At 42.4% G+C, this 72,089-nt stretch overlaps 3 protein-coding genes across 3 annotated transcripts; all 3 read left to right on the top strand.

The window, feature by feature from the left end:
* The first annotated feature begins 2,851 nt into the window (after window positions 1-2,851).
* LOC130357460 (olfactory receptor class A-like protein 1) lies at window positions 2,852-3,835 on the top strand. The gene has a single exon (XM_056560155.1). The coding sequence runs from the start codon at window positions 2,852-2,854 to the stop codon at window positions 3,833-3,835; it is 984 nt and encodes a 327-aa protein (XP_056416130.1).
* An 8,189-nt stretch (window positions 3,836-12,024) lies between these two features.
* LOC130357459 (olfactory receptor class A-like protein 1) lies at window positions 12,025-13,014 on the top strand. The gene has a single exon (XM_056560154.1). The coding sequence runs from the start codon at window positions 12,025-12,027 to the stop codon at window positions 13,012-13,014; it is 990 nt and encodes a 329-aa protein (XP_056416129.1).
* Window positions 13,015-45,617: 32,603 nt separating this feature from the next.
* On the top strand, window positions 45,618-46,574 carry LOC130357458 (olfactory receptor class A-like protein 1). Its single transcript, XM_056560153.1, has one exon. The coding sequence runs from the start codon at window positions 45,618-45,620 to the stop codon at window positions 46,572-46,574; it is 957 nt and encodes a 318-aa protein (XP_056416128.1).
* The last annotated feature ends 25,515 nt before the right edge of the window (window positions 46,575-72,089 follow it).

Raw genomic sequence — 72,089 nt, 5'->3', positions numbered from 1 at the left:
ATTCATTATTCTCTCATTCAAGCACCTAAATCCCACATTGTAGCTATATTGCCTAATTTAGAGTTTGCACTTATTTTTATTAGCACAGTATAGTATTAATGTAGAGTTTGTCATGTGTTCAGTATACCCCATTCTTATATTGTTGGTCAGTTAAAGCCTTTTTTCACATTCAACATGTTCTGTATACAAGCACCACCAAAAACACAGAAAAAAATTATGCACAAATAAACAGCATATAGAAGAAAAGTTAACAAAATCTTTATTGAAGTGTATCATCAATTAAAAACAACAATACATATACATGATAAAAACAAGGCACCGTAAAAAACTGCAGATAGGTAGGGACTGGAACTCAGCATGAAAGTGATAATAAACATAAGTAGGAGGTCAGAGGGCAATAAGATGTAGGTATCAAAAATAAAATCGCACCAGAATACTGCTGAACGCAAGCACGAGGGCAAGGAGGGAATGAACGAGAGAGCCAAACCCAAAGACCAAAGGGAACAAGTATGCCAGACCTTACCTACCAACCCCAACGATCGTTTCACCACTGAATGGCTTCCCCCTGAGGAAGCCATTCAGTGGTGAAACGATCGTTGGGGTTGGTAGGTAAGGTCTGGCATACTTGTTCCCTTTGGTCTTTGGGTTTGGCTCTCTCGTTCATTCCCTCCTTGCCCTCGTGCTTGCGTTCAGCAGTATTCTGGTGCGATTTTATTTTTGATACCTACATCTTATTGCCCTCTGACCTCATACTTATGTTTATTATCACTTTCATGCTGAGTTCCAGTCCCTACCTATCTGCAGTTTTTTACGGTGCCTTGTTTTTATCATGTATATGTATTGTTGTTTTTAATTGATGATACACTTCAATAAAGATTTTGTTAACTTTTCTTCTATATGCTGTTTATTTGTGCATAATTTTTTCTGTGTTTTTGGTGGTGCTTCTATCATGCACATTACTTACCTCTTTGAGGTATAGGCTCTTATGTAGGTGTCTATGTTCTGGATACAGTAGAATCTCCCAATAGCGGACACTCACAGGGAATAAACAAGTGTCCTCTTTTGAGAGATGTCCCCTATTGGGAAAAAGGCTAACAATTCTTCCTAAATGATGGAAAGCTGTACTGTACTCACTCCAGAGTGTAATTACCTATAAAACACAATAAAAGGCAATATTACAGTAGAATCTCCTAGGGTCGTTTAATCTCCCCTTATCCCTCCCCATATACTTTCATCCCTCTTTATACCCTGTGCCATCTTATACATTGCATTGTGTCAAATTATCCCCCCCCTTACCACATAATTTCCCCTTGACCCCCCCCCTCCCCATGCCATTTCATTACCCCTTAATTTCCCTCTATGCAAATTCATCACTACCCCCCCCCCCACCTCTATGAGGTGGCACAGGGGGGATAAAGGGGGAATAAAACGGTGGTGGTAAAGAGGGGGTGATGAATTTTCACAGAGGGCAATAAAGGGGGAATAAAATAGCACAGGGGGGATCAAGGGGAAATTATGTGGCACAGGGGTAATATTGTGGCTGGTTGACGTACAGAAGGAGACAACTGTATAAACATTGATCTTCTGCTTCTTTGCTGGGGCTTCTGCAAGGGGGTTAAGCGGGGGCCTGGGCCCCTTACTGGGGTATTGACTGTACCCCCTGATGGCGGCCCTGTGGACAAGATAAGCCTGGTTGTCTCCTATTGGAAGTGTTTTGTCCCCTAATGGGATTGTTATGTCCCCTATTGTCCCCTATTGGGTGCGTCCGCGTCCACTATTGGAAATGTCCCCTATTCGGAGGGTGCAAATACATTAAGTCTTATGGGACTCTGTTGGGGAATTAAAAACTGTCCACTATTGTGAGGTGTCCCCTGTTGCGAGGTGTTGCTAAGGGAGATTTTACTGTATCATGTTCTGTTTTCTACAAGTAGTATTGACAAGCTGTCTGTAGCTGTGATATATATATATATATATATATATATATATATATATATATATATATATACATTTATCACAGCTACAAAAGGCCTCATGGTGATGCTGAAATGTCGTATTGATTTAATGGGTGAATAAAGTCACTTATTTCTTATACTTTGGAGTGCCACTTTCTGTTTGGACTATATATATATATATATATATATATATATATATATATATATAGATAGATATCTTGCCCCTTACTAGCCCTTTGACACGCCCTACCTTACTACTTGGGTAACACACTTTAACAAATCCCCTCCTCATGTAATCACCTTACTACTGGGGTGACACACTGTAACAAACCCCCTCCTCATGTTATCTCCTTACTACTGGGGTGACACACGGTAACAAACCCACTCCTCATGTAATCTCCTTACTACTGGGGTGACACACTGTAACAAATCCGCTTCTCATATAGTCTCCTTACTACTGGGGTTACACACTGTAACAACCCTCCTTTCCATGTAATTACCCTACTACTTGAGTGACACACTGTAACAAATCTCCTCCTCATGTAATCTCCTTATTACTAGGGTGACACACTGTACCAACCTCCTCCTCTGGTAATCTGCGCTCCTCCAGCAGGCAGAAGAATGCAGATTATTATGGCACCAGGGGAAGGGGGTGCGACAGCGATGCTGGCTGGGCGCTAACTTTCTGGCAGCAGTCAGAGCGGCACCCCCATCAAGAGATCGCTCTAGGCCGCTGCCTATTTTGTCTATAGACAGAACTGGTCCTGTATTATGTTGTTTATGTTTTTTATTAAGCTGCTCATTCTGTGCATTTGTATTCCTTACCATAAATGTAATAAGAAAAAAAGTGGTAAAAAATGAAACAAAAATGATTTTATTGCAGGTGAGTTGAAGGAATAATGGAGATCCATGTGATTCTGAAAGCATTTGGGTTTCTGCTTTTGCTTATAGTTGGTATCCCAGGAAATGTTTTTATCTGTTTACAACTCACATATGTAAGAATAGTTGAAAGAAAACTCCTCCAGATCAACATCATATTGACAGTGCTGTGCTTCTTTAATTTCCTTGTTCTCTTTTCACGTATAATACCACAGGCCCTTAACGCTTTAGGTGTTGAGTATTTGCTCAATGATACAGAGTGCAAGCTCGTCATATACACATACAGAGTAAGTCGAGCAATGTCTATATGCATCACCAGTTTGCTTAGCTGGCACCAGTGTATTCTTATTGCACCAATAAAACAATTTTGGATTTTCCTTAAACAAAAAATAACACAAAGAACCAAGGTCATAATTCTAGGTTTTTGGATCATTAATCTATCTACATATCCTTTCTTTGTCTTGAATGCCAACACTCGGAAAAATGGAACAACATCAGTGTATACTCTTCATCTAGTCTACTGTGACACAGACTTTTTAAATTATACATCATACGTTGTCAATGGATTTTTTTATGCCATACGGGATTTTCTTTTTGTGGTAGCCATGACTCTGGCAAGCAGTTATATGGTGTGCGTATTGTTTTACCATGACAGAAGTATGAGAAGAAGGATGAACTTGGACAGATCTCAAAGGAGGGTGGCACAATACAAAGCCTCGAGAGCTATTATTTTATTGGTCACCTTATATGTTGTACTATTTGGACTTGACAATTCATTGTGGATCTATACATTAACTTTGTCTGATGTGAGTCCTAACATGAATGATATTCGGATATTCTTAGCATCTTCATATGCTGCTTTTAGTCCAATACTAATAATAACCACCAACCCTAAACTTCGGCTTAGTTGGTTATTTTCACAAAGACAGAGACCATATAAAATTTCTTTAGAATGCAATGGACAATTGAACTGCATTACAGAATGGACAAGCAACAGTGGTTAAAATGCTGTATTCATTTTCTAGGGTTAAAGTCATTCAAACATTATTATTATTATTATTATTATTTTTTTTTTTTTGGGGGGGGGGGGGGGTAGAATACAGACAAAGCCAAAATAAAAATGTTGAGGGAAAACAACCTGACTATATATACATCAGAAACATTCCAGCAAAATCACAATCAATATCGGGGAAAAATATTTCACTCAGGGCCCAAAGTGCTGCACAAATTATATATAACAATTGTATACACCCCTCCCCCCTCCCCCATTGATGCCATTCTGACAGATTCTTCCTGCTTCTGTTGACATGCCAACCTTGAAATAATGTCCTGCTCAGGTAAGTACTAACTGAGACATGTCACCTTTCCATGCAGTAATTGGTTCAGTGGGCATGTCCTGCAGGATCGGCATGTAATCGGAAGCAGATGGAAGTCAAGAGCACTCGGGACCGCGAGCCATTAGAATGTTAAGGTAGATGGTGCATGTCAATATTCACAGACCCTCACCTCACCATGGCATCCACTGACTCACCATCCTCCTGTAGTAAATTCTGGTGCCATTACTTCCTATGTAAGCAATGTACAGGGTGGGCCATTTATATGGATACACCTTAATAAAATGGGAATGGTTAGTGATATTAACTTCCTGTTTGTGGCTCATTAGTATATGTGAGGGGGGAAACTTTTCAAGATGGGTGGTGACCATGGCGGCCATTTTGAAGTCGGCCATTTTGAATCAAACTTTAGTTTTTTCAAAAGGAAGAGGGTCATGTGACACATCAAACTTATTGGAAATTTCACAAGAAAAACAATGATGTGCTTGGTTTTAACGTAACTTTATTATTTCCTGAGTTATTTAGAAGTTTCTGACCACTTATAAAATGTGTTCAATGTGCTGCCCATTGTGTTGGATTGTCAATGCAACCCTCTTCTCCCACTCTTCAGACACTGATAGCAACACCGCAGGAGAAATGCTAGCACAGGCTTCCAGTATCTGTAGTTTCAGGTGCTGCACATCTCGTATATTCCCAGCATAGACAATTGCCTTCAGATGACCCCAAAGATAAGTCTACGGGGGTCAGATCGGGAGACCTTGGGGGCCATTCAACTGGCCCACGACGACCAATCCACTTTCCAGGAAACTGTTCATCTAGGAATGCTCAGACCTGACACCCATAATGTGGTGGTGCACCACCTTGCTGGAAAAACTCAGGGAACGTGTCAGCTTCAGTGCATAAAGAGGGAAACACATCATCATGTAGCAATTTTGCATATCCAGTGGCCTACATGATAATTATGTGTTTCCCTCTTTAAGCACTGAAGCTGGCACGTTCCCTGAGTTTTTCCAGCAAGATGGTGCACCACCACATTATGGGTGTCAGGTCCAAGCATTCCTTGATGAACAGTTTCCTGGAAAGTGGATTGGTCATCGGGGGCCAGTTGAATGGCCCCCAAGGTCTCCCGATCTGACCCCCTTAGACTTTTATCTTTGGGGTTATCTGAAGGCAATTGTCTATGCTGTGAAGATACGAGATGTGCAGCACCTGAAACTATGGATACTGAAAGCCTGTGCTAGCATTTCTCCTGCGGTGTTGCTATCAGTGTGTGAAGAGTGGGAGAAGAGGGTTGCATTGACAATCCAACACAATGGGCAGCACATTGTACACATTATATAAGTGATCAGAAACTTGTAAATAACTCACAAAAGAATAAAGTTATGTTAAAACCAAGCACATCATTGTTTTTCTTTATTAAGGTGTATCCATATAAATGGCCCACCCTGTACTCACTTGGTCATTGATGTATTGTAAAAGAAAATGTGGACAGGAGTCAGCAATGGTACTCTGACTGATCTGAGGCCACACAGCCCCATACACAGCAAGCTGTAGTCAATGTATGCTCAGACACCTTTCCATCCTAGGCTGCAAGTAATTCTTTTAGTTTTTAGTGCTAAAAAGTAGCTCTATTGTGGGATAAAACCAGCAGATCTATCACTGGGTGCAGCTTTTCTCATGGCTAAAGCAAGTGATTTAGCTATTTTCTTTCGGCAAGTGTACTTTAGGAGGCCATTAAATAAATAACAACAAAACCGCACAGTTAGGCTTAGTTACATATCCTTTTTGAATTTTTTTTTTTAACAAAAGCTACATGTGATCAAAAATGGAACAGATACAGATAAAAAACAAACAATGGAACAAATACAGATGGAAAAATGAAAAACAAACAATGGAACCAAACACAATTGAAAAAAAAACTGTTTAATATGAGTAATATGAGATGGATCAGAGCTTAAAGAGGTACTCCGGTAGAAAACAATATTTTTAAAATGAACTTGTGCCAGAATGTTAAACAGATTTGTATATTACTTCTATATAAAAATCTTAATTCTTCCAGTACTCAGCTCCTGTATACTACAGAGGAAGTTATTTTCTTTTTTAATTTATTTTTCTGTCTGACCGCAGTGCTCTTTGCTGACACCTCTGTTCATGTCAGGAACTGTCCAGAAATAAAACTAAAAATAGGTGGTGCTGCAATCCAGGACAAAATGTTGTGAAAAAACAAAAATGCAGAGTAGAACTCACCCAGTGTAGGTGGGGGGGGGTCACAGAGTATATTCCTTAGACCCTCCACAAACACCTCAGAGCCCAGTGGAACTGTTCAGAGCTGGATAGGTTTGCTATGGGGATTTGCCTCTACTCTGGACAGTTCCTGACATGGACAGAGGTGTCAGCAGAGAGCACTGTGGTCAGACAGAAAAGAAATTCAAAAATAAAAGAACTTCCTGTAAAGCCACACAGCAGCTGATAAGTACTGGAAGGATTAAGATTTTTAAATAGAAGTAATTTACAAATCTGTTTAACTTTCTGGAGCCAGTTGATTTAAAAAAAATTATAATTTTCCACCGGAGTACCCCTTTAATGAAAAAGAGAAAAAGTAGTAACAGCACAGAGAAAACATCAGTCCTACAAATAGTTATGCTTACTAAACGCGGTAGTTCTATATACAGAACAATTGATTTCATTTGCACAGGATTGTAGTAGCTGTCTCTCTTTCAGAGAAAAGGAGGAAATTCTCATTAAACAGTTAATATAAAACCCATATTTTTTACAGATCATCTGGAGCTAAAATCTATATCTGGATGAATTATTTCTAAAATATATACTTATATGATTTCTTGACAAATGAGATGTCAAGATCAGCTAAATATGAATGATGGCACTACAACAGATATAAATCATCTCAATGGCTCTTCAATTGTGCAAGAACAGAATGTTTTATGAAGATGAAGAAGTATCAAACTGTCTTTCAAGATAGTGGAAAATAAAATTAAAAAAAACACGTTTTTGTAATAAGAAAAATATGTTTACAGTTATTAAACAGTATTAGGGTTCATTTCAAGGCATTCTTCACATTAACAATGATTTTTACACTTGATGGCAATGCAGAGAGGAAAGATAATTATTATATTCTATCAAAGCCTAAAGGACATTATAGACCAATTACAAGCATCTGCAGATGCAATTTACAAATGGTGCACACAATTATTTGTTGTATTGTTATTACTCGTGTTCAATTTGCATAATAGATATTAAATTCTGTAAAAAGATACACTGTGAAATGCATGAGTACAATATACAATATTTTAAAAGATATTTAATTAAAAGTTAAGTTTTATTGCACTAATTTCTTTGTCGTACATATGCTTCGGTATTATTAGTGCTTTGTAGGCATTACTGGTTGTGAGGTTACCAATACATACTCTGTCCATAGCTGACCCATACAGTGCAATAGTTATCTTAAAGGGGTACTCCCCCCCACCCCAGCCATCTTATCCCCTTTCCAGGGCAAAGGATAGGGGATAGGATGTCTTCTGATTGCGGGGGCAATTCCAGCCACTGGGTCTAGCACCCCGTAATCCTCATGCATGGAGTGAACTCTGCTCTGTCACAGACAACTAGCGATTACAGCCGTCATGCCCCCTTTATAGACATTAACCCCTTAAGGAAGAAGCCCATTTTGACCTTAAGGACCAGGCGATTTTTCGTTTTTGCATTTTTGCTTTTTCCTCCTCCCCTTCAAAAAAATCATAACACTTTTGCACCTACAGACTCATATGAGGGCATGTTTTTTGCATCACAAATTGTACTTTTTAACAACTTTACTTCTTTTATAACAAAATCTGTGGTGAAACCAAAAGAAACTTATTACTGGGGTGAAATTAAAAAAAACACCATTTTGTAACATTTTGTAATTGGGTGCTTCTGTTTTGCGGCTTTTTCATGGACTTTTCGGTAAAAATGTTACCTTATCTTTATTCTGTAGGCCCATACGGTTACAAAGATACCCAATTTATGTAGGTTTTATTTTATTTTACTACAGGGCTATATGAGGGCTCTTTTTTTTGCTCCGGGGTCTGTAATTTCAATCGGTACCATTTTTGTTTTGATAGGACTTTTTGATCGATTTAAAAAAAAAAAATTGGTGACCAAAAATTACCAATTTTGGACTTTTTGATTCTTCTATGTGTACGTTTTTGATTCTTCTACAGTTTAACTAACCTTATATTTTGAAAGTTTGGACATTTACACACCCAGTGATACCACATATCTTTATATTTATTTTAAAAAAATTAGAAAAAGGGGGTTATTCAAACTTGTATTAGGGGAGGGGCTTATTCCCATTTATTAACTTTTTTTTTACGCCCCTGGTCCTTAGCCTCCATCTCGGAAGGTAAAAACAACCCATTTTGAGTATGGCTATCCAGTACTAATCTCTTTCTTTTATGTGCATGATACACCTGTCACATGTGCAAGCTACAATGTCAGCAGGCAGTGGTGGACTAGTGGTAGCTGTTGCCAGCGGACAGTATGTAGGACAGCATGTATTGGAGGACTAGTGGTAGCTGTATCCAGTGGACAGCAGGCATTGGTGGACAGCAAGCCTTAGTGGACTAGTTATAGATTTACATATGACTCCAAACTCCACCAACAATGAGGATCAAAAGTGCGTTGCCTCTATCCTCTATCTGTGGCGAGGCAGCACACTTTGGATCCTCATTGTTGGTGGAGTTTGGAGTCATATGCATTTTCCCAAGCCTGCAGCGTGGTGAGGTAGTTGCTGCAGCCTCTGGTCTGCCTTTGTACGTGTTGTGCCGGTAAATGCACAACTCCCCCCCCCCCCCCAAGGTGAGTCAGTGCTTGGCTCGCCTATCTTTTCCCTCTTTCACTGGAAGGAGTCACACAGGAAGCGCCTTTTGCTTGTTTTATATTTTAGTTGTAGCTTTAGGCAGCAGACAAGAGGCAGTTGTGGAATAGTGATATTTATAGCCAGGCCTTGTGATGTCTTAACTTTTAAACTTGGGCCCCGGCCATATCTTACTTTCTGTTATCAGATTTGCAAAAGGATTGGTGCCTCAAAATATTGAAAAAAGAACTTGCTTTTGAAAACATTAAAATGTTGGACAAATTATCAAAAATTCTCCCTTTTTTAGTAGTTGCAACAAGTTTTGTGGCTGGCAAGTGATGAAGACACAACTATGTTTTTTATTTTTTTTTACATTACAAAAATTCTCCCCTTTGGGAGTTGCAACAGGATTGGTGAAGAAAAAAAATCTGTTTGGTATGAAAAGCCGAAAAAATTATTCCTTTTTATTCTGTATGTGTAGAATTCTTTATAAACACAGTTCAAGGGACAGGTTTGCTTAACGTGCACTGCAGGGTGCAGGGTGGGAACGTGTGTAACCTGGAGGCTCTATTCCCCATTATCAATCAGTCTATGCAATAAAACACTTAAATCCAAACAGTTATCTTGCTTCAACTTGCATTTATGTAGAATATTGCATCATTCAATTTTTTAAAATATCACAGGAATAACAAATCACATATTCACCCGAGTGCACAGATCTAAGTCGTATGTGGAGCATCTGAACATCACACTTTTCTTCACTCCATAAGGAGCCTCTGTATTTGGCATCTGAATTTACTCCATGCCCACAGAAGAGTCTAAGAGACTCACCATGTGAGCAACAACGACATTTCAAGGGCCTCCCCCAGTACAGTCCCATCACCACATTAAATACAAATTCTCGTGAGACTTTAGGTTTGCAATTAAAACAGTACAAAAAACATTATTAAATACATAGCATAAATACAGTAATACCTCCGAACCGTACTTCTACAAAAAAAAAAAAAATAAAAAAAAATAAAAACTGCATAAATCATTTATCCCATGTGGTTGCAGAGCATTACAGTTTTTAATCCAAAAGACCTCCTGCTGCAGGAATCGTCTTTTGGTCCAATATCTATTGAGAATTACCATCATGTCAGTGATTTTAAAGGGATACTCCGGCCCTAAGACATCTTATCTCCTATCCTTTGGATAGGGGATAAGATGTCTGATCGCGGGGGTCCCGCCACTGCGGACCCTCGCAATCTCTCATGCAGCACCCACCTGCGTGAGCTTAACGCCAGTGCTCGAGGCTCTGAGTCTGAAGCCTTATGACTATGGTGCCGGAGTATTGTGATGTCACAACTCCACCCTCTTGTGAAGTCACGCCCACCCCATCAATGCAAGCTTATGGGAGGGGGCGTGATGTCACGATACTCCGGCCCCATAGTCATGAGGCTTCAGACTCGGAGCCTCCAGAACTGGCATGCAGCTCACACAGGTGGGTGCTGCATGAGAGATTGAGGGGGTCCCCAGCGGTGGGACCGACACAATCAGACATCTTATCCCCTATCCTTTGGATAGGGGATAAGATATCTTAGGAACGGAGTACCCCTTTAAATGGATGATCTTAGAAGAAGTCCAAGGGGTTAATAGAGAACAGACCAAAAGACGCCTCCTGCTGAGGGAGGTCTTTTGAATTCAAAAATGTGATTCTCTGCATGCACTATTTCTCCCGTTCATTCGCCCATCACAAAATAACGGGCGTTATTAATAACAAGCAAAAACTGGTTAAAACGGCTATTAGAAAAATCCCATAGACTATAATGGGATTTTCTAATAGCCGTTGGTGATTTTGTACCGGCCGTATACCTGCCGATTTCCCCTCTTTTTATAACGGGCATTCATAGCGGGTGCATTTTTTTTAGTATGAAAGCACCCTAAGTGTATACTTAAAGGGGTACTCTACTGGAAAAGAATAAAAAAAATTTAATCAACTGGTGCCAGAAAATTAAACAGATTTGTAAATTACTTCTATTAAAAAATCTCAATCCTGTCAGTACTTTACAGCTGCTGTATGATCCACAGGAAGTTCTTTTCTTTTTGAATTTATTTTCTTTATGACCACAGTGCTCTCTGCTGACACCTCTGTCTACATCAGGAACTGTCCAGAGCAGAAGAGGTTTACTATGGGGATTTCCTTCTACTCTGGACAGTTCCTAAAATGGACAGAGGTGTCAGCAGAGAGCACTGTGGTCAGACAGAAAGAAAATTCAAAAGGAAAAGAACTTCCTGTGGAGCATATAACAGCTGATAAGTACTGGCAGGATTAAGATTTTTAAATAGAAATAATTTACAAATCTGTTTAACTGTCTGGCACCAGTTCATTTAGAAATGTTTTATTTTTTCCAGTGGAGTACCCCTTTACTTGTATGCATACATTCCCTTAGTCTTTTATAGAAATACATTTAACATTATTCAGTATTAATGTTACTTTACTTAACACTAATGAATGGGGTGTGCCGTAGGGATCAAAGAGCAAGAACTAATGATTGTTTTTTTTTTTTTTTTTCGTAGACATTAATAAGATTGTCTCAAGAGAACTTGTTTTGAAAATAATGAGTCCCAAGTGTTGTGGCCTTGGGGACAGAATAAAGTATTATAAATACCGGTTTATCTATATTGATAGATGTAATTCAAGTGAATAGGTTAAAAGGAGAGGTAAATATTGATGCTTACTACAACTGATACCTGATGAACAGTTCCTATTATATTCTTACTTCTATACATGTTTTGTTTATGTAGGATAGTTTACAAATACTTTCTAAGATCAATAGAAGTTTCATTGCTAAGACCCCCAATGATCCATAGAAGAGTCATGAGGAGGAGCTTGAATTGAGCAGCAATCACGTACAATATATACAATGTTGTTCCATACAACTCTATGGAGAGTATGCAAGAAAGGAGAGTGAGAACTCCTAAACTACTACTGTCTGTTTCTCTTATTAGGATCCAGATATCTCCCGACATGGAGGTCCGCCTTTTGGTTAAAGCTCTGGCCTTTATTCTCTTGATGGTTATTGGAATTCCTGGTAATTTTTTCATCCTCCTAAAATTTTTCTACATTAAATTAATTGAGAAGCGGCTTCTACCAGCGAATATTATCCTCATGGTCCTCGCCCTGTCAAATATTTTGGTTGTTTTCTCTCGTGTCATACCACAAGCTCTATATGCTATTGGCATAAAAGACTTACTGGATGATAAAGAGTGTAAACTGGTTCTTTTCACCTTTCGGGTCAGTAGAGCTATGTCTATCTGTGTTACCAGTTTGCTCAGCTGTCACCAGTGTGTACTTGTTGCTCCCATTAACAGATACTGGTCGTACTTGAAAGAAAAGTTATCGAAGAATGTTACACTTGTTATCATTCTGCTGTTAGCTATGAATATATCTCTTTATCCTTCTACTGTTTTGTATGGACAAGCTACATCAAATTATACTTCCCAGTATTCGTTGCATCTGGTTTACTGTGATGCAGACTTTGTAACGTACATCTCCTTTCTCTTAAATGGGTTGGTATCAGTCATTCGGGAGATCATATTTGTAGGACTTATGACTTTGTCAAGCAGTTATATGGTTTCTATATTATATCAGCATGGAAAAAATATTAAAGGAAAGCGTGCTTCTGACCGGGGTCAGACAAGGTCTACAGAATATCGGGCCTCCAGGGCAGTTATTTTATTGGTTGCATTGTATGTTTTGTTGTATGGCATGGATAATTCTATGTGGATTTATACTCTTTCATTGTCTGTTGTAAGCCCTGAAATGAATGATACTCGGATATTTCTTGCAGCGTCATATTCGGCCTTGAGCCCTATTGTTATTATTGCCACAAATCCAAAACTTCACAAAGGAACTCAAAGTAAATGGAGGAAGAAAATTGTTGAGATTCAGAATGGTGGTTTTATAGGTTTTGTTAGCAGTGTCACTCAGTCTTCTGTAGATCTAATAGCTACTTAGCACCTTAAAGGGGTACTTCAGTGGAAAACTATTTTTTTTTTCATATCAACTGGCTCCAGAAAGTTAAACAGATTTGTAAATTACATCTATTGAAAAATTTCTGGTACCAGTTGATTGGAAAAAATATATATATGTTTTCCACCAAAGTACCTTTCTAAGGACACAGGGATTTTTTTTCTCCTCGCCTGCTAATAGTCGTAACGCTTTCAATTTTCGACCTACAGACCCATAAGAGGGCTTTTTTTTTTGTGCCTCTTATTAAACTTTACAATGACCTCTACAATAAAACAAAAAATATATATTTTTTTGGAGAGAAGTTGAAAGTGAATGTCATTTTGCAATGTCATTTTGCTATCAGTGCTCCATTGCTACAGGCCGCCATGGATCCTGCAATATTGGAGCGCCGATCGAAAGGCGAGGAGGCCCTCCTGCTGTTCTCTTAGCAGATCGGGACCCTGCGAGTGTCCCACTCAGCTCCAATGAAATACCGCAGTGTGGTTTATCCCGGTTTTGATGCCGAAATCAACTTTGATTGTGGCATCTAAATAATTAATGGTGGGCATCGGCCCAATTGGTGTTGTCCAGCATTAGCCATGGGTCCCAGTTCCTGAAAACAACCGGGACCCACCGGGTATGATGCGTGCTTCATATTGCAGGAGCGGGCACAGGACGTACAGATACGTACTGCATCCTTAAGGGGTTAGGCATACGTTACTGTAAACTGCCTATGTTTCAATCTGTATTATAAAGATGGTGTCCATAGAAGAAAAAAAAAAAGAAAATAGCTGTTATGTTAAAATGCCCATTAGGATGAATATAAGTTTAATACTAAGGACTGATATACACAGCAGGGATCACTGCACAGTGTCTATATGATAGTACTGAGTGCTTATATTGTTCCTTTAGGAAGGAGTCATATAGCCTTGGTGCATGGTCATACAGGATCCATGAATAGAGAAATTTTGCCATAGTAGCAGACAAGAGTCCAGGGAAGCCATCCTTCCTCTGGCAGTAGGGGAGGTCTGCATGACTAATGAGTTATGAGTAGGGATGGGATACAGGGATTCAACTCTTTACCTGCTGATGTGTCACTTACTTTACCTTTTGTTATCAAAAGCATCTTTTTTAGACTGCTTGATGGTTTCTTCATCTGTCAAAACTGCTTGTGGGGGATGTTCTTGAAGTTGGTAAAAAAAAAAAATGGTGGCTGGTTATGTTCCCCCCCAAAAATTTAAAGGCATAGCTGAAACTCTCTGGTCTAATCTTAGGGCTCCTTAGGGTGCAATTCTTTAGAATTTGGCCTTTTGCTATATCATATTTGTAAGTATTCTCAGTGCCTCTAAACCAGGAAAATTGGTGTGGGCAGATTGTAGCCAGATCCAAGTACACCCCCTGCTTAATGTTACTTTATGTTATTCTTATTTGTCTGTGGCTAGATTATGTTTTGTCAATTGAATTGTGGTATAATTCTGATTGGGTTCAGTTACTTAAATTGTAGAGTGTATTGTATCATTAACAGTTACTATTTAAGAACTTCTTTATTTTTTTCTTGATGGAACTGCTTTCATGGTCATTTCATTCAACATCATTGAATCTTTATTAAGGTTTTTTTTTTTTCTAAATGTCACAAAAAACACAGACATTCCATACCATATGACAATGGTGACAGCTGCAATTTCAGGGCTGTCACGTACTGACATATACAGTAATGCATATACAGTAATGCTAGATCATCACATCAGATCATACCTAGAAATTAGTATCGATCACTTCATATCTTCTAATGGAAATCAAACAACAGTACTCCGTACATCCATGTATATAAATAAATATATAACATTTGTGGTTTTTAAAAATGTACATCTAAAGATGAAATGTGTTAAACTTATTACTTTGAAATGTGTAAACAATAAAAATTATGTTAAATTATTCTCGCACATTTAATGGTGCAAAAACTGATTTACTCGTCCTTTTACAAACTATGAAAATTGTCTTTCTGCTGCAATTAATGGGAACTTTAAGAAAGATAATGTATGATTTCATACTTTAATAAGTACTGTGATTTTACATTCAAAGGTTTAATGAAACCAGGTATAAGGGGCACATGCCCACAAATTTTTGTCCCATTCCTCCACCTTCAACTCTGTCTGCATAATCAGGATGAAGGGCTCTGTGTGCACCACCCTGCCATGATGGTGCAATGCAGTGTGGTTTAACCAGATATAACTAGACTGTATCTGCTGCACTGCTGACTGGGGCAGCTTTTGCTGAACTGGATCATGAGAAAAGTGTGCAGTCTATTTCCCGCTTGATGCTGCAGCCTCAGTAATTTAGTTTTTCTTTTCTTGGAGCCATGCATAGTAAGAAACATTTGAACCAAATAGGGGATGAAAGGTATAATGTATGTGCGAGATGGCAGTGACACTAATGCACTGCTCTCCCAACAGGAAGAGAATACAGCACTGAAGACGAGTAGAGTTAAATTTAATTTTATTTACTTTATTTGTTGTTAGCACAAAGGGCAACTTTTAATGTGGGAAGAGGTTCAGTGGGTGAGAGGTGCAAAAAAAGGGACAAACCAATGTGTGGGGGAGCAATATCAATGTGCTCAACTTAGCGTGGGGCCAACAACAAAAAACTACCAACTACTGCTCCAGCTGTGATTGGTTTCCGATGCGCGTGCTTAGTGAGAGAGGCAACTCGGGAGCAGAGTCCCAGATCAGTATTTCTCTATGGCAGGGATGATGTCAGGACGAATAGGTGAGTAAACAATTCACCCATAGGTTTATAGGTCTTACTAGTGTGATGTTTATTTACAGTGTCATGAAGTGGCAAGATGTAACCTCCTTGTGAGGTTATAAAGCCCCAAACTGCCATACTATGCTCAGTACACTATCTATCTTCCTTGATAAAGCCACAATCGTGTGGTGAAACATGTAGGAACTAGCATTGTTTAGGTTTTAGTCTGCAACTCCCAGTATGTCCAAACAAACACCTATCATATAGAGATTCACATAGTGGTAATGTGCACCCAGTCCAGCTAGCAGTTAAAATTATCCCCTTACTTTTGGTACCTGATTGCGGCCGTGGACGTGTGTGAGAGGGGGCTGCTGCTGTTTGTGCTCGGGAGTCTTGTCGCTGCTGTGCCGCTGTGCTGCCATTGTTTGTGCCCTGTTGCTGCCCGTCCTGGGAGAAAGTTGGGAGCCGGGAGAGGGCGTGCGGCTCTTTTTTTCTCCCCATGGATGGACTTGAGCATACTGACATTATCTTTTTGGCTACAATTTAGAAGTTAAAACGTATATTTGATAGTTGATTTATGCATGGCAATGATGAATTTTCTCACTCCAGTTTTCCGATACTGATTTCGGCACCCCCTTTAAGATACTTCTCTTTTAACATTAATTTAGCATCTATTTAAAAAAAGAAAAAAAGAGAAAGCTGTAACCTGTTGAACTATAGAATTGCTGTATTCCAATAACCCAACTTGTTGAATTGTAAAATTTGATGCACTTTAATCATTAACTGTTTCCTTCCTGAGTTCAATATTTTTTTACTGAATGACGGACTTCTATTGTAATACTCGAATGCCTAATGTATGACTGTATGATTCCATAATGATGGGCAGTAATTGAGGCAAATTGTTGTAGTAAATAACAGTAGGGTCAGAGGGACCAACTAGTTGGGGCGGTTTTGGTAGAAAGGTAAGGAAGAGGAAAGAGTAGAAGAAGTTGTTCTTTGAGGTCAGGATAATGGGAGGGAAGAAGAATGCAGGGAAAGATGACTCGGCGCCCAACTGACATCGTCTCGTCAGAAGGAGAAGGGAGATGGTGCGGTGGGCGGAGGCTCAATGGAACAATTCTTTAGATATCCAAGGATTAGGGGGGGGGGTGAATCAACAAGAGTTGGAAAGGAAAAAAAATGACAGCAGTGGAAAATTCTGAGGAGGAGATAGAAGAAGATAATCAGAAGGAAGAAGGAACTAAAGCAATGTTCAGCGAAACATTTGAGGGGGGAGAAAAAATAAATGAAACAATAAGGGAGGTCAAAATCAGATAGGGGAAGTTAGACAGGATACTGTCATATTAAGACAGGAAAAGGCTGATTAAGGTAGAAGATAAAAACAAAGGGATAGAACACAAGACAGATAAGTTAGAGGGAGGTGGGCAAATTGTTAGGGATGTGTCAAGAATGCCAAAGAGAGAGATCTAGAGGAAAGAGGAAGACGATCAAATGTAAGAATAGTTAGCATCCCAGAAAAATTAGGAGAACAATTCTAGTCAGGTTGCTATCGGCGGCAGACAGAGGGCCCATGGCTAATAGAGCACGGCACTGATCGCAGTGCCTCGTGCTATTAACCCGTTAGATACGGCATTCAAAGTTGAAAGCTGCGTCTTAAGTGAAAGAAAATGAAAACCTCCTTAAGGACCTAGGACGTATGGCTTCCTGGAACTTAAGGACCCAGGACGTATCCATAAGCCCCGTGGGAATTTCGGTCCCCGCCAAGCGCCGGGCGGGGATCAGACCGGGGTGACTGCTGATATCGATCAGCAGGCACCGCGCACAAATGCCCAGGGTGGTCATCAGACCCCCCCATGTTTGCGATTGGCTCAAATCGTAAGTGAATTCACACTTGCGATTTGCAGCTATTCTGGGTCATACGGGTCTATGATGACCCGGTGACCCGGAATATAAGGGAGATCATGGTTGTCTAACACGCTTACGATCCTCCTGAAGGGATAGGAGTGAGGTGGCGTGCCACCCCTCCTATCCCTGCTATTGGTCGTCAGAAGTGACGACCAATAGCAGATCGGGTGCGGGGGGTTAACTTTCGTTTTCCCCGTCCGGCCCACCCACAATAGGCGGGGCAGGACAGGGAAATGACAGAGGACCGACGGCAGAAGATCCACTTACCTATCCGGAGGCAGCGGGCGACGGTGATCGGCGGGTGGCGATGTCGTGCGGCAGAAGAGGATGGCTCCCTGGATCCTACGGAAGTCGGTAAGTTGCCTAGCAACATCTGGAGGGCTACAGTTTGAGACCACTATACAGTGGTCTCTAACCTGTAGCCCTCCAGATGTTGTAAAACTACAACTCCTAGCATGCCCAAACAGCTGTTTAGGCATGCTGGAATATGTAGTTTTGCAACAGCTGGAGGGCTACAGTTTGAGACACCTATACAGTGGTCTCTAAACTGTATCCCTCCAGATCTTGCAAAACTACAACTCCTAGCATGCCCAAACAGCTGTTTGCTGTCTGGGCATGCTGGGATTTGTAGTTTTGCAACATCTGGAGCGCAGCAGTTTGGAGATCACTGTACAGTGGTCTATAAACTGTAGCCCTCCAGATGTTGCAAAACTGCAAATCCCAGCATGCCCAAACAGCAAACAGCTGTCTTGGCATGCTGGGAGTTGTAGTTGCATACCTCCAGCTCTTGCATAACTACATCTCCCAGCATGCCCTTCGGTGATCAGTACATGCTGGGAGTTGTAGTTTTGCAACAGCTGGAGGCACACTAGTTGGAAAATACTGAGTTTGGTAACAGAACCTAACTGAATGTTTTCCAACCAGTGTGCCTCCAGCTGTTGCAAAAGTACAACTCCCAGCATGCACGGTCTGTCAGTACATGCTGGAAGTTGTAGTTTTGAAATATCTGGAGGTTTGCCCCCCATGTGAATGTACAGGGTCCTGTTTCAAGTTTTAGCTGCGGAAAATTTTCCGCCGCAGCTCAAACTCCTAGCGGGAAACTCACCGTAACACGTCAGTGTGAATGTACCCTAAAAACACTACACTACTCTAACAAAATAAAGGGTAAAACGCTACATAAACACCCCCTTACACTGTCCCCCCAATAAAAATGAAAAACGTATTGTACGGCAGTGTTTCCAAAACGGAGCCTCCAGCTGTTGCAAAACAACAACTCCCAGCATTTCCGGACAGCCACTGACTGTCCAGGCATGCTGGGAGTTTAGCAACAGCTGGTGGCACCCTGTTTGGGAATCACTGGCGTGGAATACCCCTATGTCCACCCCTATGCAATCCCTAATTTAGTCCTCAAATGCGCATGGCACTCTCACACTTGGGAGCCCTGTCGTATTTCAAGGAAACAGTTTAGGGCCACATATGGGGTATTTCCGTACTCAGGAGAAATTGCACTACAAATTTTGTTTTTGTTTTTCTTCTCCTTTTTCCTTTAGGAAAAGTTGGGGGCTGCACAAGCCTATTAGTGTAAAAAAAAAATTAAAAATTTTACACTAACATGCTGGTGTTGCCCCATACTTTTTATTTTCACAAGCGGTAAAAGGAAAAAAAGACCCCCTAAATTTGTAACGCAATCTCTCCTGAGTATGGAAATACCCAATATGTGGGTGTAAAATGCTCTGCGGATGCACAACAAGGATCAGGAGTGAGAGCGCACTATGTACATTTGAGGCCTAAATTGGTGATTTGCACGGGATGGCTGATTTTACAGCGGTTCTGACATAAACGCAAAAAAATAAATACCCACATGTGACCCCATTTTGGAAACTCCACCCCTCACGGAACGTAACAATATAGTATATAGTGAGCCTTAACACCCCACAGGTGTTTGACAAATTTTCGTTAAAGTTGGATGGGAAAATGAAAAAAAAAATGTTTTCACTAAAATGCTGGTGTTACCCTAAAATTTTCATTTTCACAAGGGAAAATAGGAAAAAAGCCCCCCAAAATTTGTAACCTCATTTCTTCTGAGTAAGAACATACCCCATATGTGGTTGCAAAGTGCTCTGCTGGCGAACTACAATGCTCAGAAGAGAAGGGGCGCCATTGGGCTTTTGAAGAGAAAATTTGTCCGGAATTGAAGGCCATGTGTATTTACAAAGCCCCCCGTGGTGCCAGAACAGTGGACCCCCCCACATGTGACCCCATTTTGGAAACTACATCCCTCACGTAATAAGGGGTACAGTGAGCATTTACGCCCCACAGATGTCTGACAGATTTTTTGGAGCAGTGGTCTGTGAAAATGAAAAATTTAATTTTTCATTTGCTCTGCCCACTGTTCCAAAGATCTGTCAAACGCCACTGCACCCCTTATAAAATTCTGTGAGGGGTCTAGTTTCCAAAATGGGGTCACATGTTGGGGGGTCCACTGTTCTGGCACCACGGGGGGCTTTGTAAACGCACATGGCCCCCAACTTCCATTCCAAACAAATTCTCTCTCCCATAAGCTCAATTACGCTCCTTCTCTTCTGAGCATTGTAGTGCGCCAGCAGAGCACTTGAAGTCCACACATGAGTTATTTCCAAACTCAGAAGAAATGAGGTTACAAATTTTGGGGGTAATTTTCTCCTATTTCCCCTTGTAAACATGTAAAATTTGGGGAAAAAACAGCATTTTAGTGAAAACATTTTTTTTTCATTAACACATCCAACTTTAACAAAAAGTTGTGAAATACCTGTGAGGTGTTAAGGCTCACAGTTCCCCTTACGTTCCTTGAGGGGTGTAGTTTCCACCATAGGGGCTTCCTAAATGCGACATGCCCCCCAAAAACCATTTCAGCAAAATTTGCTTTCCAAAAGCCAAATGTGACTCCTTCTCTTCTGAGCATTGTAGTTCGCTCGCAGAGCATTTTACATCCTAACATGGGCTATTTCCATACTCAGAAGAGATGGGGTTACAAATTTTGGGGGGCATTTTCTCCCATTACCCTTTATAAAAATGGTAAATTTGGGGAAAAAACTGCACTTTACTGAAAAACATTTTTTTTCATTTACACATCCGACTTTAATGAAAAGTCGTCAAACACCTGTGGGGTGTTAAGGCTCACTGTACCCCTTGTTACGTGCCTTAAGTGGTTTAGTTTTCAAAATGGTATGCCATGTGGGGGGTTTTCTGCTGTTCTGGCCCCATAGGGGCTTCCTAAATGTAACATGCCCCCCAAAAACCATTTCAGAAAAACTCACTCTCCAAAATCCAATTGTCGCTTCTTCCCTTCTGAGCCCTCTACTGCGCCCGCCAAACACTTGACATACACATATTAGGTATTTCCTTACTCAAGAGGAATTGGGTTACAAATTTTGAGGGGATTTTTCTAAAAATTCTAAAACTGGGTCTACAAGAACATGCGAGTGTAAAAACTGAAGATTTTGAATTTTCTCCTTCATTCTGCTGCTATTCCTGTGAAACATCTAAAGGGTTAACACACTTACTGAATGTCATTTTGAATACTTTGAGGGGTGCAGTTTTTATAATGGGGTCATTTCTAATAAGAAAGCCTTTCAAATCCACTTCAAACCTGAACTGGTTGATGAAAAATTCCGATTTAGCAAATTTTGTGAAAGATTGGAAAATTGCAGCTGAACTTTGAAGCCCTCTGATGTCTACTTTATGATGCAAACATAAAGTAGACATATTGTATTTGTGAATAAAAATATAATTTTCCTTAAAGTGCATATTAATCTTTTAGTAGTTTTGTTCAAATCAATCCCCTTGTATGTGAATCATTGTAATCAGAGATGAGCGAACTTTGGCCGATTTGGCCGAATTGCCGAATTTTCTGAAAAGTTTGTTTCAATCCGAATTTGTTCGCGGTGAATCGATATTAAATAAGGCTATTTCTAGCCTACATACAGCCTCTATAGGGGTATAGAACACTTTGCTGTTGTTACGCCAAGCGCTCCGGGTCCCTGCTCCTCCCCGGAGCGCTCGCGGCGTTCACCTCCCTGCAGTGCCCCGGTCAGACCCGCCGACCGGGAGCGCTGCATTAGTGTAACCGGCGGGGATGCGACCCGCGTAGTGTGACGCGCCCGCCCTCGGCTTGCATCCCAATCCCCTCACCTGTCCCGTCCTCCGTCGGCTCAGTCCCGGCGCGCGCGGCCCCGCTCCCTAGGGTGCTCGCGCGCTGGCTCTCTGAGATTTAAAGGGCCAGTGCGCCATTGATTGGCGCCTGGCCCAATCAGTACATTCACCTATGTCCTCATTATAAAAACCCACTTCCCCTTCCTGGTATCGCCGGATCTTGTTGCCTCAGTGCCAGTGAAAGCGTTCTTGTGAATGTTCCAAGCCAGTGTTCCAGACCCTCTGCTGTTGCCCCTGACTACAATCCTTGCTGCCTGCCCTGACCTTCTGCTACGTCCGACCTTGCTCTTGCCTTATGCATTGTACCACGCCTGTTTCAGCCGTCAGCTGGGGTTGAGTCGCTATCGGGTGGAACGACCTGGAGGTTACCTGCCGCTGCAAGTCCATCCCGCTCTGCAGCGGGCTCTGGTGAAAACCAGAAACCCCTTAGACTCTGTTCCCCTGGTACGGCCCACGTAATCACCCCACTGACACAGAGGATCCACCACCAGTATCCTCACTGCATACCCATCTGGATCCTGACAACTGTGTCCTAAAACGCATATGGAGTGTGCTGGGGTAGTGAAATAATATTGTTATTCAGAATAGCATGCAGATTACCGGCATCGCTCTTAGAATTACTGCCGCACAGCAGCACAATGACAGATCCTGGTGGTGGCATCAGTGTCAGGAGACCATATAGTGACTGAATGACATAGCGTGGAGGTGTTGGCAGCATGAGGACACCATATAGTGGCAGAATGACACAGCGTGGAGGTGTTGGCAGCATGAGGAGACCATATAGTGGCTGAATGGCACAGCGTGGAGGTGTTGGCAGCATGAGGACACCATATAGTGTCTGAATGGCACAGCGAGGAGGTGTTGGCAGCATGAGGACACCATATAGTGGGTATATGGCACAGCGTGGAGGTGTTGGCAGCATGAGGACACCATATAGTGGCAAAAGGACACAGCGTGGAGGTGTTGGCAGCAAGAGGACACCATATAGTGGCTGAATGGCACAGCGTGGAGGTGTTGGCAGCATGAGGACACCATATAGTAGCTGAATGACACAGCATGGACATGTTGGCAGCAAGAGGATACCATTTAGTGGCTGAATGGCACAGCGTGGAGTTGGCTGATGCACTAGTACACTACACACCAGGGCTTCACAATCCCCCGCCCCCCCAAAAAAAACAACACAATATGAGACGTTTAAAAACAACACAATATGAGCACCCGCTATCCAAAATTTTGAAATTCACAGACCCAGGCCCCACCTCTGCGGCATCAGTAACCCATATATTGCCTGAAGGACACAGCCTGGAGTTGGCTGATGCACCAGTACACACCAGGGTTTCACAATCTCCCCTCCAAAAATAATACAATGAGACATTTTTGTCCAAGATTTCTCATAGGTAGAACCCGCTATCCAAAAATTTGAAATTTCCAGAACCAGGCCCCACCCCTGCAGCATCAGTAACCCATATATTGCCTGAATGACACAGCCTGGAGTTGGCTGATGCAAGAATACACACCAGGGATTCACAATCCCCACCAAAAAACAACACAATTAGAAATTTATGACCAAGATTTCTCATAGGTAGCAGCCGCTATCCAAAAAAATTGAAATTCACAGACCCAGGCCCCACCACAGCAGCATCAGTAACCCATATATTGGCTCAAGGACACAGCCTGGAGTTGGCTGATGCACCAGTACACACCAGGGCTTCACAATCCCCCCCAAAAAACAAGACCTTGAGAAATGTTTCACAAAGATTTCTCATAGGTTGCACCCAGTCCCCACCTCTGCGGCATCATTAACCCATATATTGCATGAAGGACACAGCCTGGAGTTGGCTGATTCAAGAGTACACACCAAGGCTTCACAACTCCCCCCCAAGAACAACATAATGATACATTTTTGACAAAGATTTAAAAAAAATTTTTTTATAAAAACAATCTCAAATGAACGAGTTGATGAGGCCCAAAAATTAAGGACAGTGGACCACCAAAAATCCAAATTTTCACCAAAAAGAATGAAGAAGCAGAATTAATCCCTCTTTGTATTTTTTTAGTAAAATTTCACGTAATAAATCACACGCAACAAGCGTTCTGTTGTGTAATGGTTATCCTTCTGGAAATTTCAAATTTATTACCCTGTTTCCCCAAATGTAGGAAATCCGCGGAAGATAAAACTTACCATACCATACCAGGACAAGCTGGCTTGCAATGGCATCTTGCACGTTACCCTTTATTCTGAAATGTGCATCCCTGCAAAAAAGTTTCCAGAGAATGTTTGATGCCCGTCAGAAGATTGGCGTGACAGATGCCCATCTGAAGCTAGGCATGAAGGATGCCCGCGAGAAAATGGTCGCCAAAGATGCACGTTTCAGAATAAAGGGTAAAGTGCAAGATGCCCGAGAGATGTTGAATTCTAAAAAGCAGCAGGTGGGTTTTGCAGTAAAACCGCCAAAATTGATGGACGCCCGGGAAAATATCAGCCTGAAGAGGAGCGCACCGGCCATCACTATGAACTCCGCCATGGCTCAATGGTCCCCATCCATAAACATTATCAAGACCATCCAGATTTCACAGCAGAAAACCATTACCCCAGGTCTGAGTAACAGCGTTAAGGGAATGCAAATAAATGTTGTCAACCATCAACTGAATGGCACAGCGTGGAGGTGTTGGCAGCATGAGGATACCATATAGTGGCTGAATGGCACAGCGTGGAGGTGTTGGCAGCATGAGGACACCATATAGTGGCTGAATAGCACAGCGTGGAGTTGGCTGATGCACGAGTACACTACACACCAGGGCTTCACAATGCCCCCCCTCCCAAAAACAACACAAAATGAGAAATGTTTGACAAAGATTTCTCATAGGTAGCACCCGCTATCCAAAATTTTTAAATTCCCAAACCCAGGCCCCATTACCAGTAAGTGAGGGTCATGAGCTTGCGTTGATTAAGTCCCTGCCCTTTGTATACACCGCCCGTCGCTACAACTGATGGGATTGGTTAGTGAGGTCCTCGGATCGGCCCAGGCGGGGTAGGAGAAGGCCCTGGCAGAGCGCCGAGAATTTAACGATCATTGTTGAAATTTGCATTAAGCATATATTTAACTACTGCTAAACATCCAAAAATTTAAGGCCCAAGGCCAGAGGCACCAGGGAGGCAAGTAGTTTGTGAAAGACACATAATGAGTCTGGAGCAGTCATTCGCAGTACCCAAGAGGGTTTCATAACCCCTTACATTTAAAGATCAATGTTTACATTTGCATTAAGCATGTAATTAGCTACTGCTAAACTTCAAAAAATGATAGGCCCAAGGCCTGAGGCACCAGTGAGGCAAGTAGTTTGTAAAAGACACAGAATGAGTCTGGAGCAGTCATTTGCAGTACCCAAGAGCGTTTCATAACCCCTTACATTTAAAGATCAATGTTTACATTTGCATTAAGCATGTATTTAGCTACTGCTAAACATTCAAAAATTTAAGGCCTAAGGCCAGAGGTACCAGGGGGGCAAGATGTTTGTGAAAGACACAGAATGAGTCTGTAGCAGTCATTCGCAGTACCCAAGAGGGTTTCATAACCCCTTACATTTAAAGATCAATGTTTACATTTGCATTAAGCATGTATTTAGCTACTGCTTGTTGTGGTTCGTGGCTTGGGGCTGAATTGGATTTGGCTCCAACGGTGTCACGACCAGTTAAAATCTGCAGACCATGCATCCGAGATACAAAATGGCTGAGACCATGCGGGCTAGTGAATACAATATATTCACACAGACCGCAGATATTTAACTAGCCGCACCACCGGAGACCAAACGCAATCATAAACAACCCACAGACCAACCTATTTATAGGAATTTTGGAAGAGTTATATCCTAGCATCCAATGCACAAATCAACACTACACACCCAAAATGCGGACTAAATAAAGAGGTTTAATACACAATTGGAAAAACTAACACACATTCTAAACTGAAAGATATTACTAATAGATACAACAAATATAGTAGAAAACACTATTGGGTGGATTTTCCTTAAAAGATACTATATATCTATTATATATATATATATATATATATATATATATATATATATATATATATATATAACACTCAAAAGAATATAACTGAGAATACTTAGCTTCGGGACTCCCTTACGGCAAGTATGAAAATGGAGCAGAGGCAGTGGACAAGTGGTTGCATTCCTTTGTTTCAGGATTCAGGCCCCACAGCAAGTGAATAGGAGGTGTGATGGTATCCAGCCCAGGAAGAGAAAAGAGACCGCTTGGGCCTGTTCAATGGGTTTTATTTCTTGTTGTCTCCGCCCCCCCCCCCACCTTAGCCAGCCCCCCCCCCCAGGTGGTCTGTCTAATGTTACAAAAGCCCCTGTAATCTGACTAGTAGACCCCAGGTAAGAGACTCCATTTTGCCATTTTCCAACTCCATGCGGCCTCTCTGGACTAGGATCACAAGTAAAATGTATGTCATTTTCATGTCCACAACATTCCACCCCTTGATCCTATGTCAGAAAAACTACATTAGAGTTGCTTGCTGGATGGGTAATCCTCTAAACCCAGTATTCACAAGTCTATTAAATATACAACAGGTACCTTTTAGGAAAACATACAATGAAATGCATATTAATACCGCAATTAACATTCCATGTATTACAGTATTTCCCAAACTTCCCAACCACCCAAACAGTCCCAAGTCCGGTGCTTCATGAAGTTTGTCTTTTACTTCTGTCAGTTTAGACAAATCATGGTTGATTTCGCCTTCATAATTCACAATATAGCTGCAGCATTCTTTTCCCACCAAAGCACACACTCCTCCTTTGGCTGCAAGGACATAGTCCAAAGCTAGTCTATTTTGGAGAGCTACTGCTCTGATTTGTATCTGCTCCTGAGACAGTTTTTTAATAGAGTCCAATGTGGTGTCCAGAGCATCTTCAAACAGTTGTTGGAGGGCCTCAATGCGATTTAAAGACCAATAAACGCCCCAACTAGGGAATACCACTCCAGTGTTGGCTTCATGAGTCCCTATAAAGTCTCCCCACCTCTTGTTCCTGATTTTCCCATTAGGAAACTCATGTGTTTTCCGGATTGCAGGAATCACTGACCCAAGATAACACTCACCCTCCCAATTCAATGGCAACCATTTGTATGCCCAATTCCCACATAAAAAGTAGGTGTTTCTTGGCAAAACATTGTAACTTCCATCTGTTGGATGAGTGAAACATGTTTCCAGGAGTTGGGTAACAAAAGGGTAGTTCAATCTCTTTGTGGTGTACCTGGTGGTGGACTTGATAAGTTTTATTATTGGGGTACTTTCATTTATATGCATACCCCAGGTATCCCCATACCTATAGCCTGTGATCCAGGCTTGGGAGCAGTTTGATTCTCCTAATCTTATGTTTTGGCCAATGCCTTTGGAATAAATACATACAGCTCCTGCTGTAGGAGGGTTGATGATATGTATTCTTTGCTCTGTAGTGGGTTCACCGTTTTCACGATACCATCCAAACCCGGTTCCATTTAGTTGCTTCATCTCAGAGGCCTCCCATGGGACTCCAAGGAATGGGTAACCTCCTTCCTCGCTGACGGGAATTGCGCCACATATCCAACAGTCAGAGGCATTGGTAACCTTTGAGTATCTGGCCAAGAAATTCATAAACGTGTTGGATGTCCATGGGTTCAGTAGGGCTATACGGCCACTAACCTGTTGGATGGAAAGAAGAGAGGTTTAGTATCTCCATTTAATAATACAATTTTAGTATTACCTGGACCATCTGATATAACTTCCCCTTTCTGTCTATGTTGGTCAGTAGCTTGTGGCAATACCCACACCTTTGACCCCACTTGTATCTGCTGGTTTTCATCCCAAGATACCAATATTTTATGGGGCACCCAGATTGCAATTTCTCCTAGAATCGCTCCATTAGCTATTCTACTTTCCTGTGAGTTGTAAAGAGATGCACTCCACACTCGTCCATCCACACTCACATTCCCTGTTGTACTCCAACCCTCTTTAATTAACTCCTCAGTGAGCATTAAAGTTACCTCTGTACCTTGAGGCATACTGCCTCCTATTGGAAGGATTAATTTCTGCCCCTCCCTCTTGTCACCTGAACTCCGAAATTCAAAATCATTTGTCAGTTGTATTGAAAATTTGTTTTTTCCAGTTACTTTGGGTAAACCACCTGTGAAATGTAATCTTAAACTAACAGTCGGATCAGTATTCCTGCAAGTAAGCCTTTGGTAGGGAGATGTGTGTCCTATTGTGCGGTTATTTAGGATCATTAGTGCCTGTGAAATCACCTTATCCCACCCCCTTAGTGACAAGCTTGGGGATAGCTTCCGAATCTGCTCTTTTAAAAGCCCATTGCACCTTTCAATCAAACCCGCAGCTTGGGGATGATAGGGGATATGGAAGATCCATTGTATTCCAGAGTCCTGAGCCCACTGTTGAACTAACTGACCAGTAAAGTGGGTACCATTGTCAGTCTGTATTTCTGTGGGCATACCGTATGCAGTTATTAGAAGTTGCAGCATCTTTAGGGTAGAGGCTTGATTGGCGCTTTTACAAGGAAGTACTCTCATCAGTCCAGTGTATGTGTCTACAGCTGTACAGCAATACATTAAACCTCCTCTACCTTTTGGTAGTGGACCAATGTAGTCCATCTGCCATATTTCACCTGCAGAATTTCCCTTTTTCAAGTATCCCTTATGTTGCGGAACAAGGGGCCACTTTTTTACTTCGCTGCAAATGTCGCATGCTTGCTTGGCTGTGGTCACAAGTTCTAAAGTGACGGGAAGTCCCCTTGCTCTTGCCCATTCCAGAGTTGCTTTGTTGCCACGATGTCCTCCAGTCTCATGTGCCCATGTTGCCATGCGAAGTAGAACAGGATCTACAGGATCACCATCACAGGTCTTTTGGCTTCTGATTCGGGTCAGTTCATCTGCTATCCTGTTGGGGTTCTCCTTGTCTGGATCTTTGGGGACATGGGCATCCACGTGTCCAATTTGAATCAGTCTTTGCTGGGAGGCTGTCCAGATCTTTTCCCAAAGTTCTCCACCTCCCCATACTGGTTTGCCATGAATAAGCCACTGGTTTTCTCTCCAAGTAGTCATCCATGTAGTACAAGCTTTGTAAACGGCCCAACTGTCTGTGTAAATGAAAAGTTCCTGGGAATCAGTTTCTTCAAGCAAAATGGCTATGGCCGCAAGTTCTGCATATTGACTTGAGCCACCTTTACCTTGCTCCTGGATCACCACCTCTTGACCTGGGTTGTAAGCTACAGCTGTCCAGCGTCTTCCTTTAGGGGTGATTACAGCTGATCCATCTGTAAACCATGCATTTAGTTTCTGACAGTCTTGTAGTTCCTCATAGGGTAAAGCAGTCTTTATGGGAGAAGGCTGAAGCACAGGTATCTCACAAGTATTTGGATGTGATAAGGTTTCATATGTCACAAGGCCATTGAGAATCCTGGTTAAATCCTTTACTTCGCCAGCTTGCACTCCACCTCGCTCTTGAAGGTACCATTTCCATTTTAAAAGAGTTTGACTTTGGGCCACCTCTGCACGTATGGGTAGGCCTTCGTCTCGCACCCAACCTGCAATTGGTAAGTCTGTTTTCACAGAGACTGGGGCCTTTTGGGTCATAGTCTCTACATGCTGCAAAGCTGTATAGGCAGCTAACAAGTTCTTCTCCAGTGGTGAGTACCGTTGCTGAGCTCCAGTTAGTTGCTTGGACCAGAACCCAATTGGTACCGCTCGTTGACCTTTAACTTCATTTGGCTGCCACAAGCCCCATGACATGACGTTGTTGGTCACCATCACGTCAAGTTGAAAAGGGAATCCATCTTTGAGTGGACCAAGACCTTGATGCTGTAAAACGGCTTCCTTGGCTGCTTTAAATGCTGTTTCTTGGTCCGCACCCCAAACAAATGTAGATTTTTTGCGTGTAACATTGTATATGGGACGTAGCAAAAGTCCAAGATGAGGTATAAATGACCTCCAATATCCAAGTGCACCGAGAAACTTTTGTGCATCTTTCACAGTCTTTGGCGTTGGGGTGTTTTGTATTGTATCCAGTATTGGTTGGGGAATCTTGCGAACAGGACCGGCCCAGATCATTCCGAGGAATTTGACTTCCTGGGCAGGACCCTGCACTTTGTCTTTGTTAACAGCCCATCCTCTGGCAACCATGTGATCAATCAAAACAGTCAATGCATCTGCCACTTCCTCTTTAGTTCCGGTAATCATGATGTCATCAATGTAGTGGAAAACAGGTACTTTCAGGTTTAACAGGCTTAAATCTCGGGCAATCAGTCCATGGCATATGGTGGGGGAGTGTATATATCCTTGGGGCACCGTTTGCATGGTGTATTGACGTCCTTCCCAGGTGAAAGCAAATTGGTCTTGGGACTCAGGTGCAATAGGAATTGAAAAGAAAGCATTCGCTAGATCAATCACTGCGTGCAACTCGCCGGCCTGTTTGGCTATGTCCTCAACGACTGAGACGATATTGGGGACTGCAGCACTTAATGGTGGTGCCACTTTATTGAGTCCCCTATAATCTATAGTCATACGCCATGAACCATCTTGTTTCTTAACAGGAAACACCGGACTATTAAAAGGGCTTGTTGCAGGACGAATTACACCTGTTCTCAATAATTCAGCGATTGTTTCACTGATTTCTTTCTGTCCTCCCGGCAGCCGGTACTGCTTCAGCCTTACCGGGCTACTAGGAGGAGGAATGACCACAGGTGTCCAATTTGCATTTCCTCTCACCACCTCCTTGACTACATTGACATAAGAGGGTTTGTGAGGAAAGCCAAACTTGAACACCCCCCACTGTGTCTCTATACATCGCCCTAACAATAAATCTATCCCCAAGATATTGTCAGGTAAATCGGAAACCAAAATATTAGCCTCAAATCGGGGACCTTTGTTAATGGCTAACATGACAGTTGTCTGGACAGCTTTAGTTACTCTACCCCCCAAACCCTCTATGTGGACTATGGGGCCTGCAAAATGTGAGGGGTTACCCTGAAGCACTGTTACCTCCGCCCCCGTGTCAACCAAAGCTAGAACTTTGGTGTTGTGTTTTTCTTTTCCCCACCAAACCGTTAGAGGGACATGGGGCCGTCGATCCCCAGCCATGACTGGTAACATTTTCGGTGCCGGGGATCGGCCGTCCCATCAGTCCAGTAAATTTTGTTTGGCAATGGCCTTCAACTCAGCAGTTGGATACAAGGACTTTGGTTTCCTAGGAGTGGCAACAGGAGGACAAGAATTAGTATCAGGGTATTTAACACCAGATTGCTTATGTTTCAGACCTTTCTCAGTGGGTGTAGGCTTAGAAATGAAATCATCCTCAAAAGTAATTAACTTTTCAACTTGTACAGGACCCATAGATGCAGTGTGAACCTGAACCCTTTTCTTTAATGCTTTCCACCTTTTAAACAAGGCTCCGGTACCAAGATTTGTAAATGACTCATTTATACCAGCTTCCTGAAGTTCCTCAATCATCTCTTTCCTAGACATTCTAGTGCGTTTTGGAATATTCTGATTTTTGTTCCATGTGGGTTTACCCTTGGGAGGTTCTACAGTGTCCCCTCTGTCTGACTTATTGGCCATAGAGATACCTCTTCTCTGGTTAACCTTTTCCTCCATTTCATACTCCCCCAACTCTGCTAACCTTTGTGTGATCACAAAAATCTGTCCATTTTCGGCTGTACCATTTAGCATAGATAATAAGGACCCTCTTTTAGCACTGGGAGCTGTCCTTAGAAACCTAGACCTCATGCTTGCCGTGAAATCCTCTGCATCAGGCCCTTCCCAGTGATCTTTGTCTAGACCTGCTACACAACCCATAATACGGACTCTAGTTATAGCATCTTTTATGTTGTGCCATTGAATGTGTGGTTCAATGTCAGTGTGATGTGGGAAAACTTTTAGTAATGCATGTTTAATGATATCCATTAAACTGAAATTACCTTGAATGTTTCTCACTAACCTCAACACCTGTGTGATCTGTGGATTACTTGTGAGCTGACCAATGCTTACGGCTTCATCTGCATTAAGAATGATCTTATCTGCCCCAGTATCCCACACACGCAACAACCACTCACCAATGCTCTCACCCGGAGTCTGCTTATAAAGCTTTGTAATCTCGGTTAGCTCTAGTTGTGAATAACCTCGCACTACCTCATTTATTTCATCTTGTGCACTCTCACGCATTCCTTCGTGACCATCATGGTCCATGGGTACTCTACGTTTTCTCTGTTGGGTGATAAGGGGGCGAGCTTTGTAGTTATCCACCCTCTCATCATCCTCAGAGGAGACATAATAGTATGAATCGTCTTCAGAGGAGGAAGAGAAAAATGACTTATCACACTCATATTGTTTAGTCATTGTTCTCACCTTTCTGGTGTGGTATGGCACTTTACCTCTTTTAGATCGACTACGGTTTATTTTGTGAATTAGCAGAGTATTAGTTTCCTGTAACTCCTCCTTACGGGCATTGTTACTTTCCAAACATTCATTTGACCACAATAACCTCTCTTTTACTTCAGCTAATTCCTTTTCTAGGGCCTGTCTTTGCTCTCTCTCATTTTTTAAAGCATGCAAAATGATCCACCCTACTTCTGCAGCAGCTCTGCTCTCAGGTTTGGAATAAACCCCTAAATCAAGCTTCAGAGCCATACCTCCTATCTCTTCCCCTATCTCTGGGTAAACCGGCGCACCATAGCGTACAAGCTCTTCTGCTATAACACTCCATTTTCCCATAGTGTTAGCCCAATGTGGTACAGCCCCATATTTGGGCCTTCTACCCCCAATCAATGAACAAAACTTCTTCCTAAAGAAACTCATTCTCGCAGTCAGATATACTTGGAATGTGATCAGACAAAGGAATCTCAAGCACAATATCAGATGGTGGGACAATAACACGTGTCTGCAGTAAGCCTTATTACTAGTATATAGTGTATCACTAACACATACAAACAGGCTACACTGGGGTATCTCGCACAAGCGGGTATGCCTCTCACACTAGTGAATATAGTGGAGATTTATAGCACACACAACTAAAGTGCAATCACAATCTTGTAACATGTACAACAGGAGACTTTCAATATGCTTTACAATCTGTGTCTAAATAACTATCCCGTATGCAATACAACCAACCATTACCTAGAAAGCAATGCTATTAATTACCAGTGACAAATCACTAAATAACTATCATGTATGCAACTCAAGTTACCCTTAAAACAAGGAACACAAAAGCAACAGTCTATTAGAATCCTGTATAACTAGTCCAGTGCTACACGAGATAACCACAAACAGATTAACCTATTGTATAAGAGTACAACAAAACATGCCCCTCCCCCGACCATGTGCTTTCTTTGTCCCTAAAAATGGCCCCCAGCTATGTATAAAACGGAAGCAGGAAGTACAGGCCACATACAAATCACCCTTTTAGTTTAAAAGCCCTTTGAAGACTACAAAGTTAATCATCAGAAAAATATTCCTTTATAAAAGTTTCATAAATTAATTATAATTGTTAGGAAAATTAGTTAATTTGGTCAATTGGTTACTAATATTCATAACTCCTGCAAAATCCCATCCTCGTCGCCATTTGTTGTGGTTCGTGGCTTGGGGCTGAATTGGATTTGGCTCCAACGGTGTCACGACCAGTTAAAATCTGCAGACCATGCATCCGAGATACAAAATGGCTGAGACCATGCGGGCTAGTGAATACAATATATTCACACAGACCGCAGATATTTAACTAGCCGCACCACCGGAGACCAAACGCAATCATAAACAACCCACAGACCAACCTATTTATAGGAATTTTGGAAGAGTTATATCCTAGCATCCAATGCACAAATCAACACTACACACCCAAAATGCGGACTAAATAAAGAGGTTTAATACACAATTGGAAAAACTAACACACATTCTAAACTGAAAGATATTACTAATAGATACAACAAATATAGTAGAAAACACTATTGGGTGGATTTTCCTTAAAAGATACTATATATCTATTATATATATATATATATATATATATATATATATATAAAACACTCAAAAGAATATAACTGAGAATACTTAGCTTCGGGACTCCCTTACGGCAAGTATGAAAATGGAGCAGAGGCAGTGGACAAGTGGTTGCATTCCTTTGTTTCAGGATTCAGGCCCCACAGCAAGTGAATAGGAGGTGTGATGGTATCCAGCCCAGGAAGAGAAAAGAGACCGCTTGGGCCTGTTCAATGGGTTTTATTTCTTGTTGTCTCCGCCCCCCCCCCCCCCCCACCTTAGCCAGCCCCCCCCCCCAGGTGGTCTGTCTAATGTTACAAAAGCCCCTGTAATCTGACTAGTAGACCCCAGGTAAGAGACTCCATTTTGCCATTTTCCAACTCCATGCGGCCTCTCTGGACTAGGATCACAAGTAAAATGTATGTCATTTTCATGTCCACAACACTGCTAAACTTCTAAAAATTACAGGCCCAAGGCCAGAAGCATCAGTTTCCCCCATATTAGGAGCATAGTTGTCCCCCAAAGTAAGAGCATAGATGTCCCCCAGAATAGGCAGCATAGATGTCCCCCGGATTAGAAGCATAGATGTCCCCCAGATTAGGCAGCATAGTTGTCCCCCAGATTAGGAGCATAATTGTCCCCCAGATTAGGAAGCATAGATGTCCCCCAGATTAGGAGCATAATTGTCCCCCAGATTAGGCAGCATAGATGTCCCCCTGATTAGGCAGCATAGATGTCCCCCAGATTAGGAGCATAGTTGTCCCCCAGATTAGGAACATAGTTGTCCCCCAGATTAGGAGCATAGTTGTCCCCCAGATTAGGAGCATAGTTGTCCCCCAGATTAAGCAGCATAGTTGACCCCTAGTCAGCGCGGGCCGGTCAGAGCCAATCAAAGGGCCGTATGTGGCAAGCGGGCCTTACAATGCCCAGGTCTGCCCCAGAGGGGCAACCATAATAGAGAAAATTTTGTTGTAGGAGCATGGTCAATCTACTCAGACCCATCTGTCATTGGTGGCTGGAAATCCTGGCTGATCCATCCCTGATTCATCTTGACAAACGTCAGTCTCTCCACATTTTTAGTGGACAGACGAGTTCGCCTTGGGGTGACTATGGCCCTGGCCGCCCTAAACACCCGCTCTGATGGCACACTACTGGCTGGGCAGGACCGCTTTTCCTGGGCAAACTCTGCTAGTTGTGGCCATAAATCAAGTTTGGCTGCCCAAAAGTCCAGCGGATCTTCAATGGTTGTTGGCATGGTCATGTCAAGGTATGCCACCACCTGCTGGTTCAGGTCCTGCTCCATGTCTACCTGCTGCTGATCAGTTGCTTCACTATGCGGGTGAAGAAAGCTACTTATCAGCGACTGTAGACTCAGGCTGCTGCTGATAAAGCTGGTACTGCTCCTCCAACCCCTCCCCTCCCCAGCAGCCATGGCAGTGGAAGGTGAGCGCAGAGGGCCCCCCGAGTCAGACCTGCGAGTGGATGGACCACATGGCCGATATGCATCAGCCATCTGACCACGTAGAATCTCTCTGTAGTAGGTCAGCTTGTCCTCCCTCTCAGTGGGTGTAAAAAAGGCCCCCATTTTGGGATGGTAGCGAGGGTCTAATAAGGTGGAGATCCAGAAGTCATCCCGCTGACGAATTTTGACAATTCGGGGGTCACTACGCAAGCAACTGAGCATGCATCGTGCCATTTGCGCCAGTGACTCGGAGGGACTACCTGCCTCCATCTCCACTGCATACTGCCACGGTGTGTCTGGGTCCTCTGTCTCAACTTCCTCATAACCCTCCAGCTCCTCTGGCTGCTCCTGCTCCTCCTCTCCTGTCCGAAGACTAGAAACACCGGCCATCTCATCCAACCTAAACTGTGCTCCGCTCTGCCCCACATCATCCTCCTCCTCCTGTTCAGCCCCCACAGGGCTCATGTAGCCTTGAGATGTAGGCACAACGTCTCCATTGCCGTGACCAGCCATGGTTTCAAACATTTGTTGTAGGAAATGTAGGAGTGGAATTACGTCGTTCATGGTGTAATCCAGGCGACTCACAAATAATGTGGCTTCCTCAAAGGGCCTCAGCAAACGGCAGATGTCACGTATGAGCTGCCACTGGTTCACATTAAAGTTACACAGGGGAGTACTCCTATCTGCTTGGATCATCAAGAAATCGGTGATGGCTTTTCTTTGTTCGTATAGTCTGTCCAACATATGGAGGGTGGAATTCCAACGTTTGGCAATGTAACAAATAAGACTATGTTGTGGGATACCGTTCTGACACTGCAGCTCAAGGAAGGTGTGCTTGGCGGTGTACGAGTGGCTGAAGTGCATGCACAGTTTCCTTGCCATTTTCAGGATGTTTTGCAAATGAAGTGAAGACTTGAGAAAGTGCTTGACAACCAGATTCAACACGTGTGCCATGCAGGGCGCATGTTTCGCAGTTCCATGTCGCAGCGCGGACACATTGTTCTTCCCATTGTCTGTCACCATGGTTCTAATTTCCAGATTTCGTGGAGTAAGCCATACTCTGATTTCTTAACTTTAGCAGTTCCTCCCCTGTGTGACTCCGTTCGCCAAGGCAAACCATGTGAAGAACAGCTTGACACTGCCGTGCCCTACACACATGGTACGATGAATGGCCACCGAGATTTGGAGATTTGGAGGCCGAGGACACGGTGGAGGATGAGGAGGCGGCGTCGCACACTGTAAAAGGACCAACTGCCTGGGAGCGAGAGCGTGGAGGAGGAAGCGGTGTGACCTGTCTAAGTTGCTGTTGTGGCTGTGCAGGAACCACATTTACCCAGTGAGCCGTAAAAGACAAGTATTGTCCCTGCCCGTAGTTACAGCTCCACACGTCGGCGCTGCCGTGCACTTTTGAACACACCGTTAGGCTCAAGGTCTGGCCCACCTTCTCTTGTACAAACTTATGCAGGGCTGGTACTGCCTTCTTCGCAAAGAAATGACGGCTTGGGACTCTCCACCTCGGCTCGGCACAAGCCATCAATTCTCTGAAAGGTGCAGAGTACACCACTTGAAAAGGGAGGGACTGCAACACCAGCAACTTGGACAGGAGCACATTCAACTTCTGTCGTTGGATGAGTGGGCACATACTGTTGTCTCTTGGACATGGCTTCGCCGATGGATTGTTGGCAGAATGGCTGACTAAAAGCAGGAGAAGCAGGAGCGACAGAAGGAGGGTTTGACACACAGCTCCCTTCGGCTGAGGTGGTGGAGCCTTGGCTGGATGAAGGAGGGAGCGGATGGCCACTGGGTGATGCAGCACGCTGGACCACTACATTGGAGCCATGGTTCTCCCAGGCCGCTTTATGGTGGCGAAGCATGTGTTGACGCATGGCCGTGGTGCCGACATTGGGACCCTGGCCATGCTTCACCTTCTGCCGACAGATCTTGCATGTGGCTACGTGAACCTCCTCCGGATGCCTTATGAAAAACTTCCACACCACTGAGTAGCTGATTTTACCATCCGCAGTCCGCACTAATTGACTGCTACTGGCGCCGTCTCCAGGAACCCCTGTTCCAAAACCTCCCGGAAAGGTAGGCCGCCGCGAAGCAGGTGGTCTCCCCCGGGCACGTTTGGCTCCTGAATTTCCACTACTGCCACCACACTGACTGCCAACCGTGCTACCGCCTTGCTGCCTCAAGGGCAACCTGCAACTCTCTTCTCCTGATGATGATGAAGCCCCTTCTGCACCCGGCTTCCAATTGCGATCGGCTTCATCATCATCAACAGTTGTGTGAACGTCACTGATGTCCTCCTCAGGTTCCCCAACAGTGTCTGCTTCAGCACCCTGAACACTTGCAACACCGCCTCCCACATCACTCTCTGCATCACTACTTGGCCGCCTAGCGGAGCAAGCGGTGCATGTCTCCTCCCCTTCATGGCTGTTCAGTGGCTGCTGACTGTCCTCTATTGGATCGTCCTCAGTAAATAGTGGAGCTGAACCCACAGCATAAGATACTTCTTTAGGAGAGGGAACAGCATAGGACAAAGGCAATGGGAGGACACGGACTGCTCCCGGCAATTGCCAACTGAGGGTTGTGTCTGAGGAACCCACCGACTGTTGACTGGGGGAGTCAGATGTCACTTGTGATGATGTGGATGAGCTTGTTAACCAATCGACGACGGCAGATGGGTTGCTGGTGGAGACACGACTGCAGACTGATAACGGGAGCTCAGGCCTCTCGCTGCGACTCCGGCTGCCGCTCGCCCCAAGTCTGCTGCCAACTCTGCCTGAAGTATTTAGGCCTCTGCCACTCCTCTGTGCACGTCCTGGCACTTCTCTGCCTGACAGACTTATTGCGTTTATGAGGGTATTACAATATGCTACACTACTCTTTAAACAGTATTTGTCTAGAACAGCAGCAGGTGATTACTTAAGGCTGTCCTTCGACAGTATGTAGGCCCTTGACAGATTAACAGGTACTAGATGGTACAATACTTGGATGTACCTATGCGGTATGCACTGATGAGGGCAGTAATATGCCTAACTATTAGCAGAAAAACCTCTGTATTTTTGTAATACACCAGACGGGGGATACTATTGTTTGGACTTTGATGGTATGGAGCACCTTGACAGCTTAACAGGTACTAAATGGTACAATACTTGGATGTACCTATGCGGTATGCACTGATGAGGGCAGTAATATGTCTAACTATTAGAAGAAAAAACTCTGTATTTTTGTAATACAGCAGCTGGTGGATACTATTGTTTGGACTTTGACGGTTTGGAGCACCTTGACAGCTACTAAATGGTACAATACTTGGATGTACGTATGCGGTATGCAATGATGAGGGAAGTAATATGCCTAACTATTAGAAGAAAAAACTCTGTATTTTTGTAAAACACCAGCCGGTGGATACTATTGTTTGGACTTTGACGGTTTGGAGCACCTTGACAGCTACTAAATGGTACAATACTTGAATGTACCTATGCGGTATGCACTGAGGAGGGCAGTAATATGCCTAACTATTAGCAGAAAAAACTCTGTATTTTTGTAATATACCAGCCGGTGGATACTATTGTTTGGACTTTGACGGTTATGGAGCACCTTGACAGCTTAACAGGTACTAAATGGTACAATACTTGGATGTTTGTATGCGGTATACACTGATGAGGGCAGTAATATGCCTATTAGCAGAAAAAAACTCTGTATTTTTGTAAAACACCAGCCGGTGGATACTATTGTTTGGACTTTGACGGTATGGAGCACCTTGACAGCTTAACAGGTACTAAACGGTACAATACTTGCATGTACCTATGCGGTATGCACTGATGAGGGCAGTTATATATGTGTAACTATACGCAGAAAAAACTGTTTAAAAAAAAATAAAAAACAGCCGGTGAATAGTATTGTTTGGACTTGCAAAGTATGTAGCCCCTTGACAGATTAACAGGTACAAAATGATGCAAATGCACTACAGTCCACTGAACAATCACGTATTTCTGAACAGCATCAGGACCCAACAGTGCAGCACTACAAAAAAAAATCCTGGGATTAAACCCTAAATTGTACTCTGTCACACAATTCTGAGCAGCAGAAGTTTTGTGGAGCAAATAAAAATAAACTCAATTGGGCTGAACAATGAGGAGATAAGATGCTTCAGAAAGTTCAGGCAGCTTGGAGATATGTATGAGGCAGCTGACAGCTATCTGCCCCTCTCTGCTGCAATGCTAAATAACGTGAATAGGAGGTTTAGCTATCAATGATCCTTCTCAGTGTAACAGCCAAGCACTCTGCACTCCTGTCTTTCCCTAATGCTGATGTGACTAGCAGTTCCAGTGTAACGCTGTGGTATGAGCTATTCACACACACGCAGTCCCGTCCTCTCCATCTGAGTGCATAGATGAAATGAAGAGAGGCAAGATGGCCGCCGATTATATAGGGGCTGTGACATCACAGGGGTCAGTGAACACTGATATGCTGCATCTCACATGTGATTCAGGGTCAGCCCGCCTACCTTCATTCCCGCCGCTGTTTCCCGCCCTCCCATAATCCCCTGCCCCATGTACTCACATGTGGATCCGCCATCTTAGGTCCCCAATAGCCTGGAACGTTGTAAAATGGAGTTTAATGAAGCGATTCGCGCGATAGAATCGCATCAATATTCATATTCGTTGCAAATCAAATTTTTCATGAAATTCGTAACGAATTCGGGTTCGTCAACTTCGATTCGCTCTTCTCTAGTTGTAATCCGATGTATAAGTTCTGGCTCTTTGTGCAAAGCGCCCGATGCTAGAGACTGGGCAGTCTCAACGATATGCAACGATGTCTGAAGTGAACTTGTAGGGAGGATACAATATTGCTAGACAAGTGATACTATGTATACATACAATTGTGTAATGGGTTTAGTTCTCTTGAATGAAACACCTGCTGCTAGAGATTTTGCGGTCTCAAAATATGCAGTGGGTTTTGGTGGGCAAATAAACAGGGGACTGCAGCGCTTCAAAAGTACAGCATAGCTGTATACATAGTATTACGAATACAAATATTACGAATATTACGAATATGCTAATTTAGCGAATATATGATGAATATTCATCCATATATTTGCAAAATATTGCGAATTCGAATATGGCCTATGCCGCTCAACACTAGTCTCTAACAGCTGACCATCATCTGTACCAAGCCGGGACCACCAGCGCCACATCAGATACTATGTATACAGCTATGCTGTACTTTTGAAGCGCTGCAGTCCCCTGTTTATTTGCCCACCAAAACCCACTGCATATTTTGAGACCGCAAAATCTCTAGCAGCAGGTGATTCATTCAAGAGAACTAAACCCTTTACACAATTGTATGTATACATAGTATCACTTGTCTAGCAACATTGTGTCCTCCCTATAAGTTCACTTCAGACATCGCTGCATATCGTTGAGACTGCTCAGTCTCTAGCAGCGGGCTCTTTGCACAAAGAGCCAGAACTTATACATTGGATTACAAACGATTCACATACAAGGGGATTCATTTGAACAAAACTACTAAGAGATTTATATGCACTTTTTTTTCATGGTACCCACCATCTGAACTATTAGATCAATTTCTCAAGAATATCTCTGTTTTTTTGGCTGGCTTATCGGAGACTGTGGATAATTTTGACTGATTTATCGGACACTGTGGATAATTTTGGCTGTTTTATCGGATACTGTGAATTTTACTAATTACCTGTTGATATTAGTTACAATTGCTGTATTATATTTGTATATCTATTGTGAATTTTTATTGTGTGTTTGCCAACCCACAAGGGCCCGGCACACACTTTAACTATCATATATATTTTATTATAATAAACATATCATCATCCAATATTCATTGACCTTGAGCCTCAATTTCCATTTTTTATTATACACTTTCCCCACCCCCTTTTTTAACCCAGATTGGGCATTCAGCAAAAATTCAAGGATCTTGTGTTCACCCACCTAGGGTTAATTTTTTTCTTTATTAAATGTATACTGGACCTGTATGTATGCATACCTAACTCTAAATACCAAGCTTGTATTTAGAGTTAAGAATAACCCACAGAATAAGTTCTTTGCCATTCACTAATTGTCCAACCCTATAAATTCCGTAGGCCTTCCAATTTTGGTACCCCCATTCCTCCCTTACTTAACGGTGGCGTAATATATTTCTGCTTTATTCTAACATGCTTGCGTCCCCATATAAGGTTGTTTAATTTCCTTTCTAACCCTTTAAAGTATTTTATTTTATAACAATATTAATTGTGCAAATATAAAAATAGATCTAAATTAGTACAAGGATTTTAGTGATAAAAGCGCAAACGTTTTTATGCATACATTTTCTATCTGTTCCTAGTAAAGCTGGATGCTAATCAACACAGCTCTCACTAAAAATGTGTCATTCAGCTTTCCCAGATTAACTTCTTTGTCATTAAGGAGTCAGAGAAAACTTTGGCTGTTCAAGCATGCTGGGAGTTGTAGTTTTGCAACAGCTGGAGCTGCAGTATTTGCTGTGTTAGAGCAGTGTTGCCTGCCTTTAGCTGTTGCAAAACTACAACTCCCAGCATGCCCACACATCCTTTGTCTGTAGTTTTGCAAGAGCTGGAGGCACACAGCTGGAGAATGCACAGCTCTAACACAGAGTTTTACAAAGATTGTACCCCCACGCTGTTGCAAAACTACTCCCACCATGATAGTTGTAGCTTAGGAACAGCTGAAGGCTGTAGCGGTGCAGTGGTGATCTCCTATACTGGATACCAACACACTTTATGGCTGGAATCCAGTATGCTGCAAAATACACAGTAGTCTGTCTGCATAAAGACAGATGACCCCTGGTGGCAGCTATTTTCATTTTTTATTTTTTAGTAAAATTTAAAAACATTTTAAATAAATGTATATTTAAAAAAGTCATCTTATCAGTAGTACTACAGATTATAAAATGTTTTTCATAATGGCAGTACTTCTTTATGGGGTGAATCATCTTTATCTACTTTTAATAATTTTAATAAAGTTTAACATTTAACTCAAGTTTAACATTTAACTAAACACATTGTTCATATCACTGTGTACAGTGTGTCACATATTATATGCTTCAACTAAGATTTTAATTGCCTATGTTTTATTCCCCTGTGCTATGATGTCAGAAACCAATGAATATAAATACCATATAAGTAAAAAAGCTCTTAACAAGCAAAGATTCAGAGGTAAGGAAAACGTACTGTAGACGTAAGCAGTTAAAGGGGTTATCCAGGGATAGAAACACAGAGTTAAAGGACAAGTCTCACAGTAAAAAATTGTTCAGCTTTTAGTGCAGAGGGTAAAGTTATACAGGTTTGTAAATCACTTCCATTACCAGTGCTGCTTAGAAACAAGCTTTTTATGCATTCTTCTGTCTGACAGGAAATTCAGCTGTTCCAGGTTTTCATGCCTTTCGACCCCCTATTCAGGCTGTTATCAGCAGCATCCAGGGGCCGTGACGTGACAATTACCCAGAAAACCCCTGTGCTGCAGAGAGCTCCCTGTGCTCGGCCTTAGCCCCTCCCATCTGATGAATATTCACACTGTCCTCCCTCTGTTCTGCAGTGATTGGCTGAGCAGCACTGCCTATATGCCGGCTGATTCAGATCATAGCAGCCCCAGAAAACAGGCTGATTCTCTCCCCTCTCCTTACTAATGTTTATACACTGAGAACGGAGGAGAGGGGGGAGGGGAGGGAGCTGTCACACTGAGCACTGGGGAGAGAGGAGTGCAGGGCAGAGAAGGGGGGAGGTGATTGTGCCAGTGTAAAGCTATTTCACTGAGAGGAGGAGGGGGAGGGAGTGATTTTACAGTGTAAAACTGCAGCTTTAACTCCAGGGTCCCTCTCTCTGAGCACTGAGATTACATTTTGTTTCCTCGTGGCCACCCTGCTGCATGGGGCTATGATTGGAGCTCAGTGTTATGTGGGAGTGAGCTAGCAGAGCTGTGGGAGTGACTAACATAAGTTAGGGGTGGTAACAAGCTCTCTGCTCAGGCAGCTGAGAGCAGGAAATGTGAGCAGTGCATGCAGGGAAATGTAGTCTTTGAGATCACAGGCATAGCCACCATAACCAGGAAGTAACTGGAATTTATGAGCTGAATAGCTGGTGAATGGGGGCCGGAAAAAAAAATCACAAACATGTCAGAGAGGTGGTAGGTGAATATACTATGGAATGGCTAGGTATTTTTTTTTTCTTTGCTGCATGGGATATCTTCTTTAATTTCTTCCAAAACAGCACCACCTCTGTCCTCAGGTTGTGTCTGGTATTGCAACTCAATTCCATTGAGGTGAATGGAGCCAAGTTGTTATACTATACACAACCTAATGACAAGGGTGGTGCTGTTTTTGGAAGAAAATGTATCACCTGCTACAAATTTTTCTATGTAAAATCAGATACTGGTAAAAAATGTGTTTAAGTCCTTTTTTCCTTATATGTTTTTACTTCGACCCACAGCAGTCTCCTCAATGGACACCTCAGTCTTCAGTTGAATGGAGCGACACAATTGTGCACCGCTGCTTCATTCATTCTCTATGGCAGTGTTTTTCAACCAGTGTGTCTCTAGCTGTTGCAAAACTATAACTCATAGTGTACTCAGACAGCTGTAGGAGTTGTAGTACTGGTTGGTAAATACTGCTCTATGGAGCCTTTGTGGAGAACACCGGTCTAAATATTGCTGATACAGACTTTTTATTATACCTCTTGTAGTTTTTTTTATTTCCTCTCAGAACATCCACCTAATGTGTGCAATGTCATAAAATGTGACTTCTATATATTACACTGATTCCATTAGTTATCCTGCATCACAGCCCAAATCATCCTATTGAATGTGTATAAGAGGATCAAGACGATGGGACTAACCTACTGAGCATATCTAGCACTGGATACATTAGATGGTGTTTAGAGGGGGAAGGAAAAGAATACCAGAGCTTCAGAGGGAACTATAACAAGTATTTAAAATATGTTGCTTAAACTTACAGAAATAATATTACTAAATGTTATTATAGGACAACCCTTTTAAAGTGTTGTGTGTTGTTACTTTCTGGCATATTTTGAACATTTGAACAGGGTTGGCTCACACAGAAGGGAAGAGGGTAAACGGTGAGAAAACTTCCGTAAACTCATGCCCTTGGTCACAGAAGTAGGTTTATTCCAGAATCACATAAATGGCAGGGTAGACCATAGGTAACACAAAGCATAAAAGCCCCACAAAGCTTAAAAGACAGACACAGATAATGTGGCCTATCATTAGGCCTCACTCAAAATTGTCACTGGAGAACTTATTGATGTCAATGTATCAAATGGCTAAAAAGAGTTGATGTTACTATGCCCATTCTGGTGGCATAGGGCTACTAGAAGCATACATCCAATTTAATGGAAAAACATACAAAAACTTGGTCAGCTTTATGTGTGTATGGTTTCAACTTGGTTGTCGAAAAATATTTGGTAAAATGTTATTATATTTCCAATGTTTACTTGGTTAGAATTACAGATTAGAAACATAGAAGATTGTGAGCAGGAAAAGACCAACTAGTCCAAATAGTCTGCTCTTATATGATATGCATTTTTAAACTTAGGACAATTTATATATATATATATATATATATATATATATATATATATATATACCAAGGCAGAATTACATTAACTTGAAGCAACAGCAAATACAAAAGGTGGGTTCTCTGGTGCAGCACAGTGTAGGATATTTGTGTATCTTAAACCATATAAAGAGTACAGTTTAGGCACAACTCTATACCAAGAGAACATTCTCCCACAATCGATTCTCCTGACGATACCCGTAGACCCCTTCACAGGAGGCACAAGATCCAATCAACACAGCAGATCCCAACCAGAACAAGGTTGTTCTCTGGGCGCTCATAGGTGGCAGGACAGATTCATTGACGCCCAAAACATAGAAAAGGCTTATAATCCTAATTGGATAAGAAGGATTTGCAATGTTCTCTATATTTTGGAAATCCCTAAATCATTGCTGGCACCTACAAGCGCCCAGAGAACCCCAGCTTTTGACAATCATGTCCTGGTTTTGATCTACTTTACTGTGGATTTACCGACCGCATCTGCTTAAAAATTGTTATAAGCATCTACTACGCTTTCAGTAAAATATTATTTTCTCACATTGTTTTGGTCTTTCTCTAAATCTAACCTCAGATTGTGCCCCTTGTTCCTGTGCTCTAATACTTTCTTTTTATGTATTTTTTCTTCTTTGCTGTTTAGTAGAAATGGACAGTCGCCATCTGAAAGCTTTTATTTTCCTCCTTATTACAGTGATTGGTATTCCAGGCAACCTCTATGTTATCCTAAAATTTGTCCTCATCAGACTTGTAGAGAAGAAACTATTGCCTACAAATCTAATTCTACTAGTCTTGGCTATAGCAAATCTTTTAATAGTTTTTTCTCGTGTTATTCCTCAATCGCTATTTGCCGTAGGACTGGAAAATCTAATGAGTGATGCAAGCTGCAAATTCTCTGGTTATACCTACAGAGTGAGCAGAGCAATGTCTATTTGTACAACCAGCTTGCTTAGCTGTCACCAGTGCATCCTCATTGCTCCATCTACCAAAATCTGGATTCATTTAAAGCAGAAAGTGACCCAGAATACATTTATAATCATCCTTTTGATTCTATCAATGAATCTTATGCTATACCGCACCAGTTTTTTGTATGCCAATGCAAGGAAGAATTTTACTTCCCCCTATACTCTTCACTTGGTGTACTGTGACACAGACTTTCAAACGTACGTCTCTTACATTGCCAATGGAATTGTTTTTGCCTCAGGGGATTTCCTTTTTGTTGCAGTGATGGCTTTAGCAAGTTTTTACATAGTCTATGTATTACTAAGACATGCAAAAACAGTGAAAGGTATAAGGAGCTCAGACAAGTTCCAGACTAAATCCATTGAGCATAAAGCTTCTAGAGCTGTTGTTCTGCTGGTTGCCTGCTATGTCATATTCTTTGGATTGGACAACATTATGTGGATATATACACTGACTCTTTCCAATGTAAAAACAGATATGAATGATGCTCGGGTTGTGCTCACATGTGCTTACTCTGCACTGAGCCCAATTGTCACTATAGTAACAAATCCAAAACTACAGCGGCGTTTATATTTTGGGAAAAAAAATCATATTCTGCAAGAATCCTCCACTAGTCTATATTTCATCAATGTTTGTAAATAGAGTTAATAGAAAAATAGAATTTTTTTTAATAAACATATACATTAGTAGATGATTGCCTTGATGCTTTCTTGGATATTTTTTAGATCATATAGATATACAAATACTATTTGTTTATATGTTAAAGAAAAACGTATTTCTTGTTTCTTCTCACAATACATTACTGGTATGGAATTATGACGTAACATATATATATATATATATATATATATATATATATATATTATTATGTGTGTATAATTCAGTATTACATTGCAATTTGTTTATATTAAACCATGTATTTTGTCTGTGCTATGTATTAATATACTGCAAATTTATCTTGAAAACTATTTTTTATTTTGCATCTGCATGATTCTGTAATATTTAGATCACTTACATTCCACTATTAGTGCCATGACATTTTCCAGTGCTTGGTGAAGAGATCAGTGATCATCTAAGACAAGGGCTACATTAAAGCGTACTGTTCAGATCCCACAAATTTTTTTTTTTATGTTATTCAGTACCTAATCCTGACCATGTACATCTATTTTTTTTATGTCTCTATCACCTTTATTTATTATAAAAATACAGCTTTTCATTAGCTCATAGTGTTAGAAATCCTCTTAGGAGAAGGGGGTGTGTCCCTCACTTGTGGTGGTGGGAGGTGATTGTTGTGTCTGCTTGTGTAGCCTTGTCCATGACTCATCTCTTGACCATGATTCATGAAAATGTCTGATGCTGCTGCAGGACTGGTTAGTGCCCCAGTAAGTATGGGGACCCCCACTGGTGGGATTTTTAGGAGCCGCTTTCTTTATTAACCCCTTAAGGACCAGGCCCATTTTGGCCTTAAAGACCAGAGTGTTTTTTGCACATCTGACCACTGTCACTTTAAGCATTAATAACTCTGGTATGCTTTTACCTTTCATTCTGATTCCGAGATAGTTTTTTCGTGACATATTCTACTTTATATTAGAGGTAAAATTCTGTCGATATTTCCATCATTTCTTGGTGAAAAATTCCAAAATTTGTGAAAAAATTGAAAATGTAGCATTTTTTTTAACTTTGAAGCTCTCTGCTTATAAGGAAAATGGACATTCCAAATAAATTATATATTGATTCACAAATACAATATGTCTACTTTATGTTTGCATCATAAAGTTGACATGTTTTTACTTTTGGAAGACATTAGAGGGCTTCAAAGATCAGCAGCAATTTTCCAATTTTTCACAAAATTTTCAAAATCAGAATTTTTCAGGGACCAGTTCAGTTTTGAAGTGGATTTGAGGGGCCTTCATATTAGAAATACCCCACAAATGCACCCCTCAAAGTATTCAAAATAACATTCAGTAAGTGTGTTAACCCTTTAGGTGTTTCACAGGAATAGCAGCAAGGTAAAGGAGAACATTCAAAATCTTTCTTGAGTAAGAAAATACCTCATATGTGTATGTCAAGTGTTCAGCAGGCGCAGTAGAGGGCTCAGAAGGGAAGGAGCGACAGTGGGATTTTGGAGAGTGAGTTTTTCTGAAATGGTTTTTGGGGGGCATGTCACATTTAGGAAGCCCTTATGGTGCCAGAACAGTGGAAAAAACCCCACATGGCATACCATTTTGGAAACTACACCCCTCAAGGCACGTAACAAGGGGTCTAGTGAGCCTTAACACCCCACAGTTGTTTGAAGACTTTTTGTTAAAGTTGTATGTGTACATTTTTTTTTCATTAAAATGCTGGTTTTCCCCCAAATTTTACATTTTTACAAGGGGTAATAGGATAAAATGCCCCCCAAAATTTGTAACCCCATCTCTTCTGAGTATGGAAATACCCCATGTGTGGGCGTCAAGTGCAGTGCTGGTGCACTACAATGATCAGAAGAGAAGGAGTCACATTTGGCTTTTAGAAAGCAAATTTAGCTGAAATGGTTTTTGGGGGGCATGTCACATTTAGGAAGCCCCTATGGTGCCAGGACATCAAAAAAACACATGGCATACTGTTTTGGAAACTACACCCCTCAAGGAACATAACAAGAGGTACAGTGAGCCTTAACACCTCACAGGTGTTTGATACATGTTCATTATAATGGGATGTGAAAAGGAAAAATTAGATTTTTTTACACTAAAATGCTGGGGTTACCCCAAATTTTTCATTTTCACAAGTGGTAACAGGAGAAAATGTCACCGTAAATTTGTAGATACATTTCTTTGGAGTAAGGACATACTAGACATGTGCAGAAGAAAATTTTTTGTCTTTTTTCGTTTTGTTTTTTTATAACATTTTCGGTTCAGTAATATTTTCAGTTTTGATTTTCAGATACATTCGGTATTCGGGTGTCCAGGTTTCATTTTTTTTCGGATACATTCAGTATTCGGGTGTCCGGGGGCTAATTTTTTCGGATATATTCGGTATTCGGGTGTCTGGGTTTGATTTTTTTCGGATACATTCGTATTCAGGTGGGTTTGATTTTTAGTATACATTCGGTATTCGGGTACATTCGGGTAAATCTTTTTTAAGCAGGGGACCATTATCGGGAGTGTGTGCAGGAAAAGAGGGCAGCCGTATAGATCGGAACATTGGAAGACAGGTAAGATAATATAATTTTATGTGATTTATATTAATACATAATGTAATGTTGAATGAATGAATGAGTGAATGAATGAATGAATGCATGAATGCTGTATGAATGATTGATGTGTTTGATCGATGTGTTTGATTGTCGGATGATTTATGTATCGATCAAACTGTTGCAAAACTACAACACCCACCCAGCATGCGGCTGTCTTGGCATGCTGGGAGTTGTAGTTTTGCAACAGCTGGAGGCACACTTTGGCAAACTCACGCATTCGCGCAATGCTTTTTAATTCATTTTCAAATTCCGCTGGCTTTTGTCAGAAATGGGTTACCAGGTCAATGACATGCATAGTAATTGCCGTGGGAACATTTGTCATTCATAAAACCGCAGACTTAATTGGATAATTGTAGTGTAGAATGTTTGGTGTCCTAAGCGTTCTACACGGCAATTATCCAATTAAGCAAGCAGTTTTATGAATGAAAAATGTTCCGATGGCAATTACTATGCATGTCATTGACCTCAATCACCTGACGATCAAACACATCAATCATTCATACAGCATTCATTCATTCATTCATTTACTCATTCATTCAACATTACATTATGTATTAATAAATTATTAATACATAAAGAAATGTTGAATGAATGAGTAAATGAATGAATGAATGATGTATGAATGATTGATGTGTTTGATCGATGTGTTTGATTGTCGGGTGATTGAGGTCAATGGCATGCAGAGTAATTGCCGTGGGAAAATATTTTTTATTCATAAAACTGCAGACTTAATTGGATATTTGCAGTGTAGAATGTTTGGTGTCCTAAGCTTTCTACATGGCAATTATCCAATTAAGCCTGCAGTTTTATGAATGAAAAATGTTCCCACGGCAATTACTATGCATGTCATTGACCTGGTAACCCATTTCTGACAAAAGCCAGTGGAATTTGAAAATGAATTAAAAAGCATTGCGCGAATGCGTGAGTTTGCCAAAGTGTGCCTCCAGCTGTTGAAAAACTACAACTCCCAGCATGCCCAGACAGCCGCATGCTGGGTGGGTGTTGTAGTTTTGCAACAGCTGGAGGCACCCTAGTAACAGTAAAACAGTAACTAACAGTCAGAAACAGTGTAGAGCAAGGAACAATAAAAAAATTTGAAAGAATTCTTTACTTTCGTTTTTTTACCGCATGCATTCGGTAAATAATTAAGGCATTTGTTTTCGGATAACGAATGCATTCGTTTTTTTACCTCATTCATTCAGAGAATAACGAATGCATTCGTTATGTTGCTATTCGTTTTATCGTTGCTATTCGGAAATATAAAAAAAAAAAATTGTGCATTCGGAATGGCCCGAATGCACGAAAACGGCAAAATTCGGTAAATTTGACATTCGTGCCGAACCGAATTGCACATGTCTAGGACATTCCTCATGGCTGGATGATAGGAGCTTGACGGGTGCACACTGTACTCTTAAGAGCAGGAGATCAGTCAGGGTCTTGAGCTTTTGCATTGCTGCCCATGGAGCAGGAACAGTGGGACCCCCCTCAAGGTGCATTACATGGGGTAAATAACTGGGGTACACTAAGTAACTAAAATGGGGTACAGTGGGACGTAAAAAAATAAAACAGGCTATGTTCCCAGAATTATGACCCAGAGCATAGTCAAATCTAAAGAATATGCCCACCTCAAATCCTATGCTCTGAATCATCATTCTGGGAATGTGATGTGTGTGGCCATCCCTAACCTGTTGCCTCAAATGCGCACCCCACTCAGGTGGAGAATGAGCGCTGCACATTTGAGGCAACATAAAAAGTCCACAATGATAGTGACTCAGTGACCCATTTTTGGAAAAAATACCTCCAGAGGTCTTATCAGTTTTTTTTAAAATAGTTTTTGGGGCAATTTAGAGGTTTTATGGGGTTACAATTTGCAATGTACTCTGGACTTGGCACATTGGAGTCAAATTATGGAAAATTTAAATGAAAAGGGAAAATTTAGAACTCCATGGAAGTGTGATACTCCCTGAAGCAATCCTTAATGCAGAGGCCAGGATGATTGGGGCAAGTGTCACATTGAGTGGTGGTATCGTTCTGAATCCCCCTCTTGTAACACACTCTACATCTTTTCTGGGTTCGTCCCTTCTTTCCAGTGTGGGGGACTTCACCTGGAAAGTGTTGGCCTGGGACGATCCTGGCCCCTATAACTCCAGTTCCTTGGGAAGTCCGACCTGCTCTTTCCCGGTCAGCAAAGATCAGGACCTTTAGGACTTCTTCTCGGAATTGAAGGTATGTCCCTGTGTTGCCAGCATACTGGGACAGTACAAAAGCGTTGTACATGGCGACCTGTACCAAGTAGACCGCAACTTTTTTGTACCATACCCGTGTTTTCCGCATGGCGTTGTATGGCTTGAGGACTTGATCAGAAAGATCAACTCCCCCCCATATACCGATTGTAGTTCAGAATACAATCGGGCTTGAGGAACGATGTTGTGGTACCTCGCACAGGGACGGGTGAGCTGCCGTTACCATGAATAGTGGTCAGCATAAGGACATCCCTCTTATCCTTATACCTGACCAGCAACAGGTTTTCATGGGTAAGGGCACGGGACTCACCCTTGGGCATAGGTGTCTGCAGAAAATTTAGAGGGAGGCCTCTCTGGCTTTTCCGCACGGTCCCACAAGCGGACGTGGATCTGGCGGCAATAGATATGAAGAGAGTGACGTTGGTATAAAAGTTGTTGACGTAAAGGTGGTAACCCTTATCCAGCAATGGGTACACAAGGTCCCACCCAGAGTGGGGGAACAATCTGGGGGTTCAATACGGGAATCTCGTCCCTCATACACTCTAAACTTGAGAGTGTACTCGGAGGTACTCTCACAAAGTTTATATAGCTTTACGCCATACCGTGCCCGCTTCGAGGGAATATACTGGCGGAAGATGAGTCTCCCCTTAAAACTGATAAGAGACTCATCAACCGAGAGCTCCCTGAGGGGTACGTAGGCCTCCAAATATTTGGCCCCAAAGTGATCGATGACCGGCCTCACTTTGTAAAGCCGGTCATAGGTGGGATCACTTCGGGGTGGACATGCCGCGTTATCTGCATAATGCAGGCAGTTACGAATGGCCTCGAACCGCCTCCGTGCCATGGCCATACTGTAAAGCGGGGTCTGGTATAGGACGTCCCCGCTCCAGTACTGCCTGACACTTGGCTTTTTGACCAGGCCCATATGCAGCATGAGGCCCCAAAATGTCCTCATTTCTGCTGCATCAATGGCATTCATTGGGCCTGGCCAAAACGGAATCAGAGTGGTGGGCGATAAACTGCCTGGCGTACAGATTCGTCTGCTCCACCATCAGATTTATTTTATTTATTTTTTATACCAAAATTTGGGCACCAATACCAAAATACTAAATATCTCAGTGTGAAAAAAAAAAGTACAAAACCTATACTTCACACTGACACAAAATACCAAAAAAAGAAATAATCTTTATTAAGTCACATACATTAAAATCACTTAAAAGAGACATTGTAGCCAGTAAAAAGCTGTCAGCAGTGAGGTAAATAAAGACATCACTAAGTGGGCAAATGGAGATACCCTCTCTAAACTCTAGGGCCACCAGTACAACACTATTAAATATATAATGCACTGCAATGATGATAGACATAATATAGAAATGCTGAGTGGTACAAACATCAATAGAGATGAACTAATTGGTCATACTGTATACTCATGCATAGCGGCATCATGATCCACGGACATACAGCCTATACTTAGGTAACATATGTCCTGGATCACAAGGGGATAAACTTATGCTCACCATGCACAAAGAGACACTGACCAACAATCCAATCTGCACATACCCACACAAGCTGACAGAACAACGACGTTTCACCTTGTGGCTTCCTCAGGGAGTCAAAGTATACACAGTGAGCAAAGTATTTAAAGTCTAAGAGAGCCAATCAGAATGTGTCCAATATTATAATACATTAAGAACACCTAATTGTGTATCTGTACCTGTTTACTCGTGGTTCCGATGGCGGCCGCCATCTTTCCCGGCAATGCGCATGCGTGATGACGCGGCGCGTCCGCCAGTGTCATCTCCCGTAATAATACAAATCTTGCGCATGTGCAGTACGGGGAAAATCGGGATTGAATCATGCGCTTGCGCATTTTGATGCCCTTGATTCACCGCATACCACACGCCTATAATATCAATCTAAATCCTGGTAGGTATATAAAGAAAATACATTTAATAAAGAATGAATATAGAATAATGAATAATAAAGAATAATTCATTACCTTTGATCTAAATGTCTATGTATAGATACAATAATATCCAGTTAGGTTACTACATTTATATCGGCATCTTAAGGTAAAGAGGTATATATATGTAAATTTGAATATAAGGGGGGCCTCCACCATCAAAAAAAATTATATATAAAAAAATATATAAAAAAGTATATAATGTGATAAATGAGGTGATACAAATAAAAGTGAGAGGTGCAAACTCATGCATAACCTACAGACAAACCCATGCATAACCAGTGAAAGCAAAACCATCACCAAGTGATAGATTTTGAGACAATCAGGTTCATATAGGTATATATATATATAGATGTGTTCCTGTATACGGAACTAAAATACCCATATTGGGATTAAAGCGTACATAATTTTTAATCCTCAATCATAAATTGTTATTCAGAGAGGAGTTTTACCTATCCTCACTATTCAGATTATTACCTTTAATTGACATTAAACTCTAATAACAGTGACAAACTTATTATATGTCAACAGAAGTAAAAGTGTATTTGTCAGTAATCCTACTAGCTATTAATGTCTATTAAAATCCATATATATATATATATATATATATATATATATATATATCCACGCATACATACACACATATATATATATATATATATATATATATATATATATATATATACATGCATATACACATACATAAAGAAACAATCCGTGTATCCTACCATAGATGTGATATGTAATAGGTGCAATGTGTATGCATGTTTCACCATGCGTGTGTAGCTATTGTGTAAGCCCTACTAAAAAAAACAATGACTCATATAAATATAGTGAGTATGTATCATTAATTCGTGTATAGTATATAGATCCGATAATCAGGATCACTACGTGCAAATGTGTAACAATATAAAGTGCATGGTGCAATTTAATGATATTCAAGATTATATTTTAATACATATAAATAAATACAGTACTGGTGGCCCTTATATAAAAAACCCTAATTAAAAACATAGTTATACAATACAGGATCCAGGATTTCCACTAACAGGTAAGATTAATCTTCTATTACATCTTGGCATCTTCATGGTGAGACAAAGAAAAAGAAAAAAAAACTAACAAGAGAGAAAGAGAGAGAAGAGAAGAAGAAGAAAAAGAAGAGGAAAAAAGAAAGAAGAAACAAAGAAAGAAAAGAAAAAAAAGAAGGAAAAAAGAATATTAGAATTAAAATACAATTAAAATAATGCCCACATAATACCCCTAAAATTGGAAAGTGGAACAATGATCACGTCTATCAAATGTCAAAAAACACCCCAGGATTTTAAACCTCCCAGAGATTCTGAATTATAAGAAGGGGACAAAGCTGTTGTGCTCATTTAAGCCAAAAGGAGTAGTGGTACGTAGTTTAAAAATCCACTGTGTTTCCTTTTGGGCCAACACTTTCCTCCAATTTCCCCCCCCCCCCCCCCCCCCTAGGTCCTGGAAACACCCTTTCAATCCCTCTCACCTTCAAAAGTTTACTGTCGCAGTTGTGAAACTGTCTAAAGTGCCGTGGAATCGTCTTCAGTCTACTAATGTCATTTTCTTCTCTTGCCGCTTCAATCCCCAACACGTGCTCCCTCACTTGTCGCCATCTTGTATTATACGTAGAAACAAATCTCACCTTGTCTGTAGAGTTGTTTCTCTTTGCTTGTGTTAACAAAGCTCCTCTAGTAGTCTCTTTTGGCCGTATATATCCTTTCTTGATGACGTTTTGATAAATCTTTAGCTTGTTATTAAAAGAAGGCGTCCATTGAACATATTCTCCGTATCCTCAAGAAGTGACCTGTGGGGATATTCGAAATTAATGGACAAGGATGGGATTAAGTAGCATGCAATAAAGTGTTAGTAGCAGTCTTCTTATGATGAACATTCGTGGAGATAAATCCATGTTGCTCAACATTCAGCAACACATCTAGAAACTCCATTTGGGATCGTCCACACTTATAGGTCAATTTTATATTTAAAGTGTTGTTGTTTAGAGTCTCCATGAATGCACCCAGTCCTTCCTCTGTTCCCTGCCACACAAAGAGAATGTCATCAATAAATCAGCCCCACTGAAGGACCCTCTCAATGTGGGGGGGGGGGGTGATTTTGTCATAAAGATGACCCTCTCCCACAGCCCCAGGAATAAATTGGCGTATGAGGGCGCACAACACGCCCCATCGCCGTTCCCTGGAGCTGTAGGAAGACTGTATCTTTAAACAGGAAAAAATTGTGAGTTAACGCAAAATCTAAAAGTAATAAGATGAACTCACAAAGTTCCGAGTCCAGATCCGACATAGAGAGAAAAAGTTCAGTAGCAGCCAGTCCATCCATATGTCTAATCGATGTATAGAGAGCTTCAACATCGCAAGTGACCAATAAGGTCTGTTCGTCCAATTGGGCATCATTCATCCTTTTGAGAATATCTGTAGTGTCCTTAACATGTGATGGTAGTGCCTCCACCAGTGGTTTCAAAAAGAAGTAGATAAACCTGCAAATGGGTTCACACAGTGAGTTATTCCCAGAAACAATTGGGCGGCCAGGCGGGTTTTCAAGTTGCTTATGTATTTTAGGCAACAGATATAGTTTTGCTGTAGTAGGGAATTCAGGAAGCAAACTAGCAAATTGTTTTCTTGTGATTAGCCCACTTTCACAAGCTCGTTCAAGAATTGTCATCAATTCTTCCTTAAATTTGTTCATAGGGTTAAAAGTTAGCCGTTTATAACAGCTCTGGTCTCGCAACTGTCTGTGGGCTTCCCTTTCATACATAGATCTGGACCAAAAGACGACATTGCCTCCTTTGTCGGAGGGTTTAATGACAATGTCGTCCATTTGGCCCAGATCTTTTAAGGCCCGGCGCTGCCCAGGTGTTAAGTTGTGATGATTCCTGTTGTTTGGAATTTTTTCAAATTCAGCCATGACAAGTTTGACAAATATATCAATGTTTGGATAGAGTGCCAATTGTGGGAAGTTTTTTTGAAGGCAATAGGACATGATTTGGAAACTTACCTCCCTGATGTGTATCCTGTTCATCCAATAAATCTTGCAGCATTTGTACCACTTGTGTATCCTCCTCTGTGTGCATAGAACCATCTGTTTGTGAATTATGAAATAATTTCTTAAATACTAATTTCCGTGCGAATAGTTGAAGATCCTTTACCGCTGTGAAGGAATCAAAAGCAGCAGACGGTGAAAAGGTAAGTCCCAAACTTAAAACTTGTTCCTGTTCAGGAGACAAAATTCTTTTAGATAAGTTAATTACCTTAAGGGTTAAGGTGTTGGTCCTGGTGTTGGTTCTTTCGCTCGTGGCACCCCTAGTGGTTGTCCTGCCGCGATAATTCCATCTTCTTCCTTCCTGATTAGCGGTTCTAGATGACGTTCTTGATGATATCGCAGACTCAACTCCCGTGGATACAGATGATGATATGGATGGAGATCGCTGACGTCTCTCCACAATTCCTTGTTTCCATTTATATACTTTGTTATTAGCGAAATCATTGGAGTCTCTCAACAATTTTTTGGATTTAGTCGCTTTGATTTGTTTCTCCCAAACAGTCTGTACTTCTTCCAGTTCTTGTTTGAAGGTAGGGAGTTCACTGTTCATCAGTTTAGAGGCTATCTCACTTTCTGTTCGTTCAATCTGTGTTACTAATTCAGACAAAGTCTGAGTATTGTATTCCATAATAATCATCATGAAAGTCCTTGAACATATGTTGCAGGCTTCTTCCCATTTTTTCATGTATATTTCTTGATCAGGTCCGAAGAAGGGAAAAATCTGAACTCGTAATCCACGAGGAATAAGATGTTTATGGAGGTAATTTTCAAGAGAGGCCCGGTTCCACCATGTTTTCATTTGGCGATGTAGAAGGTTTTTGAGGGAATGTTTCATTTCTTTGACGTTACATTGTTCCATATCAACACTGGTTGACGCTGTCCCAGAAAATAATAAATTAGCTTGCTCCAACCATGAAGCCTCTCTGGCCCGAAAGTCCATCCTGGACGATCCTTCTGTAATAGTACAGGAAAATTAATATTTATACCAAAATTTGGGCACCAATACCAAAATACAAAATATCTCAGTGTGAAAAAATTCACATCAAGTACAAAACCTATAATTCACACTGACACAAAATACCAAAAAAATGAAATAATCTTTATTAAGTCACATACATTAAAATCACTTAAAAGAGACAGTGTAGCCTGTAAAAAGCTGTCAGCAGTGAGGTAAATAAAGACATCACTAAGTAGGCAAATGGAGATACCGTCTCTAAACTATAGGGCCACCAGTACAACACTATTAAATATAGAATGCACTACAATGATGATAGACATAATATAGAAATGCTGAGTGGTACAAACATCAATAGAGATGAACTAATTGGTCATACTGTATACTCATGCATAGGGGCATCATGATCCACGGACATACAGCCTATACTTAGGTAACATATGTCCTGGATTTATGCTCACCATGCACAAAGAGACACTGACCAACAATCCAATCTGCACATACCCACACAAGCTGACAGAACCCCAACGACGTTTCACCTTGCGGCTTCCAGGATTTAGATTTGTATTATTACGGGAGATGACACTGGCGGACGCGCGACGTCATCACGCATGCGCAGTGCCGGGAAAGATGGCGGCCGCCATCGGAACCACGAGTAAACAGGTACAGATACACAATTAGGTGTTCTTAATGTATTATAATATTGGACGCATTCTGATTGGCTCTCTTAAACTTTAAATACTTTGCTCACTGTGTATACTTTGACTCCCTGAGGAAGCCGCAAGGTGAAACGTCATTGGGGTTCTGTCAACTTGTGTGGGTATGTGCATATTGGATTGTTGGTCAGTGTCTCTTTGTGCATGGTGAGCATAAGTTTATCCCCTTGTGATCCAGGACATATGTTACCTAAGTATAGGCTGTATGTCCGTGGATCATGATGCCGCTATGCATGAGTATACAGTATGACCAATTAGTTCATCTCTATTGATGTTTGTACCACTCAGCATTTCTATATTATGTCTATCATCTTTGTAGTGCATTATATATTTAATAGTGTTGTACTGGTGGCCCTATAGTTTAGAGAGGGTATCTCCATATGCCTACTTAGTGATGTCTTTATTTACCTCACTGCTGACAGCTTTTTATTGGCTACACTGTATCTTTTAAGTGATTTTAATGTATGTGACTTATTTCATTTTTTTTGGTATTTTGTGTCAGTGTGAATTATAGGTTTTCTACCATCAGATTGACAAAACTGTCACTGAAAAAAATAACTGAAATAGTCAATTTCAGTGAATCCAGAATTGTCAATCCGGATTCCTGAGTCGCCAACAAACTCTGGAATTCGTGGCTAATAAGCCTCTGGGGGTCTCCAGACAGGTTCACCGGAAGGGGGCTCCGGTAAACTTGTCTGGGGGGTCGGACTCCTAGTACGAGTGGCATCACCACTCGCACTAGTGCCGGCCACTGGGCCACTACCATGGGGGGGTGCGTGGCCTCGTCTGGTGGTGTCTCCTCCGCCGTACAGGTGACTCATCATCAGTACTAGATGATGAGGAGGACGATGAAGAACACAGGAATGTAGGATCTTCATCGTCTTCACTGACAGATTCGGAGTCGGAGGCAAGAAAAGCGTATGCCTCCGCTACTGAAAATGCCTGGCGAGCCATCTTCTTTTTTTTCTACGGTGGCAGGGGGGGGTGGTGGCGGGGGGGAGGGTGTGGGGGGGAGTATGTACTGTGTGTGTGCTTGGTGTATACTATATATAACGGTGTGTGTTTAGAAATCACACACCGTTATATGGCAAAAATAAAAAGCTGCAGCCAAAAAAAAAATGGGGGCAAATCGCAGCGCCCTGAGCCCCTAATAGAGCCCGGATCACACTGAAAAAACTGTGGTGGACCCTTGGGGACATATTAGAGGGTCGGGGGGGGGTTTTACTAAATTTTTTACTTTTTTTTTACTTTTTACCCTACCTTTCCCTGGTCTGGATTCTTTCCCTGTTCAATGGGGGCTTCTGATCTCCTGAGGGGCTCCGATCTTGACAGAGGGGAGGTCCCCGGCGTCCTCCAGCAGCTCTGACCGCTGACTGAACTCAGCCAGCGGCGGGAGCTGCAGGAGGATGCTGTTAACTCCTCCCCTGCTGGCTGCTATTGGCTGGACGATCCTGGGGGGTTGACAAAATCGCCACCTCCCCATAGATACAGGAGGTGATTGGGGTTGTATCCTACACCCCGAACACCTTGTATCTCAGGGTCAGCGGGTCACCCGTGACCCGCCTCACCCGAATAGCGGCAGATCGTTGGTGTGAATTCACCAACGATCTGCCGCGATCGTCGGCATTTGCACGGGGTTCCTGCTGATCGATATCAGCAGTCACCCCGGTCCGGTCCCCGCCCGGCGCACGGCAGGGACCGAAATTCGCCATGACATACGTCCTCGGCCCTTAAGTACCAGGGTGCTAGGACGTACGCGTACGTCCATGGTCCTTAACAGGTTAAATATTCAAAACATTTTAAACAACCATATTATAAATGGTGTGTAATTTTCATCAGTAACAACATATAAAAAAGGTTTTTAATCTAACAGTGCCCATTTAAATGTCAGTGTTGCTCCCGTGAAATCACAACTAATACTAAGAATTGTGGTGACACAGAAGTTCAACAAGATTGCTGCTGACTGCACACAGTAACTTGCTAGTTGCAAAACAACCATATTCCTTATAAATAGTTGTAATGTAGCATCATGCCATTGCGATCTTATGAGGTGTGGTCACTGTTTAGCCCTAGCCTCAAAGCAGTGGTTTTCAACCTGTGTAACCTCAGGAATAACATTTGTCCTTGGTTATTAAGTCATGACCCCCAAAAAATTTCAACACATGCAAGGTCATCCGTTCACAGGCACTGCTCTCTTAAAGCGGTGGAAGCTTCATAATCTTGAAGTAGTTGCCAGTAGCTCCCAGAGTTGGCTTTTTATTTTTGCCTGACTTCCTGACAAGGTCAAAAAAACATGAACAAATCAGGTCAATTTACTGTATACAATGTGCAGTTGTGCAATGCAGTTCTTGGGTAGGCAGCATGCTACTACTATACATACAGCAGCATTACACCTAATAAACTGTGCCCATGTGTCAGCTGGACATGATCAAGCTGGCATTGCAGTCATTTACATAAAAAATAAAAACAGCAGGTAGCATGGCAGGCAGCCCTGATAAAGATGCACAGGGGACATGTGATCAGAGAGCTACTAAACATTGGGGTTGAGACAAACGAGTTGAGAAACTTTGCTTTAGAGCATTATGCAACTGATTTGTAGACATTTCTGTAGAAATGTTTTAAAGTGACTAGTTATAATAATATGACAATATAATTTTTAACTAGTGTGAGATTTGCTAACTGGTTTTACAAATAGGTAAGCATGGGTAAAGCTAGGCTCTTTTATAGCACTGTAGAAGTGAATGGTCTTTATAGAAACAGTTTAGTTCACTGTACTATGCTGTTTCTGTAACTTCCATTTACTTATATATTACAGTATGTACAGTATGTGGAAACAGACATACTGCAAGCTCAGCTATTTTTATAATTTGGGGTACACCCAGATGCAGTTGCCACAGGGGCGGATCCAGAGTCGAGTCTCGGGAGGGGCACTATTAGAGTATTTTGTGTTGGCGGCCAAAAAAAAAGGTGTTGCTTACGGAACTTACAATATTATTAAATGTTTCATACAGTCGTAACCTTGTTTAAGACTCTTAGGCCATGTTCACATGTCAGAATAATTATCAAATATACCAATTGCCACAGAATGGGAAAGTGCTAAAGAAGTTTTTACCATTTAAAACTACAGCTTCCAGTATGACTTAAGTAGTGGTAAGGGGATGCTGGGAGTTGTTGTTTCACCCATCATTACTGCAGAACTTCTTCAGTGACTACAGCTCTGATGGGACACACACAGGAGGATACAGAATGATATCAGTGACTACAGGTGACGTCTTCTCTATAGTCTTTCCTTATCTAATTCAGTTGGTACATACCACCGGGACTTGTTTCAGCTAAATGTTCTCTCTGCAGAACTTGATGCCCAGACGTCTCCTCACTATGTCAGCGGATTCTGATCCTCTATATGAAAACAATAATTATTATAATACTGCCAGACACTGTATTCTTCGAATATAATACTGGCACATACCTTCTGAATATAATTCTGACACATTGTACCTCCTGAATATACAACACATTGTACCCTCTGAATATAATACCGCCACACACCGTACCCTCTGAATATAATACTATCACACACCGTACCCTCTGAATATAATACTACCACACACTGCGCCATCTAAATATAATACTACCACACACTGTGCCCTCTGAATATAACACTACCACACACTGTGCCCTCTAAATTTAATACTAGCAAACACTGCACTCTCTGAATATAATACTACCACACACTGCACTCTCTGAATATAATACTACCACACTGTGCCCTCTAAATGTAATACTACCACACACTGCACTCTCTGAATATAATACTACCACAGACTGCACTCTCTGAATATAATACTACCACACACTGTGCCCTCTAAATTTAATACTACCACCCACTGCACTCTCTGAATATAACTTGCTGTGCAGTGCATCCTCTGAATAAAATGCCCAAATGTATTGTGGCCCATAAAAAAACGTACCACCCCAGAAATTCCTCATAATCTACAATATACTTCTGAAATGCAGAACACTCTGTGCCTTCACATATAGTAATAATGCCCCATCTTGTGCCCCTACATATAATAATTATGACCCGTCCTGTTCCCCCCACATAATAATGCCCTGTGCCCCTAACATATATTGCCCCCTGTGCTGTGCCCTTCACATACAATTCCCCGTTCTTTGCCCCTCACATATAATGCCCCCATCATGCGTCCCTCACATATAATGACCCCTGTGCTGCGTCCCTCACATATAATGACCCCCGTGCTGTGCCCCTCACATATAATGTCCCCTGTGCTGTTCCCCTCACATATAATGCCCCCTGTGCTGTGCCCCTCACATATAATGCCCCCCATGCTGTGCCCCTCACATATAATGCTCCTGTCATATGCCCCACACTTATAATGCCCCCTGTGCTGTGCCCTTCACATATAATGCCCCCGTTCTTTGCCCCTCACATATAATGCCCCCATCATGCACCCCTCACATATAATGCCCCGTGCTGTGCCCCTCACATATAATGCCCCCATCATGCGCCCCTCACATATAATGCCCCCTGTCCTATCCAGTCAGGGGGCATTATATGTGAGGGGCACAGCACAGGGGGCATTATATGTTTGGGGCACATGCCAGGAGCATTATATGTCAGGGGCATAGGACAGGGGGCATTATATGTGAGGGGCGCATGATGGCGCATTATATATGAGGGGCACATGATGGGGGCATTATTTGTGAGGGGCACAGCACAGGGGGCATTATATGTGTGGGGCACAGCACAGGGGCATTATATGTGATGGGCACAGAACAAGGGGCATTATATGTGTGGGGCACAGCACAGGCATTATATGTGAGGGGAACAGCACAGGGAACATTATGTGTGGGGCACCGCACAGGGGGCATTATATGTGTGGGGCACAGCACAGGGGGCATTATATGTGTGGGGCACAGCACAGGGGGAATTATGTGTGGGGCACAGCACAGGGGGCATTATATCATATAATGCCCCCTGTGCTGTTCCCCACACATATAATACCCCCTGTGCTGTGCCCCACACATATAATACCCCCTGTGCTGTGCCCCCCACACATATAATTTATATGTGTGGGCACAGCACAGGGGACATTATATGTGTGGGGCACAGCACAGGGGGCATTATATGTGTGGGGCACAGCACAGGGGGAATTATGTGTGGGGCACAGCACAGGGGGCATTATATCATATAATGCCCCCTGTGCTGTGCCCCACACATATAATACCCCCTGTGCTGTGCCCCCCCACACATATAATTTATATGTGTGGGCACAGCACAGGGGGCATTATATGTGAGGGGCACAGCACAGGGGGGCCCCCTGTCATGTGCTCTTAACATTTAGTGCCCCCAGTGCTTTGCCCTGCAGCACCTCACATAAAAAATTCCCCTTACTCTCCCCCCCCCCCATAGTTTTTAAATCCCCCTCCCCCTCCGATACAGTGCCCTTAACAGTGGCACATATTCTCATATTCTGTCCCCCAAATCCCCTGGGCCCTGAGCATACTCTTCTTACTTACTGTATGCTGGCCGCGCCGGCCTGCAGAGGATCGCGTCCCCACAGCTCACACACTGTGTACTCACAGCGTGTGACTGCCTAGGTTAGTGAATGGTGGAGCGGAAGCTTACAGCTTCGGCTCCACCATTCTAGGGGGCGGGGGGCAGCAATCTCGGGGGGGGGCAATTGCCCCGTTGCCCCCCCCCCCTGGATCCGCCACTGAGTTGCCAGAGGCTGTCTTAGGCCATGTTCACATGTCCAGAATCTCTGTGCAGAATTCTGCATTCGAATTCTGCCAGAGATTCCGGAGCAGCAGAGCCTGGTTGATTTCAAGGGGATTCTGTACACACATCTGGAATTTCTGCGCTAGAAACATCCAGAAATTCTGTTTTTCATGTCCTCAGAAAGAAAGAACATGTTATTTTTTTCTGCGGAGTGCCGGGAATGAATAGCCGTCTATGAGACAGTGCATTCCTGTGCGGTCCCGCACTCTCCAGAATGTCCACACAGAGTTTTTCATGTGGACATTCCAGACGTTTGAAAATAGCCTTACCATAGTGAAATAAACCATTAAAAATATATAGACAACCTGTGCTCCAACAAAGGACTCTAGAGCTCCAGAGACTTTAGGGCTTTTCAGAAATAATCTCTGTTAGGGCATACCTATAATATACTTTATACTTGGCTATTTAATATGCTCAAGTATAAATATAATGTCATATACAATTCTGAAAATGAATTATAGTTGTAGTGGACTCATATGTACTAATATAAACTGTAGTGAATTAAGATGTACTAATATATATATATATATATATATATATATATATATATATACATATATATATATATATATATATATATATATATATATTAAAATGTAAAACATTTTCTAAACTGCATACAGAGTTCCTTGCTGCGCTGAATTGCTCCCTTCCACCCCCACCTGTATGCTCCTTTTGAAACTATTGTATGTTGAGGCCATTGTAAGTTGAGGGATCACTATTTTTTATATATATATATATATATATATATATATATATATGTGTGTGTGTGTGTGTGTGTGTGTGTGTATATATATATATATATATATATATATATATATATATATATGTAAGGGAATATGCAAAGCAGCTCATTACACCACCTTCTCAGGTAGTGTTCCCTGATATCAGTTTGTCTCCTGTTACGGAATATAAAAAGCTGATGGGGATTTATGCCAAGCCAGACTACTCCCCAAAAGGGAATTTTCTACCCATCTGCAGACAGCTGTTTCGTGGTGTTTGCCACTCGTCAGTACAGAGCAGGGTGATCTGGCTTGGCTGAGGTGAGAGGCCTTAGACCAACTAAAGGGGATTAGTATTTACCTCAGGGAGAGGCCACCACTTCTGGTGTGACGGAGCTTCAAAATGCCAATTAGCACTCCGCGGGCATTCTGGGTAAGGGAATAAATATGAACAAGAAACAGGCGCAGCTTGAGTGCTTGAAAGTGGAGTGGAGTGCTTGAAAGTGGCTCCAGTAGGAGTTGAAACGTTGTAATGCTGACATGAGATGTTAAATCACCCTGTTTGTTGGAGTGCTGCACCTGTTTCTGTTTTTTGTCTGTGGATGGACTCTGATCAAGTCCTGAGGGATGCTTGCACCATTTTTTACATGGACTGGATAAGTAGTGCTGCATTGTTCTGGGACTATATATATATATATATATATATATATATATATATATATATATGAAGTGGAAATGTTGTGGCCACCAAACAGATCAGCAGTGCACTATTCTGTTTCCGAGGCCAAAAAATGGACATACGGTAGCAGGGACTCCTTTCAATCATCAGACTCCCTGCTCCCTTTAGGTAATGAGGGGTGAGACAAACTGTCAGAACCTATAGGGTTAAAAGGTTCTGACAGATTCTTTAATTATTTTGTTGCCGGGATACACTTCACTGTCTGGCTGATCGGCTGACCACTTGACGAGAGCACCTGTGGGGTTGCCTATTTAACCTGCTCTCATTCAGAGCCTGTGAGTCTTTTTGCTACAGTAGCAAGCGTGTATTCCCTGTTACCCCTGTTTAACCCGGCATCTTTGACTTTTGGCTTTCATTTCGACTTCTCTCTGGTATTAGCGACTTGGTACTTTGACTTTTCCTGGATTAGATGCGGTTAGTTGACTCCGGACTTTTGTGTGAGTGTGTAGTCTTACTTTGTTAGTCTGTCTGTTATCCCACTGTCCCCGGACCTAAGACTGTGTCATTGTAGTTTTTTATTTTGACAAATTAGGCCCCTCACGTATACAGGAAGGGATTGTCATTGATGTGACATTTTCTCAGGCCCAAATATACCTGTATTTGCTAAGATGGAAGCCATGATGGCTTTAATAGAGCAAATGCAGAGATTAACACATTTAGAATAATCCCTTGCTGAAAGGGTTCAGGCTAAGGAGACAGCTAACGTTCAGCCAGTGATCTGTCCTCTAGCTGTTTCTAATGAACCAAAAATTAATCCTCCAGACCGCTTTTCTGGTGACCAAAATAAATTAGTTGTATTCAGGGAGGGTTGTAAGCTGTACTTTCACCTAAGACCACAGTCTACTAGCACAGAGGTTCAGAGAGTAGGATTTATTATGTCATTGTTGCAAGGGGATCTCCAGGAGTGGGCATTCTCTTTACCTTCCTCAGCTCCTGAATTAAGTTCTGTGGATGCTTTCTTTTCTGCATTGGGCCTTCTTTATGATGAACCTGACCTCGCAGCCTTTGCAGAGTCACAGCTGGTTAATCTTAAGCAGGGTCGGAAAATGGCTGAGGAGCACTGTGCTAATTTTTGGAAATGGTGTACTGCATCTTGTTGGAATGATCCGGCCCATAGATGTCAGTTCAGACTTGGTTTATCTGATGCTATTAAAGGGGTAGTCCGGTGGAATTCTTTTTTTTTTTTTTTATTAACTGGTGCCAGAAAGTTAAACAGATTTGTAAATTTACTTCTATTAAAAAATCTTAATCCTTCCAGTACTTATTAGCTGCTGAATACTACAGCTGAATACTACAGTGCTGTCTGCTGACATCTCCATCCATTTTAAGAACTGTCAAGAGGAGGAGAAAATCCCCATAGCAAACATATGCTGCTCTGGACAGTTCCTAAAACAGACAGAGATGTCAGCAGAGAGCACTGTGCTCATGATGTCAGCAGAGAGCTCTGTGTTCCAAAAAGAAAATAATTTCCTCTGTTGTAAAATTTTGTGGTAACTTGCATCCTTTCTTGGTGAAAAATCCCAAAATTTGATGGAAAAATTTGAAAATTTTGCATTTTTCTAACTTTGAAGCTCTCTGCTTGTAAGGAAAATGGATATTCCAGATAATATTTTTTTTATTCACATATACAATATGTCTCCTTTATGTTTCCATCATAAAATTGATGAGTTTTTACTTTTGGAAGACACCAGAGGGATTCAAAGTTCAGCAGCAATTTTCCAATTTTTTGCAAAATTTCCAAACTCACTATTTTTCAGGGACCAGTTCAGGTTTGAAGTGGATTTGAAGGGTCTTCATCTTAGAAATACCCCACAAATGACCCATTATAAAAACTGCACCCCCCAAAATATTCAAAATGACATTCAGTCAGCATTTTAACCCTTTAGGTGTTTCACAGGAATAGCAGCAAAGTGAAGGAGAAAATTCACAATTTCCATTTTTTACACTCGCATGTTCTTGTAGACCCAATTTTTGAATTTTTACAAGGGGTAAAAGGAGAAAATGTATACTTATATTTGTAGCCCAATTTCTCTCGAGTAAGCACATACCTCATATGTCTATGTAAAGTGTTAAGCGGGCGCAGTAGAGGGCTCAGAAGGGAAGGAGCAACAAGGGGATTTTGGAGAGTACGTTTTTCTGAAATGGTTTTTGGGGGGCATGTTGCTCTTAGGAAGCCCCTATGGTGCCAGAACAGCAAAACAAAAAAAAGCATGGCATACCATTTTGGAAACAAGACCCCTTTAGGAACGTAACAAGGAATTACGTGAGCCTTAATACCCCACAGGTGTTTCATGACTTTTGCATATGTAAAAAAATTAAAATAAAAATTTCACTAAAATGTGTGTTTCCCACCAAATTTCAAATTTTTGCAAGGGTTACTAGCAGAAAATACCCCCCAAAATTTGTAACCTCATGTCTTCTGGGTATGGAGGTACCCCGTAAGTTGACCTGAAGTGCACTACGGGCGAACTACAATGCTCAGAAGAGAAGGATTCATATTTGGCTTTTTGAGAGCAAATTTTGCTCGGGGGCGTGTCACATTTAGGAAGCCCCTATGGTGCCAGGAGAGCAAAAAAAAAAACACACGGCATACCATTTTGGAAACTAGACCCCTTGAGGAACGCAACAAGGAATAAAGTGAGCCTAAGTACCCCACAGGGGTTTCACGACTTTTGCAGGACAGCAAAAAAAAAATAAACACATGGCATACCATTTTGGAAACTAGACCCCTTGAGGAACGTAACAAGGGGTACAGTGAGCATTGTCACGATGCCGGCTGGCAGGTAGTGGATCCTCTGTGCCAGAGAGGGATTGGCGTGGACCGTGCTAGTGGACCGGTTCTAAGCCACTACTGGTTTTCACCAGAGCCCGCCGCAAAGCGGGATGGTCTTGCTGCGGCGGTAGTGACCAGGTCGTATCCACTAGCAACGGCTCACCTCTCTGGCTGCTGAAGATAGGCGCGGTACAAGGGAGTAGGCAAAAGCAAGGTCGGACGTAGCAGAAGGTCGGGGCAGGCAGCAAGGATCGTAGTCAGGGGCAACGGCAGAAGGTCTGGAAACACAGGCAAGGAACACACAAGGAACGCTTTCACTGGCACTAAGGCAACAAGATCCGGCAAGGGAGTGCAGGGGAAGTGAGGTGATATAGGGAAGTGCACAGGTGAACACACTAATTGGGACCACTGCGCCAATCAGCGGCGCAGTGGCCCTTTAAATCGCAGAGACCCGGCGCGCGCGCGCCCTAGGGAGCGGGGCCGCGCGCGCCGGGACAGAACAGACGGAGAGCGAGTCAGGTAGGGAAGCCGGGGTGCGCATCGCGAGCGGGCGCTACCCGCATCGCGAATCGCATCCCGGCTGGCAGCGGAATCGCAGCGCCCCGGGTCAGAGGACGTGACCGGAGCGCTGCCGCGGGGAGAGTGAAGCGAGCGCTCCGGGGAGGAGCGGGGACCCGGAGCGCTCGGCGTAACAGTACCCCCCCCCTTGGGTCTCCCCCTCTTCTTAGAGCCTGAGAACCTGAGGAGCAGACTTTTGTCTAGGATGTTGTCCTCAGGTTCCCAGGATCTCTCTTCAGGACCACAACCCTCCCAGTCCACTAAAAAAAAAATTTTCCCTCTGACCTTTTTGGCAGCTAAAATTTCTTTGACCGAGAAGATGTCCGAGGAGCCAGAAACAGGAGTGGGAGGAACAGATTTGGGAGAAAAACGGTTGAGGATGAGTGGTTTGAGAAGAGAGACGTGAAAGGCATTAGGGATACGAAGAGAGGGAGGAAGAAGAAGTTTATAAGAGACAGGATTAATTTGAGACAAAATTTTGAAAGGACCAAGATAGCGTGGTCCCAACTTGTAGCTAGGGACACGGAAGCGGACATATTTAGCGGAGAGCCATACCTTGTCTCCAGGGGAAAAAACGGGGGGAGCTCTTCTTTTCTTATCCGCGAACTTCTTCATGCGTGATGAAGCCTGTAAGAGAGAATTTTGGGTCTCTCTCCATATGATGGAAAGGTCACGAGAAATTTCATCCACAGCGGGCAGACCAGAGGGCAAGGGAGTAGGGAGGGGGGGAAGAGGGTGACGGCCGTACACCACGAAAAATGGGGATTTGGAGGAAGACTCAGAGACCCTGAAGTTATACGAGAATTCGGCCCATGGGAGGAGATCTGCCCAGTCATCCTGGCGGGAGGAAACAAAATGTCGCAAATAATCACCCAAGATCTGGTTAATCCTTTCTACTTGTCCATTGGACTGGGGATGATATGCAGAAGAAAAATTTAATTTAATCTTGAGTTGTTTACAGAGAGCCCTCCAGAATTTAGACACGAATTGGACGCCTCTATCCGAGACAATCTGCGTAGGCAACCCGTGAAGACGAAAAATGTGTACAAAAAATTGTTTAGCCAACTGAGGCGCAGAAGGAAGACCAGGAAGAGGGATGAAATGTGCCATTTTGGAGAATCGATCAACGACCACCCAAATAACAGTGTTGCCACGGGAAGGGGGTAAATCAGTAATAAAATCCATACCAATCAGAGACCAAGGCTGTTCGGGGACAGGCAGAGGATGAAGAAAACCAGCGGGCTTCTGGCGAGGAGTCTTATCCCGGGCACAGATAGTGCAGGCTCGCACAAAGTCCACAACATCCGTCTCCAGAGTCGGCCACCAATAGAAGCGGGAGATGAGTTGCACAGATTTCTTGATACCCGCATGACCTGCGAGATGGGAGGAGTGACCCCATTTGAGGATTCCGAGGCGTTGGCGAGGAGAAACAAAGGTCTTTCCTGGAGGAGTCTGCCTGATGGAGGCAGGAGAAGTGGAGATCAGGCAGTCAGGTGGAATGATGTGTTGCGGAGAGAGTTCAACTTCTGAGGCATCCGAGGAACAAGAGAGAGCATCGGCCCTAATGTTCTTATCGGCAGGACGAAAGTGAATCTCAAAATTAAATCGGGCAAAGAACAGAGACCACCGGGCCTGGCGAGGATTCAGCCGTTGGGCAGACTGGAGGTAGGAGAGGTTCTTGTGGTCGGTGTAGATAATAACAGGAGAACTTGATCCCTCCAGCAGATGCCTCCATTCCTCAAGTGCTAATTTAATGGCTAGAAGCTCTCGATCCCCGATGGAGTAGTTCCTCTCCGCTGGAGAGAAGGTCCTAGAGAAAAAACCACAAGTGACAGTATGCCCGGAAGAATTTTTTTGTAGAAGAACAGCTCCAGCTCCCACTGAGGAGGCATCAACCTCCAATAGGAAGGGTTTGGAAGGGTCAGGTCTGGAGAGGACGGGAGCCGAAGAAAAGGCAGACTTGAGTCGTTTAAAGGCGTCTTCTGCTTGAGGAGGCCAGGACTTGGGATCAGCATTTTTTTTGGTTAAAGCCACGATAGGAGCCACAATGGTAGAAAAATGTGGAATAAATTGCCTGTAATAATTGGCGAACCCCAAAAAGCGTTGGATAGCACGGAATCCGGAGGGGCGTGGCCAATCTAAGACGGCAGAGAGTTTGTCTGGATCCATCTGTAGTCCCTGGCCAGAGACCAAATATCCTAGAAAAGGAAGAGATTGGCATTCAAACAGACATTTCTCAATTTTGGCATAGAGTTGGTTGTCACGAAGTCTCTGAAGAACCATACGGACATGCTGGCGGTGTTCTTCTAGATTGGCAGAAAAAATTAGGATATCGTCCAGATATACAACAACACAGGAGTATAACAGATCACGAAAAATTTCATTGACAAAGTCTTGGAAGACGGCAGGGGCGTTGCACAGTCCAAAGGGCATGACCAGATACTCAAAGTGTCCATCTCTGGTGTTAAATGCCGTTTTCCACTCGTCCCCCTCTCTGATGCGGATGAGGTTATAGGCGCCTCTTAAGTCCAATTTAGTGAAGATGTGGGCACCTTGGAGGCGATCAAAGAGTTCAGAGATGAGGGGTAAGGGGTAGCGGTTCTTAACCGTGATTTTATTAAGACCGCGGTAGTCAATGCAAGGACGTAGGGAGCCATCTTTTTTGGACACAAAGAAAAATCCGGCTCCGGCAGGAGAGGAGGATTTACGGATAAAGCCCTTTTTTAGATTCTCCTGGACGTATTCGGACATGGCAAGAGTCTCTGGGGCAGAGAGAGGATAAATTCTGCCCCGGGGTGGAGTAGTACCCGGGAGGAGGTCGATAGGGCAATCATAAGGCCTGTGAGGAGGTAGAGTCTCAGCTTGTTTTTTGCAGAAAACATCCGCGAAGTCCATATAGGCCTTAGGGAGACCGGTTACTGGAGGAACCACAGAGTTACGGCAAGGGTTACTGGGAACCGGTTTTAGACAGTTCTTGGAACAAGAGGACCCCCAACTCTTGATCTCCCCAGTGGACCAATCCAGGGTAGGGGAATGAAGTTGAAGCCAGGGAAGTCCAAGGAGAATTTCCGAGGTGCAATTGGGGAGGACCAAAAGTTCAATCCTCTCATGATGAGATCCGATGCTCATAAGAAGGGGCTCCGTGCGGAAACGTATGGTACAGTCCAATCTTTCATTATTTACACAATTGATGTAGAGGGGTCTGGCGAGACTGGTCACCGGGATGTTGAACCTGTTGACGAGAGAGGCCAAAATAAAATTTCCTGCAGATCCTGAGTCCAAGAAGGCCACTGTAGAGAAGGAGAAGGCAGAGGCAGACATCCGCACAGGCACAGTAAGACGTGGAGAAGCAGAGTAGACATCAAGGACTGT

The sequence above is a fragment of the Hyla sarda genome, chromosome 2 (genome assembly GCF_029499605.1).
Source record: "Hyla sarda isolate aHylSar1 chromosome 2, aHylSar1.hap1, whole genome shotgun sequence".
Lineage (NCBI taxonomy): Eukaryota > Metazoa > Chordata > Amphibia > Anura > Hylidae > Hyla > Hyla sarda.
The sequence above is the reverse complement of the archived record's forward strand: the minus strand, read 5'-3'. Positions and strand labels throughout refer to the sequence as shown.

Coding starts and splice junctions, on each gene's coding strand:
- LOC130357460 (XM_056560155.1), top strand. CDS start 2,852: ATGGAGATCCATGTGATTCTGAAAGCATTTGGGTTTCTGCTTTTGCTT.
- LOC130357459 (XM_056560154.1), top strand. CDS start 12,025: ATGGAGGTCCGCCTTTTGGTTAAAGCTCTGGCCTTTATTCTCTTGATG.
- LOC130357458 (XM_056560153.1), top strand. CDS start 45,618: ATGGACAGTCGCCATCTGAAAGCTTTTATTTTCCTCCTTATTACAGTG.